The sequence below is a fragment of the Cebidichthys violaceus genome, unplaced genomic scaffold (genome assembly GCF_023349555.1).
Source record: "Cebidichthys violaceus isolate CVI_PGR_0920_01 unplaced genomic scaffold, fCebVio1.0.p SCAF_3, whole genome shotgun sequence".
Taxonomy (NCBI): Eukaryota; Metazoa; Chordata; class Actinopteri; order Perciformes; family Stichaeidae; genus Cebidichthys; species Cebidichthys violaceus.
Window position 1 is genome coordinate 6,810,083 of NW_027176483.1, and position 71,031 is coordinate 6,881,113.

A 71,031-nucleotide genomic window follows, 5' to 3' on the forward strand; every position below is an offset into this window, starting at 1 on the left:
CTGCCTGTCTATCATTACAACACTGTCAGATGTGATTTTGCTAGGGGGGCTGTTAAAGGGAGCACAGGGACTTATCTGCTCAGCTGTAAAATGATTTTCTGTCTCCTCTAGAGATACCGGCAGTGTGTGTGGGGGGGGGGGTATCAGTGATCTGAGAGTAATTAAGATATGGGCTCACATCACACAAGGGCTTTGCACGTGGGAGACGAGCAGATAAAATTGAACGTGAAATAGTTGAGTTTAAAGGGGGACTTTGATTAATTACAAAACTCTCAAAGGATGGTCCACCCCCTCTTAAATTGAACTACCATCCAATAGCAGCGTCTCAGGAGCTGATGCCCTCAACCCCTCCCCTTTATCTAATAGGCAGGTTATCTCGTTATTCATTGCAGCTCACCCGCTCATTCGCTATATTGCTCGTTCTGCAAGACTGAAATACATCATTATCTTTGTATCAAGCTGTTCCATGTAAAGATTTTCTTTAAAGGGTAAGACAATTGTTTGCTCAATGGAATATCAATTGAGTTTATGACACATAGCATGTCGGCACAGGTCTGTTCCCCTTCAATGCGCACATTATGCTGATTACAAGGTTTTGTCATTTATATATTACTCTGAAAATAGCTGCTAATTTAATTCTTAATGATCAATATATTTAAAGGAATAGTTTGACACTTGGGGATATATGTGAGAGAGTTAGACGACAAGATTCATACATCTCTCATATCGGCTCATTAAATATGAAACTACAGCCAGCAGCTGGTTGGCTTAGCTTAGCACAAAGTCTGGAAACAAGGGGAAACTGCTAGCATGGATCTGTGCGACGCTAACAAAATCACTCACCTCTTGACTGCACAAAATAACATATAATCCTTACAAAAACTGAATATTTAAAACATGTTTTTTGTTTCACGGGGGAACAAGTTACATGGCAAACTATTTCTTGGCTCTGAGCAGTTCCCAGGCAACCAGCCGACTACAGGAAGTTATTGCTCCCAGCCAAGAAAGGGTTCGCTACATGGTCTTTGTTTAACACTGTCTTTGTTTATGATTAAACAGATGTAGTGTGTTAATTAAAACATTTTAGAGATGCAGATTTTGGACAGAACCAGGTTACCTGTTTCCCTCTGTGTCCAGTCTTTATGCTAAGCTATAGCTTATTTTAATTGGACAGAAACGACAGTGGTATTGATTTTCTCATGTAATTCAATGCCAGAAAGCATATTCGGCAAAAAAATGTCAAACTATTCCTTTAACTGTCAGCCCACTATGTCATGCTGCATTCATTTGGTCAAATTCGGGATTGCTTGGGCTCAGTTCCACAAAGAAAAAAATTGTTAATTTATAGTCTGATGAGTTACACAAAAAAAGCAGTGGGAAGTGAATGTGAAAATAATGAAATATGCTAAGAGAAGCAGCTTGCACTGAGCTTCCTTATGGATTGATTACCATGTGCATTTCCTGTCATCGCCTCGCTGTCCATATAATTTCCTCTGACTCTGTGGTTTGTGTGCTTTCTAGTAAAGTAGAAACGAAGTTTAAAAAAAAGCAGCTCAAAGAAGCTTTAGATTAAAGTGCCGATGCTTATCGCAGTTTACTGATATGATGCATTTAGAGAAAGCCCTCCTTCATTTAGTCTTCCTCCAAGCTGCGATGCTCATGATTGATAAAACTTTCAAAGGGAGTAAATTGATTTGCCTCCTCCTAGCAAGATTAATAGGCCACACTTATATTCACCTACACAGTGTTCAGTTTGCTTTCCAGCCCTTGTCTCCCTGGGCCTCTGGACTACATCACAAGATATCTGGTTCAATGACGAATCTCAGTTCACTGGTTGTTCCTCTGAAAACTGCTCACAGAAGACAAATGATTCCCTCATTTGGGACTAAGGAACACAAGAAAAAATAAAGAACGAGACACGAGACAGAGAGAAGAAGAGAAACTAATTTTGCAGTCCAGATAAAGGGGGAGGAGGAAGTGCTGTGTGCTGTGCCTTCATGATGATATTTCACCCTGAACAAACAAGCTGAGCCTCACAGAGAGAGGAAAGCATCGATCTACCCAGCTACAATCATAATACATCCACTTTTCCCCAAGTTTACTTTCTGGCATTCTATCAGAACTTTATAAATTATTTTGGGTGACAAATCGATCTGTTTCTTTGCCCCCCTCTCTGCTGAGTGAAGGGAAACTTGATTGTGAGCAGTGTGTGTGTGTGTGTGTGTGTGTGTGTGTGTGTGTGTGCTTATGTAAATGTGTCTGTGTGTGTGAATACGTTCACATAAGTGTTTGTGTGTCGTCTGCTTTGGAGGCATCATCTGCCATCTGGCCTCAAAGTACAGGGGCCACATGGTGGGAAAGCAAATGTCACTGGCCAGGCCAGCCAATGCCAAGTCCCGAAAAATGACGTCAGGAGAAGCGCACACTGGCACTGCCCAAACAAACAACCCTGCCATCAACTCCAGAATCCTCCTGACCCTTTGCCTCACTGTCGCTTGCTTCTGATGATGGTGATCTACTGTAGGAATTAAAGCTCATCCTAGCTAGAAAGACAGCCAAAAGCAAATCCTAAACAATTGATTGAAATACTGAGCCAACAGTAAAAAAAAACACAAAAAAAACTAATGACATTTAAGTATCAATCAGCTGAAATGGCAATGGAATTCTGAGCTCGATCCAATAAAATATTATCTCACACCTGCCGAAGTGATTTCAATGCTGTAACAGATCATATCCTATTTTTCTATCTCGGATGCAATCCCGTGTTCCAACACGCAAATCTGTTCGCACCAATGATGGGCAATGAACTCTGAATGTGCCGGAGCTGAACGTTACAGCTAATTTGAGTCCTTTGCCAGCACTTCAGTGCACAGAAGCAGCGGGAACATAAAGGTTTCAACACTTCGTAAAGAAGCTCCCTTTCACTTTGGGGCCGCGGCTGCACAGACAGTGTGAACCTGTTGAAAGGTTTAGAAGATCACATAGCATCTGCTCAACACCCCTGCAGTGGGGATTGTGTGCAACAGATGAGGCGGGTAAACAACACAATGTCCTTGGAAAAATACTTACTATTTCGATGAAGGTTTGCCAGTCGGGCGCCATGCTGTCTTTGATTTTTAATTACACACCATGAGATAAACGCACATCTGTATTTTTCTGCACAGCTGCAAGGCCAAAAGAAGTACTTCAAGGTTGAACTGACAGGGCAAGGTGAGAAAAAGTATGGTACAGTTTAGTTTCATGGCCACACTTTACATTTTCCATGCCGATGCGGCCCTGTGCAGTGGCAGTTAAGGGACTAGCGGCTGATCGTGCGGTGATGTACTGTACTCGAGGAGTTCTCAAAGCCCCAGACACATACTGCGGTGTGTGTGCTTTAGCTATAGGCACAAGTACTCACAGTGACAGACACCCCCCTTCTCTGTTCTAATCCCTTCTACACCTCTTCACCAGATGACAAGAGCTACTTTCCCTATAGACACAGTAATAAAGAGCTAGGTGAAAAACAATTAAAAAGGCGCTAGTGGGTGGAACACTTGTCCCCATCTCCTTGTTCCTCATCCAGGATGTATTGTATGTAAATGATAGAACGATTTAATGAGTAAGACCATATTTAATAAGGGCTTTTGAGTTTTTGCCAGCCTGTAATGGTGCGAGTAACATTTGTAGAATTTTACGTGTTTGGTTAAAATAATGAATATACTTTTACTGCTAAAAACAACAACAAAAAACACAGGTAGCATTACAAGTGCTGCGAACTACACATACCCATATGGCCCATTTGCAGATTTTTGACAAGCAACAGTTGTTAAATTACAGATTATCCCAGCAATCCTGACAGGGATAAAAACTAGTCATACAGTCCTCAAGCACACACATCATCCTCCCACTCCCGGCAACTCCCTTCCCTGCAGTACATAGCACACACACACACACACACACACACACACACACACACACACACACATGCACACACACACACATATAAATAGCTTCACACATGAATGTACGGATGGACACAGAGATGCAGACACACAAACACACCATCTGCCATACGCAATAAAGAACACAGAGGACCTACTCTATTTTACACATCCGCAGGGGGGTCAATAACTCATTAGAGTCGAGGAAAGGCAGAGGCAGCTGAGGAAGATGACGTGGTGGAAGATGGGCTGCGTGGCTGTGGACTGTTCACCTGAGGATATCAGCGTGTCATTGTGCCCAGAGGTCACAAGGACAATTCACGAATTCATTAGCAGCATCCCATAAAACATGCCAGGGTGTTCCCAGGCCTGAAATAGGGTACTATGTGTAATTTGCCTGTTTTATTCGTCTCTAACCTTTTTCTGCCTTTCTGGAATTTTTACTGCTCATCCTCTTGGCTTTTTATTTATTACCCTTTTATGGCCTGTCATGAACTTTGCATCTCGTTGAAATGCTCCATAAAAAGAAAGTTTATTATGGGGTTAAAGTAGACCTCTGTCCCACTGCTAACACGGTGCAGAGCATTGGCCTATATGATTGTCTTTAAAGGCATTGTAGGCATTCAAGCAAATATTTATACTATAGAAGAGTCATTCTGCTCACTTTGATTTTGAGCTTACACTTACAAGATTGTAAGTAGTTTCAAATATTTTGAGTTTCTTAATTGATGATCCTTATCAAATGGTGGCTGCTCCTTCGCTTCTTCCTTAACAAGCCCTGGCACATCCCCAGCGAAGGGGACTCATCTGTTTAATCATCTCAATCACTGAGCTGGACCTGACTAAATATAGAATACATGCAGCAGTGTGGGCTGCACCAGTGTACTACAGTGGAAAGACTGTTACTGTCAATTGATCAAATGCAAATAAAAGATGACTGTGTGTGCCTACATGAAAGTCTGAGGGTTTATCAGACAGTCTGTGTGTTTGTTTTGGACGCATGCCTTTGAGTTACACTGAGCAAACTTAAGGAGCTGTTCACAAAAAGTATCCCGTTACACAACCTAATCCCAAAGGCTTCAGGACACGTTCAGAAGCTGACTGGACACTGCAAGAGTCTGATTATATATTATTATTACTGGAAGCCACTGAAAATCAGGTCTGCACTCTGGTTGAGATATATGCTTTTATCATATATATCAAGATCATCAGTTTCCGTCTTTGAACTGATATCCGCAAAATAGCACAAAAATGCGGGATGAGTTGTTCAACCTTGTTGAGGACACACGCTAATTACTTGATCCAAAGAGTAAATCCATAAACACACAGACGATGTAATTAAATCATCTGCACAGCTCTGCGTCAACACCAATCATCTGAAATGACCTTGGAACTTCTTGCAAAGAAGCGTAATCATGAAGTATGTCAGCACCTTGGATGGTGTCACTCTGACCATCACACCAGACCACAGACCACCACCATACAACATGACTAGTCCAATATAATGTGTCTGTCAATATGCTGTGAAAAGAAAACAGGATAGAACTGTGTTTTCACTTGTAGAAAGATTTAATAATGATTTAGACAATTTACAAACCAAATGCAAATTGAACTCAACCATACTGATTTTCTGAGGAAAATATTACTATGTTTTGTAGAAATATCAGAAATTTGACAAATTGCTTTGATTTGCTTAAATTACAGGATATGTAAATGCTAAATAACCACTTTGAGTACCTTTTAAATTAAACACTGTGGCTATCTGTGCTCTGACAAGCTTGCAGTATCCAGCTCAGCTGGGATGCCTGTGTTTGGTGCCATTTGGCAACCGCTGGAATATTTAAATGCCCTGATGAATACATAGCCCCTGGGCCTGACTGCTCAAACTGAACACTGAGTGTGCTCTGACATGCTCAGCATACACTAATGGGGCTTCTGACAGTCCTGTGCATTCATCCTACAAAAAAACTGGTTCCCTCTGGCATAATGCCAGAGGGGACCATGACTGGGTGTGAATGTGTTGCACTGGCTGGAGATTCGGAGAACAAAAGGCCACAGATCTGACTAGTGTGTCCATCAGCGGCCACTTATACTGTTAAACTGTCCTTGAGCAAGACACTGGGCCACTTGCTTCTCTCTTGTTGCAAATTACAGTACTTTGAATAAGAGCAACAGCTGTGGCAACTTTTTAAGAGAAAGAATCTACACTCCATTTCGAGTTCAGGAGTCTGGGTCAAAGAGGCCATTCGTTTTACAGAAGCTCTGCAGCTGTGTGTACTTACCCATGACTCTGAACCCCTGTGTGCTTATAGCTGAAGCAGATCTAAAGCTAAGTGACAACAGTATAAAACATACCACAAAACTGAAACCTGCATGCACACAGGGGCACAAGAAAGTGGCGTCTGCCACTGTGTTGAAAGCTCTGGAGCTGTCCATGGTGCTGAAAAACGAAAAGGGTTTAAAACGGGTCAGAAATACAGTATGTTCAAGGATCAGTGGAAACGTGCTTTTTATGTTCTAATACGTAGATCTGAAGCCGCAACACATGCTCCACAGTGGACGCAGCTGTCTGGGTTCCCCTCGGAGATGGCTGTGTTGTGTTATGGAACACAAGAGACATTTCATTGATTATGGTTATTTTGGAAAATGTCAGTAGAGCAGTGTAGCCCAATGATGTTGACCTTTAGAGCTGTGCTACCCCATCGAGTAGCATCACAAAACGATCCAATTCAAGAAACAATATTGATCACGATTTGTTGCAGATCTGAGATTTATTTCTTTAAAAAAAACTAAAACTAAAACTAATAAGCCCAGATATTGAAATCAATATGTCATGGCATCCTGTGAGAGTTTTGATAGTAAACAACGATGTTGCTCTTAACTCCCCAAACTATTGTCTTATTTTTCTCTGTAGTGGAAATTTTTCGAAAGAAAAAAAAAAAGGAAGACTTCAAAGGACTTTGCGCATCAATATGGCCAGAAATTCATCGCGACCTCCACAGAATACCAGCCACCTTAGGCAACATATTTCATGATTTGTATCATACACAATAGTATAGGCTACATTTGTACTAAGTCGAATTGTGAGGGTTCGCAGTGTGCAGCGGGGGGAAAACACACAAACACAAGCATTAACTTGAGGTTTTGGAGATGCCGCCTACTTGGACTACCATTACGCATTGATTATTCCCCCCACAGAGAAGCAGCAGAGGAATTTCTGGGTGCAGATAGGACCACTCCTCTCTGCATACGATTGTCTCTCCTCTCTCCACAGTAGGGGCTCGGTGGTGAGGAGGGGGAGGGTGGTCTTGCAGTCGACGAGAGGAACAGGAGTTTATTGAGGAGTAGCTGCAACGCGAGGAAAAACGCATGCAACTGAGCACCGTTGCCTTGCGGTTGAAAAGAGGAGGAAAAAAAAAAAAGAAAAAGATCGCGCTTGGACGACTGACCACTCTGTGCGGAGAAACTGCTGCTCGAATTGTTTAACTTGTTGATGCGACGTTATTCTACTGTTTTTCCTCTATCGTCTGCCTGCAGTGAAGATAGATGGGTGGCGGAATCGCAAGTATTCTCTTCCGAGGATAGCTGTTTTTTTTTATTTTTTTATTAAACTCACCGTGGATGCAATTTAAAGAGCAGCCTTCCCTAAGGTGGGTGGATTTATTTTACTTTCATTCCTGCTTATTGATTGGTGACGTTTTCGAAATCCAATTCATATTCTGCCGCAAAGTAGGCTTCCATAACTGAACAGTTAGAATGGGGGAAAAGGCTTGAGAGTGATACTCAACAGTGCTATGCGCAGTGCCAGTATAAGTAAATGGGTTTGTTTGTTTTCTTATCACATTCTGTTGAGCATAGGTGCCTCAGAAGCCTAACCACCAGTGTCTCTATCTGCTGTTCTTCCTGCAGATGCAATTCGTCTCTGAACCATAGCACTGTGATAACCGGAGCAGGGTTGTATTAAATACTATAGGCCAGCATGGCAGCAGGTGTAGCGGCATGGCTCCCGTTCGCCCGAGCGGCGGCCATAGGATGGATGCCCGTGGCGAGCACCCCGATGCCCATCCCTCCGCAAGACAAGAAGAAAGGCAAGGACGGACTCATCATCCTCAACGTGAGTGGGACCAAGTTTCAGACGTGGCGGACCACTTTAGAGAGGTACCCGGACACTTTGCTGGGGAGCACGGAGAGGGACTTCTTTTTCCACGAGGAGACAAACGAGTACTTTTTCGACCGTGACCCTGACATCTTTAGGCACATCCTCAATTTTTACCGCACGGGGAAACTACACTATCCGCGCCAAGAGTGCATATCGGCATACGACGAGGAGCTCGCTTTCTTTGGTATAATCTCCGAGATCATTGGGGACTGCTGTTATGAGGAGTACAAGGACCGGAGGCGCGAAAATGCAGAGAGGCTTCAAGACGATGAGGAGATGGACCAGAGCAATGACGTCACGCCGGTTAACCTGACATCCCGGGAGTTCCTGTGGCGGGCTTTTGAAAACCCTCACACCAGCACCTTGGCTCTGGTCTTCTACTATGTCACGGGCTTCTTCATTGCCATATCAGTGATGGCCAACGTGGTGGAGACGGTTCCGTGTGGGATTTTGCCCAACAGGGCAAAGGAGATGTCCTGTGGAGACCGTTACGCTCTGGCCTTCTTTTGTTTAGACACTGCGTGCGTCATGATATTCACGGTTGAGTATCTCCTCCGTTTGATAGCAGCCCCCAGCCGGTACAAGTTCATGAAAAGTGTGATGAGCGTCATCGACGTGGTCGCCATCATGCCTTACTACATTGGCCTGGTCATGACCGACAATGACCAGGTGAGCGGTGCTTTCGTCACGCTGAGAGTCTTCCGGGTCTTTCGGATTTTCAAGTTCTCCCGACACTCCGCGGGGCTGCGCATCCTTGGCTACACCTTGAAGAGCTGCGCCTCCGAGCTGGGCTTCCTACTCTTCTCCCTCACCATGGCCATCATTATCTTTGCAACGGTCATGTTTTATGCAGAAAAAGGCTCCACGGCCAGCAAGTTCACCAGTATCCCCGCAGCGTTTTGGTACACCATTGTCACCATGACAACACTGGGGTAGGTGGTTGCATTTAAGTCCATTAAATTTATACATTTAGTCATATGAAATATTGATCATCGTTTCAAAAAGCTCACATCCTCGATGAAACGTCCATGTTTATGGCGACACATGGACAATAAGAAGTCTTCAACTGCTTATTTATGATTCATACTACTGATTCATTAACATTTTTTTTTATTTTTTAAATCTTGAGGAGTAGTTAAATTAGCGTACAGAACCTAACTACCACACATTTCGGCCAAGGTTTGAAGTAATTGTCGTGCAGCCACAGGTGTGCATTTAGTGGGCATATTAACAGCCTCGAGCGCTGCTCAGCCAATATGAGTGCAGGGACGGTCTGCTTTATAAAGGCTTCTGTGCGCCATTCACTGCCTATCAATGAGCTTGCACCTCACAAACAGCCCTTATCCGAAGGTTAGGCTTCGTCCCTGCCTCTATTCAATGGCTTTTATTGGAAGCGCTCTTTGTGAAAGGTTACCGCAGTGAACACAATCATTGTGGCCAATAAACAGACAGCGGAGGTGTCTTTTTGTTTAATTCAACCGCCACAGGAGAGTTCTTAAAGGATGAAATACAATATCCTGCATACCGCATTTATAGCGCAAACTGAGGCACAAGTGCAGTGATTGAATTAAAGGCAAAGTAGTTTAGAAAATGTATAGATTACACACACACACACACACACACACACACACACACACACACACACTTTCCCCTCTCTGCACCGCCTCATCACTGCCTCTCATTTTCTCTCTCTCTTAGCTTCTCTCTCTTCCTTTAGGTACAGTACATGTTTGAATGCTAATTTCATGCTCTTGAAAAACGTCAGCTGTACTATGTGCTGATGTAGCATAAAATAATTAAAAGCGGTTAAAACGATTACTACAAATGTGTTGTGATGTGTGCACTCAACCGCTCAGATGCTCTCGTGGGTTATTATGATTATAAATATCATTATTATTATTATTATTTCCATTATTCATTTGAGCTCAGCTGCTGCAGCGGTGCGCTCTCTAACGTACTGAAAAGTTGCTGTCAATGAGTGGACAGGCCGCCATTTGTTTTTTATCTGTTGAAATGAAACAAAGTGAATGTGGCGTTTGAGTGCCCGAAGCGATTATTAAGTTTTGCAGTGGGAAATAATAATCGGACCGTTTCTAATTTGTGTGTAAAAATACCCCCGTCGCTTCTTTACTCGCTGCTGCACGTACGAGGTTGAACAGACACTCAGCCAATGTTAGTCCTCACGCGCTGCTCTCCACTGATGACACAGAAATGAGCTCCTGTTGAAATAATGTTGTCTTTTAATTTCAAAGTCATAACATCACAGATCAAACATTGCAAAACAAATTGCCACTGGCTATGTGTACTTGTGTGTGTGTGTGTGTGTGTGTGTGTGTGTGTGTGTGTGTGTAAGAGTGTGCTTGAGATGTGTCAGGCATAATTCTGTGAATACAAAGTTTAGATGGGCAGTTTTCTGTTTTATTTTGGTTTATCGGATACAAAAATGTTCATGCTCCATGCCAGCAAACTGCATTGTATGCTTGACTTTTTATGTGTTTGATACGGATCCTTCTTGATCCTCATATCTGCATTGATGCAGGCACTCGGCACCTGGTTACCCTTCAGCTCTGCAGGCAACGTATCATATTCTTGTTATTGTTGTAATTATTAGTATTCATTGTCACTACGCCAACCTCTCTCTATCTTCCCTCATGCAGCGGTTGACACTTAGTTAGTGGATTTCCTGTCTTCTTAATGGCATACAAAGCTTCCCCCTGCACTCACTCAATACCAGTCGAACTACCACTCACCCTTTAAATGACCAATGAGTGCATAATTAGCAATATGCACGATCCGGTGATTGAAGCTGCCAGCTCAAACGTAATGCTGCATTGGCCATGCGCTCCATTCAGATTGAAAGCGCAGATGAGAGATGAGTTGTGTAAGAGGGTGCATTATTTATCTTTGGGGAGCAACAAATATATTGCTGCATTCAGCTCGGAATCCCCTTTGTGTTGCTTAAGATGGATTTGAAAAAGATGTTCTGCCGTGCGAGGAACAAAACTGAAATGTCCTTGGTAATGGGGACGTTTCTGTCACTCCATTGTGAACCATGACAGCCTGGCTGACAGATTTGCAACCTCAACTGAAGCCTTGCAGTGGTGCAATATGCTGCATAGTGGACCACCGGTGGAGAGGCTGAATACCCATCACTGAAAGACAAAGTCGGCTTCTTCTCATGATCCATCATTGTCTTGAGGTGTGCTTTAAAAAAAAAAAAAAAGAAAACTTACAGCCGTACAGTAGAGCTGAATTGTGCTTGTCATTGTCTGCTGAATGCACTGAAGTGAGGAAACTATCTGTTGTTGTCCTCTTCGCCAGTAACCTTCAAATTCTTATCTGATCAGGGGAAATGAGGTATTCTGATGGTTTGTTTCAGATCTCAGCATGCAGAAAAAATTTAGCCACGCCTAACAACTAGTTATTTAAGTCAGATACGAATGGGGTAGTCTTTTCATTCGGTCACAAATAAGCTCTTTAAAGACTAGCGGGGCCGCTACTGACTGTAACCTCCATTTGAGGCATTTGATTTCATACTGATAGTCAAAAATGCTCTATGCCTGCATGGTATCATGATGTCTTTCCACTACATATATTTTCAATTTCCCTGACTCTCACCCTGTGGAAGTAAAGACAGTGTCGTGCGTTCTCTCCCCCGCTGATGGCCCATTGATTGTGCTTAAGCAGACGTGCAGACATTGGGAGAGCAGGGGCTCCTGTTCAGAGGCACTTGGCAGGCAGCCTGAATGAAAGGGAAGGGTGCCTGGAGACTAGCAGAGAATCAATAGCACTGTGCAGCTGCGTGTCACGCCACTGTGTGTCTACTGCTCTGTGCCACCAAACACAGGACAAGACCCACTTATCCCTCCTTATTTATCTAGCCTAATCTCTGCGGTTGCTTTCGGATACCTAACAAAGAGGAATCTGCCTCTGTCAGAATGCTCCTGCCAAGATCTTCAAGAATTGGGTGACTGCGTGTTGGAGATATGAGATTCTCATCTGAGGTATTGTGTTTTACAATATCTTTGAAAACTGCACTACGGTCCGGGAGTATAATTTAGTGACTTGATTTAATATTGTCCATTTCAGGCAGCGATAGATTCCTCCCTTTATATTCCAATATGAAGATAGCATTCCACTTTATCCGGCTTGAATCAGATGTTGCAGTGTTTTTTTGCTCTTGCTTTCTCGAGATGATCCACACAGTCAGGGTGAATTAGCTGCAGAGGGACTTTTTGGTGCTTCAGATCTTTTAAGTGATTTAAGGTGTAATGGAGTGCACTGCTGAGAGCAGCTGTGAAAACGGTGGAAGTCAAGCGCAACCCACAAGGGAAGAGGAGTGGGGAGGACAGGGTTTAGTGTGCCACAGAGGCACACTCGTTCCTCTGGACACAAACAGACATTACCTTTGATAGACATAATGGCCCTGAGCATCCGACACAAGCATATTTATTTGAAACACACACACATACACTTTTCTTTTAACCCTCATATCAATATCTTTCTTTCAGCCACTGCCTCTGAATAAGGCTGAGAGTAATGATCGTTCTAATTGCTGATTTGTTGTCACATTTACTATGGACATTGTCCTACGGTACAACAAGCACGGCTGTACATTGTAGTCACTCAACAGATGCAGAATTTATCACCATGTCGTCCGTCTGTGCTACAGCTCCACCCACTGAATACGACTAGAAAGGCTTGACAAGTGAGCCCTATAAACCTCTCGGGATAGGATTTATAAGACAGAGGAGGCAAGGTTAACAGACATGAGGGTCACTGTTGGGCCCATAAACCACCAGAAGTATAGCCATTATCATGCTTGCCAGTTTTGACACCTCAACCCCATTGCAATCAAAGCCTACAATGCAAAGCATTAAATTTAGCTTTGATATAGTCCAAAGCGAAGCTTTTTGAAGTCCAAACCCCTTTACTACATGTCAAATGTAATTGAAATATGCAGGAACAATCTGTAGGGCCTTTCACTGTATCTGTACCCATGAGATAACGAATGCATTCTTGATGATATAGCACTCATGTGGTTGGATAACTTACCATGCCCCTTGCAGCCAATGCAGAGGATTTTCACTCTTTTTTTTCCCTCCTCCGCCTGTACACGACAGTCAGCGAGAACATTTGGTGTGTTTGATTATGTGCTGCAATGGGTGTCATTTTTGTGTTCAGTAGAATACATTACACCACTTGGCATTGTGTATGTTATGCACATTATGAAAATCAGCAATCCATTATGAGCGATGTGGTGAATTACTGTGTAAAGCAGAAGTGGCTGATGTGAGATGTGTAGGCTGCCATTAGTCTGTAGGCTCATAGTGCCTCTCCAGGTGCTTTATTGGGGAGGAGAGGTGATGCTAATATGAGGCTGGTATAATGGTCCTGAAGTGACAGGTGACTTAATGAGGGGGACCTGGCACTGAAATGTGTTCTGTGCAAGCTCCTTTCTGCCCATGCAAATGACGGTGAAATGGAGGAGCGAGAGCGAGGGGCGGGAACAGGAAGCCAGGAAGAGGAGATTAAGATCATTGTGAAAGACGGAATCTGTGACAAAACAACAGAGCTGCTCTTTTTCTGCTAAATTGAAAATACGCAAGCCCCTGCATTTCATTCTCTTTGTTTTCATCACACTGAAACAGTTTCACACAGGGAGCTAGAGATTTAAAACGGTGTTCTAGAGGTGTGAGTTGGATGATTGATTAGCATTTTATAGGGATTCATATATTACGGATTTATTACATTATATTTATGAAGGTAGAAACTTCAAAGACTTTCATTCGCACCTTAAATTACATTTTATTGACAGTGTACACGGTATATGTTTAATGAATAATATAATGTCAAAGAGAAAATGTGTTTTTGGTCAGTCAACCCTGAACTGAAAACAGATTCTGGCCGTTGGTAGGTTGATGTTAGGCTACTGTGTATGTGAACTGACTCTAAAAGCAGGCATGCGTCACTGCGGATGGTCAGATTGATAAATAATCTATATGGCAAGGACAAAATGGCTATCCCTCCATTTGATTTGATTTCTTTGACAACCCGGTATTCGAGGCAGCACCAATAACACTCATTCCATGCGGGGGGTTTTCATTAATTCACTTTGAATGTGCTGCATTAAGCAGGGAAATAGACTAGCATGTTCTGCACTTGGGCCTGGGTAACGTAGTGTGAGGACATAAAATATAGCATCAGTGTTTTTTTCCACCGCTCAGCATTTTCATCTACTTCTTTGTATTGCAAGCAACGTCAAAGATTAATGGAATTTTCCGGAACGAGATTAAAGTTGCTCCGAATGAATGCAGCATCACTGCATTAGGAAATAAGGAGGTATGTGAGAAAACACATCACCTCGATTTCATTGTTGTTAGAAAGTATTTGCTCCGTCTGGCTCCACTTCCATCCAATCTAACAGCCAAGAAACCCTAACGCAACTTGAGAGAATGAATGAAATGGGGATGTATTGCCTATTATGTGACTGTGTCCTATCTTGAAAGTTGATATGTCCTAGAAGATATCGGATGCAAAGTGTACGCCATGAGATCAGTTGATCAAATGGTGTGAAAATGATAAACCCAACCACAGCTATCTTCTCCTCTGGTGCTGCATGGCTTATTTACATACTCAGCATTTACATAGAGATGAAAATGGCTGGTCTGCTCATGGAGATTGGTATGCAGACACACATCATGCTTCCTCATCACTTTGTTGAGATGTACAACTTTATTCTAAACGGTTTACACTGTGCTTAGCATTAGATCCATACAATTATCATGTCAGGATCACAATGAATGTATTGTAGAGCTCATAATTCTAAACATGTCTTCCCATTTATTACTAGGCTATCGTATGGTGGCCGAGAGAAAAAGGTGTGAGCAATACCCTGAAATTTGGTTTCAATCCAAGTAATACCAGGACCAGAATCACATCGATCTTCCATTATAAAAGGCAGTAATGTAAGGTAATGTAGAGGAGGAGAGTAGTGCATTATTTTAGGTGAATAGAATCATCTTATCATCATTATTAGGCTACTTCTGAATGTATTTTTCATCAGTTTTTAATGCTAAATTACAAAAGATGTGTGAAGTCTATGAGCTAACCAAGTGTTCGCCATGCGCATGTACGTAACAACAGCGGAGAAGCAAAGAGTCCATGGATTACTGTAATAAGAGTGTTCATTCCATTTTCTTTTGTTATCAATCTTATTGATGCAAGTATCAATACCCAAAACAAGACTTAGTGCCGGTTGTCTCAATCCATTAGGTATCGATTCCCCAACCCCTACAGCACAATGCAACCCAGGAAAACAGGAGCAAATGAAGAAATATATCTTCTTCATTTTACATCAAACACGCAACGACATACAGAAATAGCCAAATGTAAGAAGCACAACAACATGGAGTGGCAAAAACTAAAAAGTGACAAACACATTTAATAGGCTAACAATGTTTTTTTTTATTGATGTCATGATTCCAATATTAATGCTGAAATTTGCTATACACTTCACCTTTCACTAATAGTTCATCAGTTTTGAGCGTCCCCATGGTCACATGGTTCATTGTTTGTTTTTCTTTTCTTGTCACTTATGTGTCAAGTTGGTAAATGACATTCTTCCCTTGATTGTGTTCATTTGTTTGCGGTGTCTTTCTTTCTTCTTAATGCCACAAACATGTTGTCAATATGGGGGAAATCTTTTATTTCATTTGCTTGTGTTTTGCTCAAAATATAAAAAATTAAAAAAACATTTCAACCGTGACCACGATCATTTCCTAACATTAAAGAAGTAATTGTTTTAACAAAAACCTTAACCAGAATGGTGTCAAATCATAAAAACTAATTAATTTTTCCACAGTGATTGGAAACGGCTTTGGAAGGCACAGACAAATAATGTTGTCCTGCCGATGAAGGCATCAGTTCAGATCTAGCAAGCAGCTAATTTTGTTGTTTAATTTGGAGGACTTCTTGTCTCATCCAACTTTTGACAAGAAAGCAAATAAATATATTTCCCCAAATGTTGAACTATGCATTTAAGTGCATTGAGTTCTCTTCCTCTTATTCTGAATGGATTTAATTGTGAAGGTTATTCTGTATTCTATTTTGTCAATTCACTTCCTATCCTTTTAGTAGGCCCTGACATCCAATACAACATTTTCATGTACTGCAGAAACTCTTTTTATAAGTTTGAGTCCAGCCACTCAAAGTTTCCTTGGGGAGACATACTGTAGCCACTACCACTCACTTGTTTAAATTTTCATGATCAGAGTCTTGCTGTAAGGCCAGAAAACTAATTATCAACTCAACGTGGTGTTGAAACAATGGAGAAATGAATTGGTATGAATAATTCCCACATGGTCACATTAGCATTGTGAAAAAAGAAAATCACTGTAATAAATTGTCGAGTTAAACATATGCAAGTCACTGGCCTTGCATTTGTTACTTCTGTGTAACACTGGAGCTAATCGCTATTAAAAGAACAGATTGCCGTTTGTTTTTCACAGAGAGCTGTAACATTTTTTATGTGCGCTATGCCTGTCTGAACAGTACGCTACTCCCTGCATTGGCATGTAATGAGTGCTGGTTGAGGGAGAAACAGTTGTTCCTTTTATTTATAGATGCCACTGTCACTATGGCATATGTCACTATGGTAAACATTGAACTAACGTTCATTATACCACATTTCCCAGACCAAATCCAGCCTTTGACCCTTTTCTGACCTCAAAATCACTCTTTGCAGGACAGATGAACAGAAACTTATGAGGGCGGTGATGATAGTCCCACCCGTCACAATGAGGAGTTTGGGAGGGGTGAATTGCACTTTGCACCGATTTTTTTTTTCCAGGCGCATGGGGCAGCATAGCAAACACAATATCTTGAATCGGTGCCAGCTTTTATAATGCCAGACTGTGAGTATCCCTCCCCCTGACATTTGTCTCTTTATCAAAAACGCCCCTCAGCCAACAAGCCAACATCTGTGATCAGCAGAGATTCAGAGATTATAGCTAAAAGCAATCACCAGTCTGCTGTTTGAACGAAACAGAATTTAAAGAGTGATGTAACTTCTGCTGGTCCAACATCTCATCTGAAGAGTGATAGGATATCACTCGATAAGGTTTTAAAACGAAAGTTATGCTCTTTTCAAAGCCTCTCGGCAAAACAGGAACCGCGGTGAAATTGTGGAGAAATCCATTACTTCGACAGTTACCTTAGTTTTAAAGTATCTACACTTAGATGCGGTGTAGCATACATTTGACGGTGTCACACTTTCATTGTATAATAGTGTGTAATGTTAACACCAGTCACAGTCTAGTATCCTGTGAGAGCGTTGGAATCGATGGAGTCTTTCATGTGCCGAAGACAAACAGAAGGCTTGTCATCAGTTTCAGAGGGAGCGGTGAAACTTTGATGCTAACACATTAATTGAAACTTGGTTTGCAGCCCATTCATAATACGTGAACGTGAGCCGCTTCACAGCAAAGTCATGAATATTGATTCAGCCCGTTTGTCGGCTTAAAGCACTGTTTCACTGCTGATGAATCGTCTCATTTTTGTCAGAGCTGAGGCATCTTGTGCCAGTTCACAGCGCCAGGATACCACAATAAAAGCTCCTCATGATCAATACGGATCCTACTTGAATGAAATCCACAGTTTGCTGTAAAGGCAGAATACACATCTCTGTGAAGCGCAGAAGTGCGGCCTCGAATCGAGCTGCCCATATAGCACTCGCCACTGTTAACCCACTTTCGTTGTTGAGTCTTTGCCACAGGCTCCATAGATTATTAGTTTCTGTATGCAGTACGAATGATAAGAGGTTGTGTCCCATTTCAGATAAGGTATAAAGAGCTTCCTCCTGTCTGCCTGGCAGGGAGGTCCTGCTGAGATGAGGGATGTCAGCCTGTCACCCTGACGCACGGCAGCTGTTTCCTGCCTGCCCCAGCTCCTATAAATAGCTAAATATATCACCTAATGTAGGTCATTTGGTCAAACTGAAACTAAACAGGGCATGTGCTCCAGGGCGTTATTTTTCTCCTTCACCTCAAACTAATTTCTCATGTACAGGTGAACCAGTGACTATATTCCTTTTCTTTAACTGTCTTCCTGCGGTCGCAAATGGATTGATGACATATTAAGTGGCGGTTATATAGTGCTATTATTTTATGTCAAGTTCAGACTTTCAGACACCTCCAGCTGATTGCGAGGGGACTAGATCTTAAAAAGAGAAATATTATAAGTATATGTTTATTTCTGCCATACCATTATTGCAACTACCACTTGCTATTGTAGTATTATAGTTGCTTTTTTGACTACTGTCTAGATTGACACAATAAAGCCTCTACAATATAAAGTATTTCAATACAATAGCTATGCAATGACTAGAAGCTTGTGAAAAGTGCATTGCTTTTTTTGCTTTGTTTTAGCTGTTGGTTCTTGTTACAGAGATAGTCAAAATTGCAATCACACACAACAATATGATGCAATTGAATTACTACAAACTATGGTCTTAAAGAATTACCACAGTGTTAAATCAACACTTTACTGCCACAGTCTCAACGGGGATTGAGCATTAAATCTTCACAAAGGGAAATGATGATGATGCTTTTATTGTGCCCGGCACCTGTAAATTCAGAGCAGTCACATGGCAGGTTGAAGGCTTCACATATCAGTGTCTGTCTTTTGTCTGTATTTCAGCATAATTTACTATCCCACGGTGATAAACCACAGTATTTTTCAGGGTTTCTGCATAAACAGACAGTCGTTTTTTTCTTGCCACTCTAGCAGCGTGATTCTGTCTGCATGGTTGAGCCACCACTTTTGTGCAGACTGATATATATCTCAACAACTATTGAATAAATTTCCATTAAATTTGGAGAAGAAATTAATGATAGCCAGAGAATGGATAACATGAATGAGTATCATGAAAATGGCCTACTGACTTTGGTGATCCACTGACTTTTCCTCTAGTGCCAAGATGAGGTTGGCATTTGCAGTTTTAAGAAAAATGTCTCCGCAACTGTTGGATGGCTTACCTTAAAAGTTAGTGCAGAAATTAGTGTTCCCTTCACAATGAATTGTAATTATTTTGGTCAGGAAGAACACTTCCAAATCAGGTAAGGTCATGGGCTGGGGAGGCGATCACGTCGTGACCACGCCCACTTAGGAGACAGGAAGTGTATACCAATTCAAACACAAATTAGCAGTGCTTGTAATGCAGAATATTTTTGATAACAGTGTACGATGCTTGGCTAACAGCTGATGGAATGGACAGCTCAGGGAAACTACCAGTACACACACAACCACTTTTATTTATGGAAATCATTATTTTTTTTTTTCAATCACATAATACTGCTGTGGACATGGATGACATATACGTGGCAGAGATCTGAGCCCTGTTACAGAAAACAGGTTTAGTAGAAACTCTGAGTTAGTTAACCTTGAGATGATGGAAAAACTCCAGAAAGGGAGGTAACTTAAACAGTTACCATGGTAACTGACTCTGTCAACCTAACCTGCCCGCTGGCAGGTTTTCCTTAACAAGCCCTGCGTTGCTCTCTGTCTCCTCCCTCTTACCGAGCCAGACACGCTGCTTTATTTCCTCATCGATTCAGTCTGTATCGAAGTGCATTCATTAGCAGAGGTTCACTGTATAACCAGCGTTTCTTTGCCCTCATATTCAGATATTACACAGCGTCAAGTCACCCTCAGCTCAGAATAAAATCTCTCTTATATAAATATATAACGCTGTGACTCTGTGCATGCAGTTTATGTGAGCTGTCACTGATGGAACATAATTCCTATAATATTGGAGATTATATGTTAATATTTTGGAGTGAGCATGGACGTGGTGCAGCTGCAAAATAGTTTGAAAGTGAGTTGTTAAACAGGCTGAGTATGGTCTGAATGAGTATTAACAGCGTTTCAGTGCCTGTGTTTAACATTTGTTGAAGTAGCTGAAAAAAAGCCAAATAGATGCCTACGGTTTTAACCTTCAAATCACCAAACACATTATTACTGGATTAGATTGTGATCTTACAATCAGTTCCCTTATGTCTATTGATCTATGTATTTTTTTGATCTTCAACTATATGTTTCATCTTCAGTTGCTGTCTCCTGTGGCTTGTCCCCATCAGATTAAAGCTGAACAAATATATTTAAAATGTAATTCAGGCTACAGCCTAATATACCCAGTCGGCACAGAATAAAACGTTATTGTATTCATTTATTGACATTTTCCCCCGCTCTGACTCTTTTTTTAAAGATAAATGTGCACAGGCCATCTTACATGCATTTATATCTCTACATCCACTGAGGCTATGACTTTTGTATACCTGCTACTATGGTGACTCGTGGTATCAGAGCGACATTGATGATGGCTCTTTTCATTCATCACGCACAAGCTTAACTCACTGAGTGACAAACTCAGAGTTGATTGAACAAACTCTGATCAGCTGTTCTGTAACCACAAACTCAACGTTTTAGTCAACTCAGAGCTCAGGGTTTGGCTCAGACCTTGTTAAATCTGCTTTCTGAAGCAGACCCTGTACTCTACTGTGCACCCTTCCAGCTACTGATGATCCATTCATTTTTCATCAGGTCAAAATTCCAATTTGTCCAATTTTTGGTATATGACCAGATACCTGCTGTAGCCTGTTAATGACATCCCCATCAGCCTCAGCTATACTTTGTATTTGTCGCTAATTAGCAGATATTTACAGGATAACACACTAAACTTAGAAGGTTGAATATGGTGAACATTATACCTGCTAAAAGCAGCATGTTAGCATTGTGACCGTGTTGGAATGCTGACAATTACATTTAGCTCAAAGCACCCCTGTGCCTACAATAAGTACAGCCTAGCAGGGCTGCAGTTTTAACTACTGTCAGGAGTAACTACAGTCTGCCAAGGTAACTGCGATGAAGTCTGAAAATGACAAGACCTGCTACTTCTTGCTCTTCAATCACACCGGCTGTCTTTCATTTTGGATTTGTGCTATCACAGCTCATTTTTAAATCACTGCTAAAAGATTTCACGTCAGTGCTCAGTTCAGGACAGTTTGCTGTCATTGTGTTGTAGCTTCACATTAGGTGTTTTACCATTTTGTCACAGAGCAGAATGTTGGAGTGGAAACTAACTAGATATATTTACTCAACTATTGTCCTTAAGTACAATCTGAGGTTCTTGGACTTTATTTGAGTATTTCTACTTTGTGCTGCTTTGTACTTTAACCTCACTACATTTCAGAAGGACATTTGTTTTACTCCACTGCAATTATTTGACAGCTGTAGTTATTTTGAAGATATACATTTTTCATACAAAATAATTGACCAACAAATAACATATGATGCACTAGTCTATATTAAACTACCCTGCAGTGTATGAAACAGTTACAATTAGGCTCACATTAACCAGCATTGTTAAAATGCTGCTTAGAATACAATGATGATGATGCATCATTGAATTCTAAGCAGCATTTTAAATTATTCATAGAATTATTCATAGTTATTTTGCTATTTTAAAGTACGTGTGGCTGAAGGAAAGTTTTGAATGAACTATTTGATATAGTATTTATATTAAGTAGTACTTCTTCCACCACTGGCCAGATCCTCCCAAGCTGTTTATGAAAATGTAAAAATTCCTCATTGTGTATTCAGTTCAGGTACTTTTTTAAAGCCTACATGCAAGTAGTGAATACACACTTCAAGGGGTAAGTTAGGCAACCAACTAACAAGGTCAGACCAGGTAAACATAATGAAGCATTAAAATGACAAATCCTAATCTTTTCCTGTCAATGCCTTCTGATACTGTAATGGTTGGATTTTATTGACTTAAAAATGGCAACAATTTAGAAGCTTTATTCAGAATGGAATGGGCAATAGTTGCTGTAGATTGATATGTTCGCCTCGGTGTTATTGAAGTGTGGGTTCTGCTCCCACCTAAAGGATTTTCTGCCTGTGTGTCTCTCTGCAGGCATCCTACTCAGGAGTATCTCAAATGCTTAAGGATTGCATTTCCATGCGGGGATTTTCGCTTCTTTTTCAAGGTATTAGCGCAAAACCGTAAACAGTTGATTATTATTTGTATTTTTCCCCTTAGCCAATTGTCCGTAATCCCTGTGGAGGAGCTTTATAGTTAGATTTCTGGCATGCATGGCCTTATCTTTACATAACGGCCACAGACAAATGGAGTGTGTCTCATTTTGACTAAGCCCCACATTTGGGCCGAAAGGCAACGGCAAGCAAGTGAGTTGGACAGAGAAGAAAGTAGCTCAGACAGTTAGCATTAATAAAGCCGGACACTGCAATCATTTTCAGGTCCAGCTTAGTCTCATTTACCTGCATATGCAGACATGCTCTCATGTGCAGTGAAACAGACACTATGTGCATTCCCAATGGAAATGCTGTTAGCATATGTGGTGATGTTTGGTGCTCGGGTCCTTACTGTCCTCTAGAAGTCACAGGAGAATCATGCCTGATGATCCCGGGAGACAGATCCAGCGTCAGCCTCTCTAATGTGACATTCAATTACCTCCAAAGGTGAAGTGGTCTCATTCGGATCAATTTTTGCATGGACTTTGCTCTACGGTTTACACCTCGGGACTCTTCTCCACACTTTTGTGTACACATGTTGGTGACAGAAAAACAAGCTGTGTCTCCGCCGTTCCAAATCCTATCGTCTTCTCTATGAAATGGCATCCATCAAAGTTAATGGGCTGTAATCATCACCACAAATACACTGTCACACATCCCACTGCTCGCTCCTGAGTATTCAACTCCCAGTCAATGGGATGTAAAGAGTGGCAAGCGCATGGAATACATTTTCCCATATCATTAACGACTCCAAGTAGGAATTGGAAGAGAATCAAAAAACGTTGCCATTTTTCAAGATTTCAAAATCTCGTCTTTGGGGACTGCAGAGAAAAAACATTTATCAGATGTGCGTTTGACATCCAGTCGATACTACTGACACTGTATTTCGGGAACTTATCAACATTGTCATCTTGTCAAATAATTCTTATTAAACTGTGTCACTCACTACCGACAGATCTGCTGTGTGGTAAATTTATTTTCCAAGCAGCCAATCTTGCCAGCTTCAAATCAGGGTTCAGCAGGGTTCTACTTATCTCCACCATGTATATACCGCTGGACATCTGATTATACGGTACATCACGGCACACAGGAACACGCACACGTACACAAACTACTCTTTCTGGTATGGCAGCACTCCAAGTAGACTGTCCCTGAAGTATTTGTGTGTTTGATAGGATGTTTTAGCTGTAGCATCCCCAGAAGACAATTTGTAGACCTCAACAGATGGAGTAGTCCAATTAGAAAGCGGGCAAATGAATGGGAGAGGTGGGAGACAAACGTTCCAACTCTTTCTCTCTCCCCCAGGACAGACTGCTAATCTTAGAGTGCAGGTACAAAACCAACATCGCTTCTGTTTTGGAGGGGAAACATTTAAAAAAAGAGAAATAAAAGAGAAATAAAAGCTGAAGCAGGCAGGCAGGCAAAAAAGCGCCTGTGATTTGATTTCTCAACACTACACAGTCAATTTGATACAGCTTGCTCTCACTCCACATCTACAGTATGTAAAAATATCTCCTTCTGTTGTCTGATTCTTCAAGGGCAGACATCCCACAAAGCAATTGCCTTGCCATCAGCCAAGACCAAAAAAAGGAGAAGAAATGAAAAAGTGCTTAAATATAGCAACCCCATGGGATAGTGGGAGGGAGGGCGTGCTGTAGTGTGATTAAAATGAATAACCTTAATTCAGTCACGATTTGTTAACGGTACATTCAAATGTGCTGTCTCGGTTGGAGCCAAAGCTGCGCCGTTACACCGCCTGTCTTCAGAGTGTTAACATCATTATTCATCAGGAGGCCTGTCCTCTGCAGTGACGGAGACGCTGAAGTTAAAAATAATGGGGAGTTGTGTCATTAAGTACACATGCTTTCTCCCGCTGGCCCAGGGTCAGTTTAATTCAGGCTTCAGCCACCCCCTGCTGTGAAAGCAGACACAGCTATAAACTCCTTGATGACTGATAGATTGTGTGCCTGCAAGACCAATTTTCATCGGTAAAATGACCTTTCGGTTGCGTCGTTGTTGTTCCACCCATGGCCCCGAGTTATTATTTTTCATGTCATTTTTTGATTTGACAGGAGAAGTCTCGTGGAGTGAAATGGAAAAAGTAATGATGTCCCCATGCGCACAAAGAAGCGTGGTGCAGTTGGGGAGATGGTGGATATGGCTGCAGCTAGCAGCTCCGCTCTGCCCCAGGGGCCAGTCAGCAGCTGTTAGAAGAGATGTAGCTCTTCCCAATACTTCCCCACAGGTTCTCGCTGGTTCCTGGTACTTGCTGTTATCTGGGCTCGCTGCTGTCGCCAGTCTGGCTGCTGTCCACACTCTCTGAGAGACCGCTCAGTACATTTTTACGCTTCACCAGTCTTTCTGTCTCATCCCAACCTCCGCTATTCCCCTCAGCTTTACTGTGAGAGTTTGAACCTTGCAGATGTTTTTTTTTTTTAAACGGCTGGAATTTGTACCTTGATGTTTGTTTCAAAGACACTCTAAGGAATTTTAAATGCTTTTATTCACTGGTATGACAAGTAATCTGAGGCCATTTATGCATTGAGCTCGTATCTACTTGCAGTATTCCATATGAGGCATAACTATCCAGCATTAGTTGTTTTGGATGTACAGGAAGCAAGTGTGAAGATAAGGGGCTGCAGCTGTTTGGTGTAAAAAGCTGAGATAGACAATTTAAAGTTGCAACTCAAACAGAATCTAAAAAGTTTTCTGGTGTTGAGCATAAAGAAAATCGATCATTTACCCCCAACATGTATTATCCTTAAACTTTCTCTTTTCCTCCAAATTCTAGAAATATATTTGGTCTGTTGAGCGTTACCTTTTTAATCTTTTATAGTAATATTGATCTGCCCAGAGGCTGCAGAATGATAGTCAATCAATCAATTCATTCTTGACTTAGATAGAATAGTGGTTTGACTGGCAATCCCAATATAAAGTCAACTGACTAGCTCGTTTTTCTTCATCAGTGGGTGGTGTTTGCTCATCTGTCTGAGACATGGATCTGTTGACCAGTGAGCTCAGTTTTGATATCAAAGTATTCACAGGTTCTGTCATCTCAAATGAGAGGAAGCGCTGCCTTTCTTTGTCTTCTATAATTGGCAATTAAATAACCTTTCTGTTTTGAACTGTTGGTCAGGACATCAGACTTCAGGTCTGATGGGCATTTTCAATTATATTTTTTTTACATTTACATGTAAAAGTGTAGACAGTTAACAGATTCGATGGATACTTTCGCAATTTATTATTGCATTTCCATAACGTTCGGGCATGTGAGAGACAATTTAAAAATGGAGTTGTCAAAAAGAAATATAGAGGCTTTTTTTTTCCCATAGTGTGATGAATTCCAAAATTTCAACTCAAAAGCGTCTTTCACTAAACCCTCCCTGACTGTTAAATGCCTTCTTTCAAACTTTGAATTTGCAGCTGAGGCCTTATGCTTTGAATTTGAAGACTCTGAGCACAGATGACTCTGACACCACTATGATAGCTTCATGGGTTATTTTCTTAGACTTGACAAAGCCTCTCCAGAACACATTATACATCTGTTTTTACAAGCTGAATACTCGTCACTATGAGGAAACTAATCTTCATATGTAAATTGGTGGAGAGCCCAATAGATACATTTATAGCAAAAATTATCAGTAAATACAGCTCACACCTGTTTCTTTACGGTAGGTGTAATATTACCAGGAGCACAATTTCACTGAGCCCAAAATCTGGTGACTCTGTTCTGCCGTTTAAAGTGCAGATTTTTAGATACTGTAACTCATGAATGCACACGCTGCAAACTCAGAGTTAAGGGGCCATTTGGTGGAGGGAGCTGATATCCAGCGGCTGCTCTGTGTGGAATCGCACATCAAAGTTAATCTTGCACCGTCTGCTCTGGTGCCGCGGAGCACTAATCTGCTGTCAGTGTAATGAGGCTCCTGGACCGGTTCTCCTTTCCAACACAGAGGCGCTAATCCGCAAGACCTTTCACGTTTTTCCTTTTCTCCATCACATTAACGCAACAACAAAGGTCACAGGGGTCACTTTGATATCTCATCTGGTCAATACTAGTTGACCATATGCACACGTCCTTATGTACCAGTAAGACGCTAGTTTGGCCCACTGTGTCTTTGTGAGGAGGAATTTGCCATTGCTGAACATAATAAAACATATACTTATTTATATATATTTTTTGGCGTTTTCACTTTTAACCCCACCTTAGGCCTTCACCAGAGGTTGGGTATCTTGCCACCTGCTTGATCAAAGCTTTCTGTGTTCAAGAAAATGCCACCACTCTCGCCCGCATGCAGATTAACCTATGATGAATACTGAATGAGGTCATTAGCATAATCACTTGAGTGTCTGATGATTTCATTTTATTATCACGTTCTCTCATAATCCATAGCACTGGCGCCCCATCGTGCTTCCAACTCCTCTTTCATGTTCCTTTGCCCTCCCCGTTCAGCCACGAAGCAGTGTAATTGCATTATCAAAGTATTATACGGACGTTGTGGGAATATCATTTTAGCCCCTGGCTTTCTAACGTATTGTGAGGAAGACGGTCAGAAATCTCAACATGGAACGACAAATTAGACTTTGAGCAATGTTTGAGTCAGTTTACCGAGTTTCATCATGTCCTGACTGATGGAAGACTTGCTTCATGCAGACCTCCCCTGATGCATATTATTATTCTCACATTTGCTGTTTGCAGGATAGCAAGCTATTTTTATGGGTCCATGTGGACACTTAACCCTCGTAAAACTTCTATTAATACAGTACAGCCATTCATCTTGTAATTAAAAGAAATCTCCGTAAGGAATTGGTTGTAGTCATGACCACGAGGAGATGAAATAGAGGTGACTTAGCACATAATAGCATTGGAATAGGGCTGCTTTTTTGCGTCGGACAGGAGTTGTTTCTCAAGTGTCAGCAGGTGTAGACTGGAGAAGAGCATAAGAAAAGAAAATGTCAAGCAGAGCTGTGCTATAGCACTGCACGATAATAGAAAAGGAAGAGAAAAAGGAAGAGAATGAAGCGTTTCATCTCCATCTCATAGTTAGAGGCAGCCAGGTCCAGGCAGAGGAAGGGTGAGTCAAAGTCAGGAATGGGAGAGCGGTAGAGAGGAAAGCTTTTTATCATCCCTGACTCTTAAGAAGATCTCCCAAATGAGAGAGGGCGTGCATGCTAATGTCAAAGCCGCGATGATAACTAGCCGCCTGGTTTCGTGGGGTGAGGGTTAAGCTGGGATTTGGAGGGCTGAGGGAATACATGTTTGATATGTGAGCGAGAGAGAGCGATGAGGTGCCTTTGCCAGAGCTATACGTGGGGGATTATTCTATATGGTTTATCTGTGTCTGCGCAGTTAGGAAAAAAAGAGGAATTTCACCAGTCTTTATTGGTTCTGTGTAGTTCCTGAGTTTCCACGCTGAACCTTCAACTGGAAGATCAAAGCCACATTGACACTGCTGCATCACAAAGTCTTGATTTACAATGCATTAACACCCACTGGCATGCAGCCATGCGCGCTATGGCTGTTTCCTTGAACTTCACATGCTAACCTTCAGCTCTACCCATCGCCTTTCACAAATCTGCAGAGACTGGTTCTCAGCTGGATTGTGGAAAGCATGAAAAACAATCTCTCACATCTGCTCCGCACTTCGATTATACTGCATTTCAACATCCAGTCAGAGCAATGTAGTGTGTGCATTTTTGCCCACAGAGTTGACGATGTTCACCTATCTCAAAGTTGTCCTTCCCTGTAGCTATTGTTCGCAGTTACTCATACTCCAGTGCTCTGTTTTTCCTCATGTATTACACCAGGCAGTGCGGTCTTCTGGCTCCCTCCTATCTCTGCTTTCCCATCTCGCCGTTATGTTGTGTAGTTCTGCCAGCCTCTCCTTCTTTCCCTTATCACCTGCAGTGAAAATCCAGCAGGCTAATCCCAGCGCCTCTGGGATTCCCCCCTTTTATAATGATGTATATCTGAGGGATAGCATCAGAGCAGAGTCCTATCGGCCCACACACTCTTAATCCCATCAGTCTTTGGTGTCCAAACCCAAGAGAGGCAGCGTTTGGGATGCTGTGCTCCCGGGCTGCAGCCAGAGATGCCGTGCTGAACATCAGGAATGATACGTGGTGTTTAGGGATCATGTTGGAGATCATGTTCATTTATTGTGCTTCTGATTCTTGAAACCTTGAAACCGTGTATGTACCCCAAGGATTGCATTGCAGTGTAGCTGTTCCACTGCATTGAAAGATTCCTGCAGGGTGAAAGCCACCAGTGATGCTTCCAGTCTCTCTGGTATTACAAATAATTTTAGTCTGTTTATCGTGTAGATGGATAAAAACAGAATGTGCTTAATATTTTAACATGCTGACCAAACTACAAAACGGATTTACATTTGCTTCATCAATAATATAGATTTATGGTACACGAGAGAGAGTTTTCTTCACTTACCCTTGTTTACCTGTAAATGCAGCAGTCTGTTTGCTGCATTTCTCTTTTCTTACTCTGCGGTCAGATTCACGATGCCTATCGGCACAGAAAAGAACGATCATATAGCCTTTCCTGTCTTGTTTTTACACACTCAATTTTTTATGAGAGCTCTTAATATGACATAACTACCCTCAAGACCTCTCCTGCAGTACTCCATAAATCTTGCGGTCTTCACAAATACACCCCAGAAAATTTATATATCCCTGTCACTCATGTTAGTATGCCTTTGTGACATGCAGGCAGCATAATCCATTTCTTGAGATTCTGGATTCATAGTTGTGTGAGCATGATGGAGTTTGGGGGGAAAATTACTTTTTTTTTGTTACATCTATTATTTAACTGTCAGCAAGGATGAATATTGTGCTCTTTCAGCCTTGTGGAGAAGGAACAGAGAACAGTATTGTCATGGAGCATTGCTCCATTTGCTCCTTGTCACGACTTGTAAAAAAAGCGCATATCTCGGTTGGTCAGTGTACGACTTCATCACTTCTGTGTCAGGTCCTCGGATAACATTTAATGTTGTGCCCACTCTGACAGTCTTTGGCCTTCTGCTGTAGCTTTACATTTCACATCACGGCCGCAGGACATGTCACCACTTTAAGGATATCCGATACTTCCCGACCTTGCCACTCTCCCGATGTCCCCTCGCTTTTTTAATGCCTCTCTCTGTCATTATCAACTTTTGATTGGTACAGCCAGTGACAGTATCGGAGTTTCAGGATAATTGACAGGTTTTGGTCTCACAGGTTTGGAGGGCTTGTCTGTGCTGTAGAAACCATTGAACTGTGAAACTGAGCGAGTGAATTACCTCAGGAAGCACCGATAGGGAGGAATGAGATGGTCGGTGAAGGTCAGATAGAAAATCGTGCATTCGACGAATTATCAAAGACATTCTGATGACACTCGATGCAGAGAGCATGTTTGGAATTTATCAATCTCGTCTTTTTGACATGATAACAAAAAGGCTAATCCCGTGTTGGACTAAAAGCGGTTAACCTTGACATTTTTTTTCACACTAAAGTGTGTTTTTCAAATGCCTGTGATGTTTGAGCATCTCAAAGAGTAAGTTCACCTTCACTCAACACCCACAACAGATGCCTCGGGGCAGTTGCTTGCGGATAATAAGAGGCAAACGCAGAGTGAGATGTGAATTCAAAACAAATCTCATGGAAGAAGGTGAGATTGAAATTTATTTAAGATTCAGATTGTCAGATTGCAGGCCCCTCAGCAATTATTGGCATGAAACAACGGATATAGATCATGCATGAGATAGGACAGTGTGCTTAATTCAGCTTGATTCTTATCAGCGGACGAATCAAAATGCTTAATGTATTAATCGAATTAGTTTAATTCCCTTGCTTCTCATTGAAATATCAAAGTGGAGTAGATCAAAGTGCGGTTTGATGAGATTCAATGTCTTTACCATGACGGATTTAATAGAACAGAGGCACACAGTTCAGCAGCTCCAGTTTCTCTATCACAGGGTTTCTTCATTTGAACACGTTGACCTTCATTGTTCACATCAGTGGAATCTAGTGCTGTGAGGCCATTCATTCCCTTTGCTTTTATTATTGCCTTTTACTACAGTCACATCCGCAGGAGGCGAGTTAGTTTCATCGTAAAACCCAGGAAGTGGAAGCTAGAAGTACCATGACAAAGGTGCCGGTGGATGATTGGATTTTAACTCTGGTGACAAAGCCCTCTCTGCCGAAAGATCTGCCACAATCCTTCTTGGATCCTAATTGTCAGCACTGCTAAGCTGTTGGCGTTGAACTCAGCTGGCGTGTGAGTTGGTCGGACCTCTATGATTACATCAGAAACTTAAGCCTGTGCTCAAACAAAAGGGGTTTTCATGCAAGAGTTGCCTTTCTCCTGCCAACCCCAAACTCTTTGATAGGTCAGTTTATTTCTGTGCAGCAGATGCAATGCTGCAAGCGATCAGAACGGGTCAGAGTTTTACAATTTAGACTCATTTTACTTGAAAAAGATTTCATTTCTTTTTGTTTGATTTTAGAAAAAAAGACCTGCCCTATCTCTGAGAAGAGAAATAAACAAATGACGTGTCTGTAAAGTCATCCAGATATCTTGTGTTTTTTTTTTTTCTCTCTCGCTTCCCACGAACCAGATGGCAGTCAGATTTCAAACACAGGGTTCTGGAAGACAATCAAGGAACAAGATTGCTTTTTTAGGAAGGGGGATTGGTTTAACTAGATGTCAAATTAAAGGCCTTTTCACACACACATACACACACACACACACACACACACGCGCACACACACACACACACACACACACGCTCACAGAAACAGAAACAAACAAGTGCATAATCTCATGGCTGGCTGTGTTTCTTTATCCAGGCGTGTCCATGTTTTTTGGGTGACAACGCTTGCTGTGCGGCGGTGAGGTCATGTACAGAAATCTGTCTCAGAGCACCCCCTGATGGAATACCACACCACTCTTAAGGTCAACTGCACAAACTCTGCCACGCAGGTTGATACAGGGACTCATGAATGTTTGATTGGTCTATTATCCGAGCCGGGCGGGGACATTCATCCCCCGTTTACCGGAATTCAAATAGTCCTTTTAGTCTGACATTTCTCCCACACCGTCTGAGTTTCCCTCTCTCTCTCTCAGCGCCCTGGGCTTCATCTGCAATGCTGTCATCTCACTGTAGGACAATTCTACACAATGCGCTGTTTTTAAGACCGGTGCTGGTGCGAGCACAGTATGGTTTCAGGTGGATGAAACTGGGGAATTGATACTCAGTCATTCCGACACTCCTCTTCCTCCTCTGCAGGGTGGATAAGGATCTGGCCATCCATCTTCGTGTCTCACCCATGTCTGCTTGGGGTAGCAAACGTGGGTACCTGGTAGTCGGAGACAACAAGAACAAAGCAGGAACATTACTTTAATCTCTCGTTGCTGCTAATTCCTGCCTCTGCCGTCATCCAGGAGGCAGAGCTTTGTGTATCTCAGCTTCCCCCATATGAACAATCCATCACTGTTAGTGTTTCTCTCCAGAGTGTGCTTGCTCCTTTCTTTTTTTCACCTGCCCCACTACTATGCGTTGCTTTCAAGAGAAAGGATCTCAATATATTGTATCCTCACAGATTGGACTTATTTTCACATCCAGCAGCATGTTGCGGCTCCTCCCATTGGAATAAAACACACTTGAGCAATCACGTTTACGTGAGAGAAAGCTTTCCTGCATTTTTTATGTGGATCTCTTAATAGGCTTTTAACAGTACATCCGGAATCTATAATTGACACCTGCTGTCAGGCTTCATCAGTGATTACATAGGAAAATTACTTGACCTGTAATGAACTGTAAAACTAATGACATCTGTGTGAGATTACTCAACTTGAAAGCAAACTGTTGTACATGAAGTCCCATCAAGCGTGATATTAAAATGTCCACTTTTACATCTTTCCGCCCAAGCTCTGTAAAAGCCCAGGCTGTTGGGCCCAACGTGATGGAAACCTGAGGCTAATGACTCAAGCAGACGGCCGTGGGCATTAGACAAGTTCATTTATGAAATAGTCAACCTCCCGTGTAGCGATACATTCACATTACCCTGCCTCACTTGAGAGACGCGCGGCTGTCACAGCCACTGAGCAATGCTGATGTCCTTTCCTACCTGCATTCATCTTCCTCTCAGGAGGTAATGGTCTTCTCAGGTCATTTGCGCATTAGGGTCTCGCTCATTCATCTCACCCACCTGTAATCCTCTGGATTGCTGGTCCTCCGCAGCACATACAGGGTTGTTTAGAAGACAAGGAAAACATACATGCTCAGAATCATTAATTTGCTCTCTTTTACTAAAGTCCCAGTGCTGCCTAAAGTGTCTGCAGAGGGCTATTCATGAACATGCAGGTAATGTTCAAATGATTTGTGGGTGTAATTTGCAGGTTTGTGCCTTGGAGAAATCAGGGTTTGTTTCCTATTATTTCACAATGTTGAATGATAATTACCTCTTTATGTGGCAACAGGATGTCAAAATGTGGCTTAACATTTTAATCTTGGTAGCAAGCAAGTGATTTATGTGTTTAGTACATTGAAACTGAACCGACTTTTCACTATTGTCACGAACAAATCAGTAGGTTTTAGCAGTGGAGCGCCCCTCAATGGTTGCTGAGTGAATGTATGTCATTTCCTAATCAAAAGATTATTCAAAGACCACAATGCCACAGAAAAGTTGATACGATAACTTTGTCTCACACAGTTGGCTGCTGTGCCATTAACCTTACCCAAACAGTGTCTGTATAGTCTATATTTGTACTGAACTGAAGTTTGAACCAGCAGCACTCTGAATATGAGGCTTTACTACTGAACAGAATCAGTGCTGAACGATTCGTTGACTACTGTTGTACCCACTGAAATGCATTTAACGGCAATGTAAATGGTTATCTTAGAAAAAAAGTGAGCGAACTATATGAAAATGTAAAGAAGAAATGTGTTGAAATAAATCAAACAAAACAATTGAAATCGGCGGAGTGATAAGTAAGGGGCACCGGACGTGTCGGCAAATGTAAAGAAAGTGAGATCATGAAGACAGTTTGATTTTAGCTTTACCTTGAGCCCAGACAGGTCTGACTGCCTGATAGAAGACAGCCACATTAATCTCTTTAATGGGGATGATTCAGTCCCATCTGACGTATGTACGACCATTACTCTGTTCGTGCTGAATGCAGCCTGTTCAACATTTGTATGATGTTGTAAAATCGCAGGCTTGTGCTTAGATCAGTGTCGCGCACGATTTCCAAAGAGATGCTTTTCTCTTTATCTCGAACACAAATAGTTTTAATGTGGTTTTAGTGTGTATCTGCATTCAGTATTCACGGTAATTGATGTGGGAAGAAGGACAAAACACACGTGTGGTTGTCGAGGCCCACACACTTCCATTTCTCCAGGGTTCGGCAACACACTGTTCCCTTCGCTTTTTGCTTTTACTTGATGTGATACTGCTCCCTGTATCTTTCACAAGCTGTTTGCGGCTAGCAGAGGTCACAGGGGATATGTAGCGCATTTGGTCATGATGTGAAAGCATTAGCCGGTGCCAGCAGGTGTGTAATTATATATGAAACAGGGTTTTAAAAGAGGAACATCACGATGGCATGTAGAAAGTAGGCCAAGAAGAACAGGCTTCACAAAAGTCCTATTTATTCCTCACCCACTTCAAATGTGTGACTTCGTTTTTGAAGTTGTGAAATAATCCAAGGTCACTCTGACTATTTCAGGACTATTAAAAATAACATTAGACACACAACAATTTAACATGATGAAACGAGCCTCCAGGGCAGATTCTTTCAAAGGAAAAATGTTCTTCTTCTTGTTTTTCTACCCAGTGCTCAGTGTTTGTCTGTTTTCTGTGTTTCAGGTATGGTGACATGGTGCCAAAAACAATCGTGGGGAAGGTGTTTGGGTCCATATGCTCTCTGAGTGGGGTGCTGGTCATCGCCTTGCCTGTCCCTGTCATAGTGTCAAACTTCAGCCGTATCTACCACCAAAGCCAGCGGGCAGAGAAACGCCGAGCCCAGAGGGTACAGACTCTCCCCCTCCCTCTGCCTCTCTCTTTCTTTTCCCTCTCGATCTCTCTTTATTTTGCTTCTATCTGCCTCTTTCCTCTGTCCCTGTCTTATCCGCACGTAACAGAATGACAGGGCAAACACTATCTTCCAGAATATTAATCTTTTATTGTGTTTCTGCGTGTGTGTGTGTGTGTGTGTGTATTGGATGGGCTCAACTTCCTTGAGTATATTTCAGTGGGAGAAAGAAATAAGCGAGGGAATGACAATGACTGAACAAATGATCTTCAGAGTATTGTGTCAGCAGCTTTTCAATAGCAATATGTGCATTTCTTCCCTAAAACTGTTTGCTAAGGCAGAATTTCCTAATCGTAGGGTTAAGCATGGCCTCTCCCTACTAGATACTGTGGCTGCCAGAGGGAGACAGAGTCAATTAGTGTGACAGACAAACCGTCAGAGGCTAAAACAGAGGTCTGTTTGTTCAAACAGAAATCTCGGCTTGCTAGAATCCGTGCTGCGAAGATTCGAGGCACTAATGTCTATATGCGCTACAAACAAAATGGGCTCCTGATCGACCCACTGGAGGAGGTAACGAGACCAAGCAGCGGCTTGGGGGCTGACTGACTGGGGCCTCGCTGATGCTTGCATGCCGCTCTGCTCGGGGGCCATGCAACCACACAACGGGAGGGGGAGGGGGGGCTTCTCATGCTGTAACACAGGGGCTGCTGTCATTCCAGTGCTTCAGTGTGATCGTCCTCTCTCTTACATCACACCTCTCAGCTGCAGCATTGACATGCTTCCTCAACACTCTCTCTCTCTCTCTCTCTCTCTCTCTCTCTTTCTCTCTCTCTCTTTCTCTATCCATACAGCAGGAGGGCCAGGCAGGCACACTTGCCTTCTGGTGGAGCACAGCCATTACCGTCACACTGACTCATGACCAAGCTCTGCATGTCTGTCCAACAGGGTTTGGAGGGGAAGGAGGAAACCAAAGGCTTATTGCTATGGAGGCTGTCTGCTCGGCCTGCATCTCCTCTAAACTCTGTTTTTTAATCTGCTGTGCGTTCCGTGTGTTATTTCTAGAGCATCCAGGTTGTAGTGCTAACTAACACAACATACCTTCCATCCCAGAGCCGTGCAGAGCTCCATCAAAGTGTGCAGTGTTGTCGTGGTCCGGAATCTGTGGTGTGTTTGGTGCAATCTGTTCGATCTGTGTCTAGGTGTGCCACTGCTGTTGCACTGAAATGACCTCTAATTTGACGTTTCTGGTCACCAAATCAGCTAAAGAATGGCAAAAATACAATTTTATCAGTGAAACATGTTGTGGTCAGCCACTGTGTCTACGCATCTCTAAAACATCCACACCTCACTAGGATCTCAGTAGATTGGCTGCCGTGCTACAGATCAGCATTTCAACCCTCAGTGCTTTGCGTACTCTCCGCTACATCACCGATCAAGCTGTTGCCTGAGACTCTGTGTCCATGCGGAATCTTAACCTGCTCATCTACACTGTTGTTTTGTTTTTTTACTGTGTCTTCGAAGGCCTGCAAGGAGGCAGGACAAGCCTTGGTGGCGAAGGCCCCCAGCCCTCCTTTTGAGAGCCAACATAATCACCTGCTGCACTGCCTGGAGAAGACCACGGTAAGATCAACTTAAAAGCTAAGTCCACTGGGGGAAAAAACACAATCACTTTGGCATCTTTCATTCTTACTATCTTGGTAACAGAGTTTAGATAGCTCACTGTAAAAACAGTTCTTGTATGAAAAATTGCATCACTTCTGTCTGTGTTGTATTATCAGTAGTACCAGCATTTTGCAGTGTCTTGCAAATAGAAACAAAGTGAGTTTTGTCATCCATGCTCGAACATGTACAAGTTAAAAATAGCTGTAAATGGGACTGGGAAAGGTTGCGTCCCCTCGCTAACAACATGCTAAAGATAACATGACTCAAGCAGCCAATAACATTATTCTCTCCAAACAAACCAGCATACTTCATTTTACACTATCTATAATTTAGAGCTGTACGAGTTTTACACATGCAGCTCTAAATCCTGAACAGAGACATGGACAGGCAGTAAATCAGTGTCCCTCCACAAAGATGATCCTCCCCCTTGTGAAAGGGTTGCTGGTTGTCTGGGAAAAGCTCCATAAAGGCTTCATGCCATTCAGATGGCAGTGCACATATTTACATCAGGCCTCTCACAGTGTGCATTATAGATGACAGGACGCGTGAGTGACAGAGGGAACGTATAAAATAGGAGGCATGATTCAAGGCATGGCATCAGATCCTGTGCGGTGTCATTCTGCCACCTGCTGGCTGAGCCTGAAACCCTCGTGAAATCTGACCTTCAAGTCATGCTCATTTGTCACAGGGATAACAGTTGTGAATGTTTTCGCAGATGGCACTTAATATGGACATCTGGGCCAATGTATTTCTGTTCCCTTAATGATTCATTTTCCAATTATTAAACAATTTTGCTGTGGATCCTGTTCAGTCTGTTTAGTCTTTACTGTGGAACATCTTCACTCATTATTTTGCAGAGCTAATCATCGATGTAATAGAGTGATTCACGAGCAACGTTGAATCCAAATTTTCCCCCAACTTCCTCTGCAGAATCACGAGTTTGTGGACGAGCAGACGTTTCAGGCCAACTGCATGGAGATCTCTGTGATGAATAAGTCGGGGTCCTGTGGGTCCTCGCTGTCCTCGTCTCCGCACGGCCTCAGCTCGTGCTGCTCTCGACGCCACCGGAAGAAGAGCAGCTTCAGTCTGCCCAGCACAAACAACCAGGAACTCAGCACCATACAGATAAGAGAGAGGCCAGTGGCCAACAGGTAGTCGCTCTCGACTCACTCACACCAAATACACACATATACATGCAAACAGCTGTCTTGTATGACAAGAAAAAACTGTATTGATTCAAAGCTTAGAAAGTAAGTGATGGATTCAGTTTCACTAATATACTGACAATTATCAATTATAAGGAAGTAAAAAAACATATTGTTGCTGTCCAGTAAAAATGTCTTGATCAGCATGTTCAATGTTTAGTTAGCTCCTGTTTCTACCAGCTTAGAAACACTTCTAAACTCAGGCCCATTGTGTCCAGAGCTGAGTTGGAAATGATTATCCATGCGTTTATTTCCTCCCCTGACTACTGCATCTCTCTTTTCACTTACCGTAGCAAGACTTCCCTAAATTGCCTACGAGTGGTCCAAAATGCTGCCAAGCTTTTGACCAATTCTCCAAAAGGTCTTATGTGACTCCCATTTTGTTTTCAATGGCTTTCCATTAAATTTGGAATACAGTTCAAGTTACTTGTGATCATTGTTAGAGCCTTTAATGGTCGGGCGTTAAAGAGCTACTGCAGCAGCAGGACTTTGATGTCCTCTGATCAGTGTTTGTTAGTTGTTCCTCGCTCCAGGACTGAAGGAGACTGTGATTTTGAGGTGGTAGCTCCTAATCTGTCTATCTCCCAATGGAATTAACATCTGTGGACACTGTGGACACACTTGTTTAGAAATGCTCTTGTTTAGTTTCTTCTATTTCTTTAGCTTGCAATCTGCATTTTATGCCCTGCATTTTGTCTTTTACTTGGCATTTTGTCTTTTACTTGGCATTTTGTCTTTTTCTATGAAGCACTTTGGGCCGTCTGCTCTTGAAAGGTGTTATATAAATAAACAGATTATTATCTCCATATTTAGTTTTTAGAGTTTCAGATAAACTGAGGGCTGTTTTGTTGATTCAGACAAGTCTCTTATGTATGAGGTTTAATGATCTTAAAGTGCATTGTCATGAAGCTTCAGACAAGTTTGTTTTTTTCTTATTTAATGAAAAATTTGCATTTTGGAGATACATGGTTTTCGTTGGACAGCAACAACAGTTCAAAGCATGTGTGATTTTTGAACACGTTAGGTTTTCACATTGCATGTGAGAGGGCAAGTTCTCCCAAATTAGGATTTTTTTTTTTATTTACCAATATCTTAAAACACCGGCAAGTGCTGTAAAACTTAAACTGTACTTCTTGATACCACAATGTTTAAGAGAGACAACATGCTATTTCGTAAATTTGGTGAACTGACACCAATTAATCTTTGTGTGAAAGATTTTTTTCTTTGCCTGCTATTATATGTTATAATATGAATTTATTGTGTGGGAGCTTGAATTGAACATGCAAACAGGACAGAAGGCTACATACAGCAAATGAGAAATTGAATGTATTCACATGCATTCAAAAAAAACACACTAACAACTGAGATATGTATACTTAATACCGTTATATATTCACTCGGCACAAAGAACGTGGATATTTCTGGATCATGGCTTTTATGCTGTACAGTATAATAATAAAGAACTCTGTGTCGGCTTTGTGTAATAAATTCACAAGGTCAAGCCTCTCACCCTCTTTCATCCCGTGTTTCTTTTACAGCCGCTCCTGCCTGAATGCCAAACTCGATGAGACTGTGCCCTTGAAATGTGACAAACCTTACATCACTCCTTCCATGGTCAGCCTATCTGCACCGGTGGTGACCTCATCGGACGGACACGGCTCCACCACCACCACCGCATACTCTCAGAGCAACATTGTCCGAGTATCTGCCTTGTAGATGTCATGCTTATCTGATCAGCTAACTGGTCTCAAGAAGCACCAGATGCTGAGGAGAGGGACCACCGAGCATCAACCTGCCATAATCTAGAGGGATTATAAGATTAGCAGAAATCGGGGTTTTTGAAGTAGTGATCTCATCTGATGTCAAACTCTGCATGGTATTAAAATGATGTGGACGGCTGCCTTGGAAGTAAAAAGCAAACCAGCAGATCTTGCACCATTAAGCACAGCAGAGCAAGGAAGCGTTGGGATTGCGTGGTTATCGTTGTTGCCTAAAAATACTGAGAAAAAAAACTTTATTTTTGAATATGTATTGTAGTTGTATTTGTTGTCTTCTGATTCAAAGGAGGAAAGGCAGATGTTAAAAAGTCATTCTTGATGGCCTCTGATGACAAAGCACACATATTCATTAACTGAGGGCCATCTTTGTGAATATTAAATCATCTACTTACACATTACAAACATCCACTTCACTCACCAACCGGATGAATAGATTGTTTTAAAACCCCTCAATTAACTGCTTTCTAATAGTCCCCTCACTGTTGTAAATTTAGAAAACATACATCCACTGGAACGGATAACTGTTGTGAATATTCATTAACTGACTCATTATCTGGTTGATGTCATCGCTTGATGAGTAAAGTATACTACGCATCCTGACATGTTTGTGAAATGTGCAAGTGAAAGTCAAAAATGACTAAATCTGTGTTAGCTTACATATTTGACATTCTGATATGGATCTTTGTGAAAGCCACTGTCATTGATTAACAATCTATATTGAGAACTATACAGGGTACATATTAGTTAGGTCAAAGTAGAAATATAAGTGAATGTTCTCCGCAACACTTAACTAATACTAACCCTAATGTTGAAACATAGTATTGACCTGGAAAACCATATGAAAGAGTGTTGAACATCAATTCCATTGAGTTGCTCTTAAATTATAATATTAATTATAATAAGCGAGACTTGGTAGATTTCACTGTGTTTAAGGGCCATTTTGTACATTTTTCATATTGTAAATATCTCAGTTAGAACTTTATCGACTGCATTTGAAGTTGGCTCCTCTTATTTCTAGATTTAGTTTACAGTTGTTGGCATACTATTTCTGTCTGTTTACTGGTTGAATTAAGGATTTGCATGCTGTCATTGCAGAATTCTGTTTTATTAAAAGTATGTCTTCTTGTTGGAGGTTTGTCAGTAAAATTGAGATTGATGGAAGGAAACACAATGAGGCTGGTATGTTATGATGTAAATTCCGCAACACTTTGCTTTTAATGAAATGCAAATCTTGTCATATATTGAGTACATATTTAAGGAGTAAGGAAAAGGGACAAATGATCACACATTGTGCATTTGGTGCAGTGGATAGAATAAATACTGTAGCTCTACTGAAACATCCATTAAATGACCCATGTCTTTTGTTTTTTTTACCAGAGCACAATTAGATGGATTTCATAATGTCTTGCCTGATTACTCAAAGAGCATCACTAATAAGCAGATGGGGATAATAATTAGGTGATGCTGGAGGACATGTGAGGACCTGACTTGTCCCAGTGGTTGGTCCTGCCTGCAGAGTCTCTGGAGACGGACAAGCAGGCCTCAGTGATTGTTTGACAGAGAACTCCCGGGACAGCATCCCTCTGCTGTGCTGATTGCTTCAGTCCAAGCTGTTTCTAGCAGCATGCAGCGCCTCTGCTCTGCAGTGTTCAGTAACTGCTGCAAAGTCATCCTGCACATAATCTAAGATAACGCAGCAGCATATAAAATATTATACCCAAATAAAAATTCACACTTTGTCTTCTGGGGTTTAATTTAGTTCATATTTTAGTAATGACTAGACAAACGTTAACCATTTTAATATTCAGGTACATGGTGAATATTGAATTTGGTCTAGTGCCACTCAAAAGTAGATAGAAATGTAAATACGATCATTTATTATTTAACATGGACACAAACTTGTTTTTAATCCTATAAAACTCTGTCTGAAATTGAGGGTTCACTGCAGCATATATTATAGGGTCACTCAAAGATGTGATGCAGGCGACAGAGACGGACAGAATGTTCATGTCCAGATTGATCTGAAAAAAAATCACAGGAAATAAAAAAGGAAACTTAGATAACTATCAATTTTAATCAATCTATAAAAGAGAGCTTTTAAACCTTTGGCTCAGTTTGATTTTACAAAAAAATAGCACACATGTATACAAAATGACAGAAAAAATGCATCCTTACCTGACAAATATTCACCTTTGTATTGTTGTTACTGTGAACAACAAAATTCATCAGTGTAGTTGTGATCAGTGGTAACCAGAATAAGAGGAAGGATAAAATGATGTAGCCAGCTCGCTTCGCCATTTGACTTTCCTTCTTTTTGTGCACTCTTTCTTTACTTGCTTTGGAAGGCATCATGCAAACAGCACCTTCCACCTGCACACTTTGTTTTGTAGCTTCTGTTTCAGGGGCATTATTTGAGACAGGAGGTAATGAAGACATTTGATCTACTGTGGCAACAGTCAGCGTTTCTCTTCCATCGCCGCTCTTAGCTTGTTTTAGTTCAATCAGTAAAACAGAAGTGGATCGGTGTTTTTCTAACTGTGCGGATGAGGGAGCATGGGGGGTGGTTTCTCTCATTTCAGAGGACGCTTTGACAATTTTCACTCTCTCTTTGGGCTGCTTTTCTGTGTCAAAATTGCTTGACACCTGCGGCATTGTGGTCGAGCTTTTAACACTGGCAGCAGCGCCTCCATTTGATGGTTTTGCTTCAACTTTCGTGTCACAGGAGTTGGACTGCTCTGTTTTAAAATCAGTCTGCACGGCAACCTGCATTGCAGGAGGCTGAGGTTGTTCTGTTTTCAAGTCAGTTATCTCTGATGCAACACTTTTGCTCAGGGTCTGGTTTTGCTCTGATTTTCCGGGTCCATTTTTCCCAGCTAAGGTTTCTTCTTTCTTCTGCTCATCTTCAGTCTTTGACAGATGAAAAGTACCTTTGTCAAATATTTTGTGATTGTGTGATCTCACAATGGCAAATATGCGAGCATAGAATAAAATGATTATAGTAAAGCAAGCTGCCCACAGTGGGAACAACATGTAAAGTCCAAAAGTGTCATAGGAGGGTGATGTTTCTCCACATAATCCTTTGCATTTGGTATGCACGGGTGAGTCCTTCATAAATATCACACAAAAACACGCCACCAGAATAGCCAAGATCCATGTGAGAGGAATTTGCACCATAATCCGTCTTTGCCTTTGACTAGTTTTAAAGGGTTGGGCAATGGCCTGGTACCTCTCCGCACTTATACAGGTCAGCGTTAACAGTTGGATGCAGCAGCTGAAAGAGAAAGAGGCCACTTGGGTATCACAGATCAATGCGTCCACATGTCCTCTTTGATAAACAGTCACGACGATGGTAAAGAGAATGGGGCAGTCAATTACACACCTCAGAATGTCTATGACTGCAAGATTCACCACCAGTGCATTAATCGCAGTTTGAAGGGATTTTTGGTGGTAAACTGCCAGTATGACAAAAAGATTTGCTGCAATCCCCACAGCAGAAGTGATCAACAGAATCAAGCTGTTTGCCACTACAAAGGCGATGTCAGTGTAGTCCTCCCAAATGGTGTTGTTGCCAGAGTCCCTTGAAGGTGTAGACTCGCCTCTCATCTCCGGGTTCAAAAAGCCAACACGTTTAGTTCAGTGTCTTCATTCTCTCTACGCCGCCCGAACATACAGCATGCCTGATTTGCTTGTTGGCAAGGGATTCTGCACTGAGTGAATAATATTAATGGGTGAACCTTTAGCTTGGACAAGTATCCACCCTTTTCATTATCAGTCCACTGCAGCAGCAGGTCACCTGGGAGTCCTCACTGTTCACAATCATTAAATACTGTGCTGTGTATTCACAGCATAGACAACTGGGGGGAAAAAGGATGGCTGTTAATTGAAAAAGTATTTACGTCACTATTGTCTCAATCCTGATTAAAACCAACCAGGGGCTCAAAGCAGAAATGCAACAATGATGACGGTATGGCCCTGTGATGCATACAATATTCATACAGTATATGTGTGAGGTAAACAGCTGTCCATTTCATTTAGTTTCACAAAGGTTACAAGCTTTGCATGAAGCATGCCAGATGGATGACTTGGGAGTTCTTGAATTGGCTCAGGAAATAAAGGGAACCATGCTGCTGGATTATAGCATGACATTGTGTAATCCTGTTTGGAGATAAAGTGTGAAATGCTCTTTGCTTCAAATGTGCAAGCTTATGGACTATGCCAAATCTGGGATTAGATCAACACAATACATTTTCCTCCTGACCATCCTACATATTATCCTACTTATTATAACAAAAAGTGGAAGTTCTGCAAAATAAACTGTGGTGAATTACAAAACCATGTATCAAATGCCTTGGCAATAAACAAATAATGTAAATATTTCAGACAACCTGCTAAAATAGAAATGAAAAGACAAACTAAGCACACTTTAGGAACAGATTCACATTTACAATATTTACATTAAGTCGCCCAAACAAGTGGGAGGCAACTGTACAAAATAAGCAGCAAAACAAAAAAATCACAATAGCTTATTTTGACAATTGTTTTTACATATTTACAAAAGACTATTCAGAAAAATAACATTGGTGCTGCCGCCACTAAACGGGTTTATGATAGAAATCATTTATAGTGTATTTAGACCCCTTCACCTTTTTTCATTTTATTATGTTGCAATTAAAATTTGTGAATTCACTCTTCAATCTACACTCCATACTACATAATGACAAAGAAAAAACACAATTTTAGAATAATTGTTTTTGCATATTTATTAAAAAGAAGAAAAAAAAAATTTAGTATTCTTCTATGAAACTTGAAATTTAGCTCAGGTGCCTCCCATTTCTCTTGATCCTCTTTGGGATGTTTCTACACCTTGATTGGAGTCCACCTTTGGTTAATTCAACTGATTGGACATGATGTCTTTAAGGCACTCACAGCTGAGAACGCTTATCAGAACAAAAAAACAAGAAATGCCTGCAGAACTCAGAGACCAGACTATGTCGAGGCACAGCTCTGAGGAAGGCAAGAAAACATTTCTGCTGCATTGAACCTTCTCATGAGCACATTTCATTTTTAATCGGGACTCTTTCTAGAGCTGGCTGCCCGGCCAAACTGAGCAATCTGGGAAGAAGGGCCTTGACAGGTAACCAAGAAGCCAACGGTCCTACTGGCTGAGCTCCAGATGGAAGAAAGTTCCAGATGGACAGCCATCACTGCAACACTCCACTGATCTGGACTTCGTGGCAGAGTGTCCAGATAGAAGCCTCCCCTCAGTGAAAGACACATGAAAGCCTGCTTGAAGTTTGCAAAACAAAAGCACCTAAAGTGCTCTCAGACTGAGAAACAAGATGCTTGTTGTTTGGCATCATTTCTACGGGTCATATCTGGAGAAAAGCAGGTACATGACACATATTTTTGTCCGTTTTTTTGGGTAAAATAAGGATTGTCCTTATTGCAAAGGTCTATTGTGAAACGCAACTAAAATTAATCACAGCGTAAAGAATATAATCAAATCATCGCTCCCAAAAACAAACACGTGAACTGATAAAATATAAATTCATATCAATTAAATACAATAAATCAATATTTACTCCCCTTAGATTGAAAATGAATCGCCCTAGTTCACTCAAAAGTTAAAACTCTCTTTAATTGTTTCCTTTTCTTCATTCAATGATTTATGTCAATCTCCATTTCTGGGGACTCAGTTTTGGCTCAGGTGTGTGCCACGTAAGACACAACGTCCTGAGTTTGAATCAGGCTCAGAAGTTTCATCATCATGTCATCCCTTTCTGAACCGTCTTATCCCTCTGAACTGTCTTTAAAAAATAAATAAACACAAATAAGAAACAGACCACAGATTATGTCCAGCTAAGAAAAATGAAGTATCTCACTGCCTGTTTGACTTCCTATTGTTAAAACATAGTTGAGCTGTGAAGCAGGCTTGCTCAACAAGTGCACCCAAATCTCATGTATTTTGAGGGTATTGCAGAACTGATTTATATTCATTGTTGTCCTTATATATTAGGACAGCCATACAATCTGAGAGGGAGCACATTGTGTTGCTTTTGCAGTCCCTGCAACTGATAAAAAATTATACAAAGTAAATCCCATATTCACACAGGTGCTCATGAGTGAAATTCTGCCTGTATACACTGCAGCAATCTAATAGTTTATGTTTTGTGCTGCAGACTTCAAAGAGGTGTGAGAGGTCAACGCTACTACCACACACAATGCATTACCCAACCCGAAGTGGTAAACACAAAAATAGACTTTCAGAACGGAAGAAGTATCTTTTCACACATGTAAACAGGTCAAGTGCATTTTATTCATTAACAACAATTCAGGGGTCAAAAGTTTCACTTCCTCTGTCTGTCTGCAGTCCGGCTGTAATTGACTTCCCTAGTCTTGTTAAAAATGCAAGATCTTCTTTTCTTGGCTAGTTTCCCACATGCATACAGTACACACCTGCAAACATCAGTATGAAAGAGGTAACAGTTTACTGATCTAAAGAAATCACAGAAAAAAAACATATTACTGAATATTTTTATTGTACTAGAAAAAATGGGATGAACAATAAACACAGGAACACCTTGTAATGTAATGCAATTTAATAAAATACCAAAAACAAATTAGTTTTAGATGAATAATCTCATCTCTTTTATCACCTAACAATGGAATAAAATAAGCACTATTTGGGTGTATTGGATTGGATTGTATTAACGTGTTTCATAAGGTTTTCCATTTGTTTTGTCCACCTCCTCAAAATCGAAATCAGTTACTGAGCTGATTTTGTTCCCGCTGGGCTGCAGTGAAGACCTCTCTGAGAGACATGGGCCTGTAGATGTGCAGGTCTGCGTCCTTGGTGAGGCACCGATAAACACTGACAATGTGTTTTTGCTGGAGAAGGTCACAGAGGCAACACCTTGCTGTGCGAGTTGATATTCCTGCTTATGGAAGTCAGCCGGCTCTTCCTGTTCAAGGAGCGCATGTTGATGCTGACGGTGTTGGGCATATGGGAAATGTACCGGCCGCACGACAGCATCTCCAGAGTGGCATCACGGAACTGTTGCACAAAAAAAAACATTCAGGAAATATATGAGCATCAAGTTCACGTGCAATTTAAATAGTTTTTTCCTTGTGTAAAAATATTGGCGCACACTCAGTCTTTGCATCTCAATTTTAGAGGCAGATAAACACTTTAGCTGCTTACCTGCTTGTTGGAAAGGAAGTAGATAATGGGGTTATAGACGGGGCTGGTCTTGGCAAAGTACATGGGCATGGTGGCGACCAGTGGAGGGATGTAGAGTGTTGGATCCACGACAACCACCACTGACAATGCCGTGTAGGGCAGCCAGCAAACAAAAAAAGCTATGATCATGGAGAGGACCATGTTGATGGCATGATCATTCTCCTTCTGGCTGGAACGCCCACCCTGGAGCTCCACACTCCTGTTCAGCTAAAAGTAGTAAGGAAATTTCACACCCATTAACAGCTATGTAAAGCTTGTTTTAGTCTGTAGGTGGTAAATTGCAAACTGATGACACATTTTAAATCTAGCTCTAATGGTGTAAAAGTGTAATAAATACACAGAAGCCATCACGAGCCCACCTTATTCATGGAAGTGAGCACTTTGGAGTAGCAGTAGATGATGACTGCAACAGGCAAAATGAAGCAGAGGAGCGTGTAGAGGATGAGGTAGCTGTAGTTGCTCCACGACCTCTCCTCCCAAGCCAGAGAGCAGGAGGTCTGGACTCCCTCAGGTCCGTAGGAGCTCCAGCCAAATAACGGAGCCACCGCCCAAAACAAGCAGAAGATCCAGACAATTAGCAGCCCGTTGATGCTTCTCCGCATGCTCAACTTGAGACCATTTCTCGGTTTACACACCACGTTGTAACGCTCCCAGGCAAGCAGGGTCAAAGTGCAGAGTGACACCAGACCTGGAAAAGAGAAATAAGTAAACATAAAAAGAAATCTCAAGTTCCACTTACTTTTTCTAGAGGTTTTAACACTTATTGTCCTTCTCAGGGTTTGAACATCAATATCTTCATTACAAGTGAGAAAACTCCATCCACTGAGGATACCAAGTTTATGTTGTATTACAGTTTATGTCCAAAGTCAAGAATGAACTTCAGTCAGACAAACAAATATAGAAATAAATATGAAATTTGCAAGATCTAATTACAGTAGAGGGACATTTTCAAAATGCATCAAACAGACGCCTACAACATGAATATATTTGTAGAGCCACAACACATTCTGAGATTAGGCGAAGTGAAACAAATAGATCAATATTCTAGCCCTGAGATTGTGTTTTACAATGACACAGAGAAAACAAAAATTGCTCTCAAAAAGCCTACATAACACAAACTGCTCTCCCACAACTCCACTTACCGAAATAATTGACTGCAAATCCTTGAAACACGCAGGCTGTGTGGCCGATAAAGAAGGAGCCTTGGTAGTTGGTGATGGTGACGACCAGGGAGCCGCACAGGCCTATCATCAGGTCAGACACCGCAAGGCTGAGGATGAAAACGTTCATGGGCTGGAGGAGCGACGGATTCTTCAGCAACACGGTTATGACGAGAACATTGTTAAAAACTGTCAACACAGTGTTGATGAACATGAGGAAGGAGAGTATACTGTAGCCCAACCGAGGGAAGATGGTGGGCGTAATAGTCGCCATCTCGGCGTGGATGGATGGAGGAGAGCCGGAGCTCAACAGCGTGCTGTTGCTGTCCATGGTGCCTATAAGAAGTCCAGCTTTGGTGGAACAACTGTGAGGCCAGAGCCTGAACCCGTGGACACTCAGCTCAGCTCGGGACACAGCATCACCGATCTTATCATTTCTGATCCCTCTAAAACCACTCGGCTTTGCTTATTTTCTAAGAACTCAGATTGGGCACCTGTCTGATGGAGAAATCCCCAAATGCAATATGGGAAATTGGTCCGTAACACGATTTGAATGGATTAGTCCCAATAAACCCACTGCAATAATGGTAATTAGAAAGTAGAGGGATATTAAGGAGTGATGAATTAGCCCTGAAATTTAATTTTCAAATCATGAAATATTTCTTCCTTTAGTTGTTTATACAGCTAATTGAAGGGGAAAAAGAGCATAGTACAAATGAATTAAACATTAAATAAACACATACCTGCTAATCTAATTACATAAATATCCAACCATATCAATTTGCTTTAAATTCATGACTCATGGACCATTAAGCCTAATTAATTTTAATAAACAGTGAAATAAAAATACACTTCATATTTTAAACTTCAGAAACACAAATAAACCATGAGGTTTTGGTTGTGGCCACAGATATTAAAGAGTTCCCCATTTCCAGATTATATGTCAAATACATTCTTTTCAAGCCTTCATTCCAGCACATGTGAAAACAAGTCACGCATTTCTGAAGAGTGAAACCCAATGAAACTCAATGCCACCTTAACAGATCAAATAGCAACACTCTTGCTAAATAGAGCAACAACATTCTATTTTTTTTCCTGACAAATATGAACATTTCTCACGTGCTAAAATTAGAACCTGTAAAACTGAACCTGTTCAGACAATTAAATACAAAGATCTCAGACCATAAATGTGCAGCGTGTATCACATCACGATGTGCAGTTCCAAATGAAATGAACCAAGGTGCAACATTTGAAAAGCTTCATTACCACAGATTACACTAGACTATTGCAAAAATATACACATTGCAGTAATGTGACAAAGTAGATTAAGGCAACAGAGTTTGTAATGTAAATGTCTCATCTGAGTATTCCCTTTTCACTGACAGTCTCGTATCGTTTTATAGATGCAAAGGATAGAAAAAAAGCAAAGGTAATCTTCAATTCATACTGCAGAGACACATGATAGGCATGATGCGTGACTGCCCCCTGTTGTTTAGACTGTGTAAATACAGCATCTTTGCATAAATCCTCCCTTTACCTCTCACACACACACACACACACACACACACACACACACACACACACACACACACACACACACACACACACATATAAACGCAACTTTAAAACAATCAGTGCATTTAACATTTCCAATTCGGTGTGACAAAAATGTAAATTACAAAGTGTCCATGTCTCAAATAAAAACATCACAATGCTGTTTCGGTCATGTGTCATTTTGCTTAAATAGCACTAATCCACTGGTCCTCTTAAAGACTGAATTCTTTGAGGGGAAGTGTGTAACTAACTAGTTTAAAGCTCAATTAACATCAACAGTCTTACGTGATTGTTACCAGTTAAACATATCTTAAAATGTGGCATGCATCTTCTAAAATTCCATATCTCTAACATTGAAAAGTGAATTAATCATCGGAGTCTGCCTTCATCCTGCTGAGCTGTGAGGAGACGCTAATACCAGCTGGACTGTGTTCAGGCCAGAAGGGGGCCTCGTGCTGCAGGGGAGTACGGCGAGGGAAAAAGGTGTGCTGGAAGTCGTAGTTGAGCAGGCAGCTGATGGAGGCCATGTAGATGTCAGCAAAGCGTGAGAGTCGGCGTGAGAAGTAGGTGGGGTTGTGGTACGTCCGGAAGAGACTCCCGAACTGAGCGTTGAAGATGTCCTTCGTCTGTGACCTGCCATGGAAATACATTCATACCATCGAGATGAGGTTAGATCAGTTCTACAAGATCTCAATAAATGAACTACTCTTGACTGCCGGAGTAATTATCTCCACTACCTCATGGCTTCTCTCTCTTTGATCCACTCCTCCACGACAGCTTGAGATGCTTCATCCCTGTGTACCTGTTAGGGAGCAGTGCAAAGAAGTTAAGCGCACACATTTGAGGATCGGGGCAAAGAGGGAAGGACACGTCTCCTGACCTGCATCTGCTCGATAAGCCCAGTCAGCGCCTGTAACCAGGCCATCATGTGCATGTACTGCTCCGTGTTCATGATCTTGATCTCCTTCCTCAGCTCAGGGATGATGGCGCCCGTCCTCCAGCCATGTTTCAGCGTTAGATCCTGCAAAACAAAAAGGACCGGAGTCGTCAATAATTCAGGAATTCACCTAATTGTGGTGAGTTGTAGGCTTTAAGTACATATCATACAGTACAGCCATAAAATGAGTGTATTTCTGAAGAAATAAACACCACGTCAGCAGCACAACTGCAATACCACACTGGATCTGTGCCACTGTACAGTCACAGTGGGCCAAGTGTTGGGTACTCAGATTAATATGACATGGTTCACAGCCCAAAACACAAGATGGACATTTTTTTTTTTTAAATTGGCTGTAGATATGCCCCAAACAGCACCAATTAAAACGGAAGTGTAAGTCAGAAGTAAGTAAGATGGACGAGTGAAAAGCTGAGCTGAAATGAAGTGAGACATTTTTGGGGGGATTCTTCTGTGTACTTGGACAATCTAATAAAGCTACATAAAACTGGAATAAAGTATAGCTTCATCCCTCCCTCCCCTGTAACTCCTTACTAACTCAGAGATGCTTCTGCTCTGTGTCTGCGCTGACTGTAAGCTGTGGTTGGTGTAAACCACAAACGCCAAGTTCCATCTTTCTAAACAAGCGATCTGTTTGACAGCTGGCTGGCTGCCACCAGCAAGGACTTATGCCAGAGACGTAAACTCTGCATTTCATGAACATCATTTACAGCTGATCATTAATCTATCCAAGTCCTTATAACTCATTGTGATTAAATGAAATGTTTGTTTGCTCAGCGCAGATGAAGGACAGGTTGGTAGATTACAGGTATAAAAAGGTAGCTAGTCTGCAGAGATACTCACTGCTGTAGATTCGGTAGATGTGATGAAAATGACAGTAAAATACCTGTCAACCAAACCCACTGCAGTGCCACGTGTTATAATGCATGAAAAATTACTTTCTCAACCCATTTATTTTACTGTCTTTGTCAAGCATTCGCTAAGTATCTTATTATGTGCTTCTTCAATGAACGTTAAGATTTAGGCTGTTGCATATAAAAATTAACTCAGAGTTTAATTTCAGGAGAAACATACTTATCCTAAATGGAGCATGGTCAAAGCAGGGTTCCGCTCTTTGTTTAAAATATCGTAACTTTTCATAATACAGTGTTTCATGTGGTTGTAATGAGCCCTTTGTAGTAAATATGGATGCTGCTTACTGCCAAGTCACTGTAGATGTGATCACCGAAGTACAGCACTTTGGATCCTCTCCAGCCGGTGAGTCTCAGGAACTCATAAAGGTTTCCCTACAGTGATCAAACAAAAATCCAAAAAAAATTCAACAATGTGTTTTATTAAGTGTATCCAGGAGACATTTTTCAGGAATTATGAGAACACCTGTTTGTAGATCTTCCCCTTTTCCAACTTGTGAATCCTGTCCCACAGCAACGCACCTTTGTCTGTCACTCGCCTGAAAGGTCTAGTGAAAAATACACAAAGACAAATTTTACCCAATATTGGCTGGCTCCCAAACAAACACACCCCAATGCACATCATGTGTAAAAGTAATAAACAATGTAACTGCTGGCAACATGGCCCAGTGGGGTAAAAGAGGCACAGCATGGTCATAGTGTGAGCTGCAGAAAAAACGTACTTTCTCCTGTCATTGAAGAAACCAGGTTTGTCAGCCTGAACAATCACAACATCAAACAGATCTTGCCAGTCCTTCCCTACGATGTAGTTCATTCCTCGGTCCCTGAGGACAGAGATTCAAGACGTTACTTTGTCTGCAGCATCATGAGGGAACTGTAACAAACACCTGAGCTGAGGGCAAAGCGATACACCAGCGACAAAATGTCCATCTTGAACGGCTGTATGCTGGTGCCAGTTTAAATAAAACTCAATGAAACTGCCATGTTACTTTCAACACATAGTAAATTTCACATCTCAATAGCGATATAAATCACGATATAGTTTCCTTGTCGTCCAATAAATAAATAATCTATATGACATAAGAACATTATTTTGTATACTCCTGTGTGAATTAAACACTTACTTTATTTTCTCACTTAAATAAGAACTTTAGCGCAAAATGATCTAATTTTCTAATTTTAATATGTGCTTGTTATTTTTTTTTTTTTACAAAGTAATGGTGCATTACAATATCTCAATATGATTAAATTGAACGATGATAAATGATCATATTGAATTATCGTCTAGCCCTATTTTAAAAAGGGGAATAATGCACATCCAACCCCAGTTACAGGTGCAGGACAAACATTGCAACAAAAGAAACGGACAGGCTGGAGATGACAAAATCATTAATAGATTGTAAACAAGTTTTAAATATGAATCCGAGAGGACGTCAAGGTCAAAATATTGCATTGGTAAAAACTTGGGAACTTCAGTGTGTGTACAGACTCTCCTTCTCCTTGTTAGTGCTGTGAAGACTGAATGTAATAAACCATTAAATCAAGGACACAGGTTTGATGTTTTTGGGCTCCGGGAAGCCTTCTGAGGTTGAATATGCATAGCTAGCCATTTTGTGCAATCAAGCCTGACTTCAAAATAACTGACAATGAATTACAAATACTTGCGGACGGAAAGCCCTTTGATGTGTGGTTGCCTAACTTCAAAAGTTGAGGCATTAAACAATGGCTTCAATTAAATATTAGTACAACGATACAAGGCAGGTTTAATTAATCACAGCAACAACCGCTCGCGCTCTGCTTGCTCACACTTACACAAAGTCAAATGGGCTATTGGTAATGAGGAACATCTTTTTTCCATGCTCTGACAGCTTCTTCAGCACAGCATGGCTTTGCTCACCATAGCAAATGTATTTCTCTAGAAAATGAGAAAACAGAGAGGTGGGTGATTTAATCTGCACAGACAGAAGTTTTATACTTGTATATCACAGCCTCGTTATTTCTGAATTAATCGTTTAAGTCTTGGCACCAAACTTAGATGTGGCCATATACTTTCTTTAATTTTGGCTCAAACAAAGTATATAAATCCTATAAATCACAGGGCATTACCAATATCTGCCTCCACGGCTCGGTACATGATGCCCTTGACGTGAACATCTCTAATGGCTTCCTGTGAAGAGGAAAAAGTAGAGCCAGGAAGTCACGACTTCAGAGACACAACGTTAGCATTCAGCTCCAGGAGCAACACTTTGCTCTGTATATAAACGGTTGACTTGGAAGCACAAAGACAGTGCATCTATGAATACAAATGAAATATAAAGAAAGCAGGCCCTGGAGTTCAGTTGCTTTGGTGACACACTGAGAGTTTCCGAAACATTTTCAAAAGTGTAACTTGCGCTTTTGAATCAGTGAATGAGTAAATAGACCCTCCCTGGAGAAGTAGCACATTTAAGGGCAAACTTAAAGGACGTTTATCATAGTCAAAGAATATTTGATGTATGCAAAAGTCAAAAGGAAAAGCCAGAAAAAGAGTAAATGCTGAATAAGAAACCAGACTTGGCAGGAAAAATAAAGATTAAGCAGGGTGTCCTTGAAAAGATAGAAGAGCCACTCGTGGAACTGAGAGCGTGTGTGAGGGCTTTTAATGACAGCGATCCATCAAGAACGCTACACTGTCACACAGAATAGACAGGACCAGCATGACAGCTGCCCTCAAAGGGAGAAGGCAGCGCTGGTTTCTCTCCGCTCTCCCTGTGAAGCAGCAGAGCCACCAGAGAACAGACGCAGATGGCTGGAGGCGGGCTTGCCCGACTAAAATTAGACTCCGGTTTTCACAGCTAAAATTAAGACTGGATTGAATGGCTGGAGTATCACAGCAACATTGCAAACGTGCGTGCATTATCATTTATGTATATGTGGCTGGATTTAATGTCTTTACACACGTTGACCCCTGGAAGATACTATAACAAGTGAGTGCAAATATTGTATGCTGAGATGAATCAATGTCACAAAATAACAACAAGGTAGTTCACCTTTACGTCTTTGTAGAGATGCACTGGCTCATAGTCGATGTTGTGCTTCATGAAGAAGTCATTAACACAAGACAGGAGATTCATCTCAGGCAGGGAGAATATGTCCATGAACTGTTTCATGGTGTGGCCATGGGAGCTCTGCAGAACAGTGATAAACGTTATTAAATTCAGTCGTTTTTTTATCTCTGTAGCGTCTACCTCGTCATAGATAAGATAGAGAATGATTTACCTTGCCGTAGAAGTCGCTCATGTTCTCTAGAGGTACGTGACAACCTTCATACATGGCAATTACTTCCTCATCAGGGACTGGATGAAGACCCCTGTAGAAGAAACACAAAATATGAAATCCTGAGACAACAATGTTTTCATTTATATCATGCCACAGAAAAGCTGTAAGAAAAGCTGTGTGTTTTTCAGTGTATTATTTATTACCCACTACACTGATGTGAGAAGTAACACAGTGCACAGATACCTGTATACAGTTCCCAACTGGATGTAGTGAAAAGCATCTATCTTCATCAGCAGCGCCTGTTTAAAATCATTAAATATTTCCACAAAAATGATCATTTAATGAACACTGAGCGTGCGGTACAATTGATGCAAAACATAAAACAACAGTCAATTTTTGAGTTAGATAAGCAAAGACCTTCTCACCTTCTGAACGTCATAGTGAAGTCCTCTTACAGTGAAATTAGGAATATACTCATAATTTCTCAGACCCTCTGGATACTGATAAAAGAAAATCAAATATTTTAGCGACAATAAAAACAGGGCATTACATCCGCTTAATCTAAAAACCTATGAGCAACAGAGTATACCACAAGCCTGATCCATAATCCACCTATGTAGGTAATAACAATGCTTGATGGTGCAACAAAGTTATAGCCTAGTTTTAACCTTAGATGTGAGGTGAATATTCTGCTAATGATCTCTCCAAATTGGGGAAGCTCAGTCCGTGGGGACTCGGGAACCAGAGGATCGCTGGTCAAGTCCAGTGCGGACCAAGTACAGAGTGTGGACTGGTAGCTGGAGAGTTGCTGGTTCACCTCCTGGGCTCTAGTGAGGTAGAGCAAGTCTGCTCGGGGTGCCGTCCTATGAGGCAGCCCCTCTCACTCTGTCATCTCTCATACATTTATGCATACGTAAAGGTCCTGTGTCTGCATGTGTGTGAAAAAATTTAATTTCCCCTTGAGGGATTAATAAGGTGTACCTTCCTCCCTGTTCTTGCTTCTATATGACATGTACTTAAGGACAAAAATGAAAACACACGATTATTTAATTATGGTGTTCCTGTTCAATTAGTTTACGGATCAATTTCAGCGGAGAAATACGATCCTGTCTGTATCTGAAAAAGAAAAAGGTGCCAAGTGAGACGCACACTGTACACACACCCTGTGGTTAGTGACGAGAATGTCCCGAGCTATGTTGAAGATGAGGGTGTGCAGGTGCCTGGAGTAGAAAGCCAGGGTGTAGTCGTAGTCGAAGCCGTAGACCTCGGTGTCTCGTAGGCTCATCTCGTTGTTTGCAAAAATGGTGTCAGGGTTGATTGAGTTGGTGCAAATGGCAGGGATCAAATCTAAGAGGAGAGAAACACATGGGGTTGTTTTGCAGTTTACTTCTATTTAGGAATATTATGTGCTGCTATGACAGAAAGGCATATCTTAGGACAGACGTACATATGTCTTGAAGGTGGTGGATGAATCCACAGGGCCAGTACACACCCACATGGAGTACCTGGACGCCTGATATCTGTCTGTTTCTTATATCACCGTCCTAATAAATAAAAGTGTTCATGGTGTATACTTGTGATGCGTCTGGAGTTAAGTCACTACTATCCACTAAACAGCTGCGATAGGTTACCAGATACATGCATTAATTATGCAGAATCCAGGAAAGGACACATCATTAGGCTAGATACAAGAGCTAATGTTAAGTAGGGTTTCTCTCTTCTCGTCCGGGTTTTCTCTTTCTCTAGCAATAAAAGACTGAAATATTCTCTCAGACATTTTGCCACTTATGGACTCCAAAAACAGATCAAATGTTAGGAATGACAACAATAAAAAAATAAGTCATGGTAAGTTGAACATTTTGACTTTTTTAGGACACTTGCAAGAAGACTATTTTAATGGACCTAATAGAGTACTGGCACTCTAGATTTCTGTTCAACTACAGTTACTTATTCCTCAGTATCTCCAATAATGTAATGGTATTTTCATGGTGTATTTGCAAGTACTGTAATTGGTCTGTTTCCTGCTCAAACAAGCCTGGAGAGGAGGCTGATACGTGGAGCTGTGTGAGGTAAAAACATGTGGACTATTTGCTTAAATGTATTGCTACCACCTCCAAAATCCTGTGCCCATAAAACGTCTGTGCAGAGCCAAGCAGATACTGTAGTAAATCTTGAATTTCATTATATTTTAAAGGCGTTTGTGTGTCACAAATTGACAATGTAGCATAGCTTATAGCTACAATATATCATTCCAACCACAAGTGGAGGTTTGGAAGGCTGCTATCGTGAGGCTGCAGAACTGGTTGGTGCGTAAGTCTGCTGTAAACATTAGTCATAACAGCGTTATAAGGCAACAACAGTCCTGTATCTCACTGAGTGAATGCTGCGGTCCGTACCTTCAGTCTGCCTTTTGGTCTCATTGTAAACAGACCACAGCCTCTCTGTCATGTCCTGACCGCCTGAAGAGCTGCGACACACAGATGCTGCGTAGTTTGGGGATCTGGGTTGGTGTGACAGTAACTGACCGACTCCATGGTCTACCGCACCGAAACTCCGTTTCCATAAGCGAGATGTGGGCCGGTGGTGTAAACTCTGTAATACATTGCAAAACACATTCGCCTTCTGCAGACAGTCCTTGTGCTTCAGAAGAGACGACAGGGGCAGAGACAAGGGCGCCATGACTCTTTGGGTTGCAGCCCGTTTGTAGGTCGCGGTGGGCTCCCAGACGAGAACGCATGCACTTCTCCAGCTCTTCTGTAAATACCGAGACTGCCTTTGGTTTGGATGTTTACGTCACTTCCGCGTTTAGCAACGTCCCGGCAAACCAGCGAATCAGAAGCTGGTGCGCCTGGTGATCAGTTGCTTCCTGCTGTCCCCCAAACAGCTGCGATGTAACCGGATACATTTATTAAATATACGGGAGTGTCTGTTTGTCGAGCATTGAAAGACTGGAGATTTTAAATATTTCAGGCACAATGGCACCTAAGGAAACCAACAAAATAGATACACTTTTTTATAATTGTTTTGATGTATTATTTTAATTTATAATCTACTTATTCTGACATAGTATCTCACTGTTGTCTTGATGAGACTATCTCATAAATTTGACTTAGAAAATATAAATTATGACTTAGTTAGTTATCTTATAACTAAGTCATAATTAGAAGATACTAAATAATAATAATAAGATTAATAATAATGTTATAAAAACGTAATAATTAATGAAAAGGTAGCCTTTTTAAGGCAAATTTATCAAATTTTAAGACGAGGTTATGTCTCATTATTGTGAATAAGTAAATTAAACAGTTTACTTCTCATATTGTTTTACTCAAAGTATTTACGTTGTCATTCATCATGGTAAGTCAACATTATGCGATGCTAGGTCTGAAGTTAGGCTTTTTAGGACACTCTTATGAGATTTTGGTATTTCATTTTATTTCTCTCAGATATATATTTCATTTCTGACAGAAATGAAAATAATCCTGGTTAGTCAAAATAATTATTGTCAAATTGTAAGATGCTACTAAGTCATAATTTAGGCTTTTTAGGACACACTTGGCGAGAGGACTAGTTATAATAATAATAATAATAATAATAATAATAATAATAATAATAATGCATTTTATTTGTAACACACTTTTCATTCAGAGAATCTCAGAGTGCCACAGAGCCAGTACATAGTAAAAACATAGTTAAAACAAACTATAATAAAAAAAACTAGTAAACATAAGCATAATAGAAAACAGTAAATGAACAGAAACACAAAATAAATAGCTGACAGTGATTTAGCACAAGGTCAGAAATGCCTTCCTGAATAAAAAGGTTTTCAGGCCAGTCTTGATAGAGTCCAGTGTCTGTGTTGCCCTTAGGTGGTCAGGGAGACTGTTCCATAGGCGCGGCGCCCAGGGTGTGGAGCTTGGTGTTGGGGACCCAAAGGCGTGAGCTGTTTGAAGATCTGAGGGTGCGGGTGAAGGTTTGGGGAGTAATGAGTTCTTGTAGGTAGGGAGGTGCATGTCCATTTATGCATTTATGTGTGAGTATAGTACTTTGTAGTCAATCCGGAATGAGACAGGGAGCCAGTGTAGTTCTAATTGTCTTAATAGCATATACATTTGACTTTAACATTTCTAAGTTTGACTGAGTATCTCACTTTTCTGTTGACTCTCTTGTGATTACTTACATACTATATTTGTGTACCCTTATATATATTTGTGTATATGTACCCTTCTCTTTCTCCCTCTCTCACTCACTCACTCACTCACTCACTCACTCACTCACTCACTCACTCACACACACACACACACACACACACACACACACACACACACACACACACACACACACACACACATACACACACACAGACACACACACAACACACCCATAACTGTAACTGTAACTGCTATTTGACATCTGTAGCCTTATCGTATGCTCCCACAACCAAATACACACCGGTCAGGCAGGTTGAGAATAATAATGAGCGTATTTGTATGATAATGTAACACACTATTTATTTAACCATTAGTTATTCCAGTTTGACACAATCTCAGTCTTTCAGCACTTAGTTCCACATAGTGTGTATGTGGAAAACACGTTTCCTTCACTGCATTTTCAACTCACTGACTTAACAGCGACACTCTGTGGACAAAGATCAGTAGTGCAGATAATGTGAAGTCATCCCTTGTGTGTTTTTCAACAGCAGGATATCTAAGTAGTGTGTCTCCACACGATCTAGTCTAAATACTATACCATATAAACATGCGTAGATACAAGTGATGCAATTCAGACTATCATAAACTGTAACAGACACAGATAGAATGCTGCAGTCAGTGACAATATATAGGAAATCTCCAGTGTCATTCAGCCTCAGTCACTTGTCTGTGACGTTGCATAAGAAAATCAAAGTTTAACTAACGTGTTGACAGAGATTTTTTTTTTTCCCCATAGTGAAAGGTGAATTTTAGGAAGTGATGTGGGGATTGTTAATTCCTGGCCAATGGTGTCTAGCCACGATTTTCGAGTATTGACTTATGTTGAAGAATCTGATTGGACAACATGTACCAGGTACTCTGCTCTGATTGGTCGAATGTTGTGCGTGGTGCGCAGCCATTGGTCGGCTGTCACGGGTTAAATAAAGTGGGCTCGTTTGGTGCGAGAGCTCGCCCGTCTCTCTTGTTAAGGCTGTGCTACGTGCACTTATCTCCCGGCTTTTGTTTCAGGACCTGAAGACACACATCGTCATTCACGCTGAACCGCAACATGAGACGAGTTTGGGTGATAGGTCTGCTTTGCGCACTCGTTGCCTTTGGTGAGTACCAGTAATATCTTTGCTACATTGTCTCACTTTTTTATGACCCAACATTGTAGCCAACGTTAGCCAGTGAGCTAACGTTGGTGTGAACTTGTGTTGGTGCTTCTCTGCTCATTCGTGACCGGAGCCATTTGGGCTGAATTTTGCCCAAATGTTAATGATACACAGCGTGATAGATTGGGCTTCAACACATGTGGTGTTGTAGAAACGCTAGTGTGCAATATTTTGAATTCCAGAAGTATCTATTAGAAACACAATGTAACGTTATGTTAAAGCAGGTTGATGCTAGCTAACATCCCCATTAAATCATTTATATTGTGTCATGTACAGCCATATTCTGGCTCATTAATTCATCCTACTCAACATTACATCTGACTTATTTCATGATTTCGATCACGACTTCGCCAAGCCTCATTCTAAATGATCTGAAGTGCTGTATATTTCTTCCGATACTAATATAATATCTATTTGTTTTAATCCCCCTGGCAGCTGCTGTTAAGGCAGAGGATGAAGTTGATGTCGATGGGACGGTTGAGGAGGACTTTGGTAAAAGCAGAGATGGCTCCAGAACAGATGATGAGGTGGTGCAGAGGTAGGTGTCACTTTGAATACCTTTTTTTCAGAATGTGCCTGTTGAGTGAACACTGTGGTTGTCCCTATCAAAGAAAAAGGTCGACTAAACCTAGAGTTAACAGCACAAGGTCAACATGACCATGCTTGTGCACACAAACGCTCACAGCGTGATCTTGAGATCCGCAACCGTTGATGCACATCTGTCATTTAAGACGGGGGAATCCTGTGTGTCTCTGCTTTTAACTTGGATACTGATCCCTAGAGGCGAGAACGGATTTGTTTTTCTGTTGGCAACTATGATTTGTTGTTGTGCTTTTCCCTGATTTTCACGTGTGTGCGTCTGTCTATCCCCAGAGAGGAGGAGGCTATCCAGCTGGATGGCTTGAATGCAGCTCAGATCAAGGAAATCAGAGACAAGTCGGAAAAACACGCTTTTCAGGCTGAAGTCAACCGTATGATGAAGCTGATTATCAACTCCCTCTACAAGAACAAGGAGGTGAGCGAGAATAAAGAACCTCCTGATGTACAAGCGCTGGTGTTGCAACACGATTCTGTTGATTTACTTTTATCAGAGAGGTGTTAATTCAACAATGGGTTCATTGTTGAGGTCATAGTTGGTGGTATATTAAATTGTGTATCCATCTGTAATATTCTTTCCCCCTCATGTTTAAAAATAGAGTGGGCATATTATTAAACACCTCAATAAATTTAAGTCCAGTACAATACTACTAAAAGCTACCACCTCAATAATATACATACTTAATTAATACATCTCTGACAGTATCAATCAAAACTGATCTTTAATATCTTTTATATAAATAGAATTTATTGTTATTGGATTGCATTAGATTTTACAGATGTTCCTCATAAAGTGGCCACTGTGTATGAAACAATATTTTGAATGAAGTACAAGAAACTCCTCCTAGCCTGTAATTTGACTGAATTGCCATTTTTAGTTCACTTCAATGAAATACTTAAGGCAGCGTGGAGCAACAAATTCAATATGAAAATCAACATTATTAAAAACAGCACCCACACAATTTTACGGTATTCAGTTGTGAACAAATATTCCAGCCTCTCTGTATCGGAAATATTGAACCGTTACCATCAGCTGCCACTGAATGAACAAACTGGGTAACATTGTGTAACAAGTATTAAGTCTCAGCTGCTGAGTGTCTGTCAGCCAACATCACTCACTGTTTGAGGTCTCGGGGAGTCCGTGTGTCTCGTGGTTGAACTACTGGGCAGGAATATTGTGTTATTATAATGATATGTCTTACAGACCTCTTCAGGGAAGGTTGAAATAATAATAATGTTTGCTTCTGTTTCAGATCTTCCTTAGGGAGCTGATTTCCAACGCCTCGGACGCTCTGGATAAGATCCGCTTGTTGTCTCTTACCAATGACGAGGCAATGGCCTCCAACGAGGAGCTGACCATCAAAATAAAAGTATGCACAAGAACGACTTGCTGTACGATGCAGTCTTCCTTGGTCATGTCTATAGTTCTTGCTCTGTTGTTAACTTGATTGTATTGTTCCTGTCTCCAGTCCGATAAGGAGAAGAACATGCTCCACATCACTGACACTGGTATTGGAATGACAAAAGAGGACCTGGTGAAGAACTTGGGCACCATCGCCAAGTCTGGCACCAGCGAGTTCCTCAACAAGATGAACGAAATGCAGACCGAGGACCAGTCGACCTCGGAGCTTATTGGCCAGTTTGGTGTGGGATTCTACTCTGCTTTCCTCATTGCTGACAAAGTCATTGTGACGTCCAAACACAACAATGACACCCAGCACATCTGGGAGTCCGACTCTAATCAGTTCTCTGTCATTGAGGACCCCCGCGGGGACACGCTGGGCAGAGGAACCACCATCACGTGGGTTTTACATTTTGTTTTTAGTTATCTTAAAGTCACCTGCAGCAAATGTAGCTACTTCTTTTAGAATAATAAACTGCTGTTAGTTGTATTGGTCTTCACACAAATACTATAACACCTACTCAACTAGACCTTGAATGCTGTTTTCCTGTTACGACTCTACTCTCAAATGTTGGAATAGTATTATAATTAAATCATCCCCATCTTTTTCTAACATCAGACTGGTCCTGAAAGAGGAGGCCTCAGACTACCTGGAGCTGGAGACCATCAAGAACCTCGTCAAGAAATACTCCCAGTTCATCAACTTCCCCATCTACGTTTGGGCCAGTAAGGTGACTACTTGAGACGCTTCCTCCCCCGCTGTGACTCAGACTTCATCCCAGCACACTGTTATGAAACTGACGTATGAAATTGCATAATTTCTTTCCCTCAACATGCTCAGACTGAGACAGTTGAGGAGCCCATCGAGGAAGATGCTGAAGCAGCAGAGGAACCAGAGAAAGAGGCTGCTGAAGAGGAGGCAGAGGTAGAGGAGGAAGAGGAGGAGGACAAAGACAAGCCCAAGACAAAGAAGGTAGGAAGTTCATATAGGGATGACTGTTATTAGTTAAATGAAATCAGAGATGTCCCTGACAGAGAATTTAAATAGTTAAATCTGATTGGTCAAGTCTTCTCAAAGCCGTGTCATGTCTTTTTGATTTCTTGCTCATTGATTCACTTCTGTTTAAGCTGCATGTATCTATAGACGAATAGTAAACACATTGTTGGCTGAGATGCATTTTACGATCACTGAGCTGTTTCAGAATAACAGGTGTGTGTGTGTGGGTGGGGTACTGACATGGAGATCAATAGACAGTTTGTTATCCTGCTTGTGTTTCGTGGTTATAAATAGAACTTATGGTCCAAATTCCCTTTTACCCATTGTAGCCGTCCAGACAGTCAATGGGGAGAGAAATACAAGCCGCAAATGGCTGTTTCTGTGCGCCTCCTTGTAGAGACTGTTCATAAATTAAAAATATATCTAGTGCTTTGATAGTACGTTCTTATGTGAGTGTTCTGATTAATAAATGTAGGCCTATTCTTTGATGTTGAGATAGCCGTGTTATTTATGAATGACGACTAATCCTTTTTGTTTCATTACCACATTTACCCGTCACTGAGGCTATTCGACCATGAGATTAACAATCGAATCAGGCTCCTTAGATTCAGGAATAGTCAACTATTCGGGGTCACCCCCCAAAAAAAAAAACAATTCTGAAAGATTTTAGTAAAAATCAATTTCGTACTATATACTTTGATCAAATGGTGGCAGTAAAACATGCATGATTATGCCCTAGACTAAGTTGATGCCATTTAGTTTGGACATATTGCCTAAATAATTTGATCTGACACTTTTCTTCTTGTTTGTTGTAGGTTGAGAAGACTGTGTGGGACTGGGAATTGATGAACGATATCAAGCCCATCTGGCAGAGACCAGCTAAGGAGGTCGAGGAGGATGAGTACAACGCTTTCTACAAGACGTTCTCTAAGGTAGGCGCCTGAACAGTAGCGCGTCGTCAAACATCCACGCAGTTTGTGTGCTCAACCTGTTTCATGTTGTTTAATTAAAACTATGTTTCTCGCTTTTAACAGGACAGCGACAACCCTCTGGCCCACATCCACTTCACGGCTGAGGGGGAGGTCACCTTCCGATCCATCCTGTTTGTGCCCACTTCAGCTCCCCGCGGCCTGTTTGACGAGTATGGCTCCAAGAAGAACGACTACATCAAGGTATTTCCCTCGACCAAGTATGCATTTTTAAGGCATTGTGTTGTCCTTTTATAGAAGGATAATCAGGAGTTCCCTCAACTCTGTTGCTAAATGACTTTCTTTCTGTCACAGCTGTTTGTCAGGAGAGTTTTCATCACAGACGACTTCAACGACATGATGCCCAAGTACCTGAACTTCGTCAAGGGAGTGGTGAGTGATTGCTAACTCTCCCTGAGACACAGACATGTGCTCATATAAACTGTTTGGTCTTTTCCTAAGTATCACTGTGATTGATGAAAATGTATTTGGCTAGGTTGACTCTGATGACCTTCCCCTGAATGTGTCAAGAGAGACTCTGCAGCAACACAAACTGCTCAAGGTGAGCTTCACATCTGACATTTATACAAAACCATCTAAATCCCAATTGTTTGTTCTTAAACTGTTGAAACACTTCTTACTCTTTACTGACAAAAAGATGATTGATAAGCAGGCAGGAAAGGAACCTTATTTGTACAGCACATTTCAAAACGGAAGTCAGAAAGTGTTTTACAGGAAGGAGAAAGGGGAAGAGAGAACAAAGTAATCATGAAATAAAGTTGTAAAGAATAAGAAATATTAAACTAAATTATAAAGGGAAAGTGACAGAAGATGTGATCCTTTCTGTCTCCATTCAGGTGATCCGCAAGAAGCTGGTGCGTAAGACTTTGGACATGATCAAGAAGATCGCAGAGGAGCATTACAACGATAAGTTCTGGAAGGAGTTTGGAACCAACATCAAGCTGGGTGTCATTGAGGATCACTCCAACAGGACCCGTCTGGCCAAGCTGCTGCGCTTCGTGACCTCCAACAGCGACTCAGCGGTGACCAGCCTGGAGCAATACGTGGAGCGCATGAAGGAGAAGCAGGACAAGATCTACTTCATGGCTGGCACCAGCAGGAAGGAGGTGAGTAGCTGTGTTCCTATTGGTTTGAAATGCTTAATTATGTCAAGGCATGCTGGAATTACACTTAGACGATGTAAAATCAACTTTATCACGCTGGAATTGCTCATCTGTCCTGTTTTCCCTCTGCAGGCGGAGTCTTCTCCCTTCGTGGAGAGGCTGCTGAAGAAAGGCTACGAGGTGATCTACCTGACGGAGCCGGTGGATGAGTACTGCATCCAGGCGCTGCCCGAGTTTGACGGAAAACGCTTCCAGAACGTCGCAAAGGAGGGTGTCAAATTTGACGAGAGTGACAAGACCAAGGAGAAGAGGGAGGCCCTGGAGAAGGAGTATGAACCTCTCACCACTTGGCTGAAGGACAAGCCCCTGAAGGACATGGTAGAGAATTATTTTGTAATATTCATGACATGGGGGCGATACATTTTAAAGTTATGTCTGCTCCATCAGTCGTATTATTTAATACGATGCTGTCTTTCCCACAGATTGAGAAGGCGATCGTCTCTCAGAGGCTAACAAACTCACCCTGCGCTTTGGTTGCCAGTCAATACGGCTGGTCAGGAAACATGGAGAGGATCATGAAGGCACAGGCTTACCAGACAGGAAAGGACATTTCCACAAAGTGAGTTATGATCCTGTGCTTTTCAGCAATGTTGATGCTCATTATCACGGTTGTAAATTGCAAAGGTGGAACATGTTGACTGTTTACTGAGGTTATGTACCAATTCCCCTCCTCTCTTCTTCAGCTATTATGCTAGCCAGAAGAAAACATTAGAAATCAACCCCAAACATCCTCTCATCAAGCAGATGCTTAACAAAGTCAATGTAAGTCTGTCCACTGTCACATGTTTTACTCATTTTAATGATGCCAATAAATGTAATTTGAATTGTATTATAATGCTTTTGTAAAATGAGGTTAGATCTGCTGTTTTGTAAAGGTTTGTTACCCCCTAAAATGTCAGCAATAGGTTTTAGTGCAGCATTTCTGAACTTGAAATGGACCAATCAGAACAGAGAACTGATCCTTCTCTTTCCCTTCATGTCTGTCAGGATGACAGCGAGGACCAGACTGCGTCAGATCTGGCCGTGGTTCTGTTCGAGACGGCTACGCTGCGCTCCGGCTACCAACTGGCCGACACAAAGGCTTATGGAGAGAGGATAGAGCGCATGCTCCGACTCAGCATGAATGTAGCTCTCGATGAACAGGCAAGTTGATGCCAGCAGCCACATTTCTACTTTGGAAACATTCATATAGCAAAGTTTTCACTTTAGGTGTACATGTGTCAAGTCAGTCTTATATCTGGCTTGTTCAAACAGGGTTATTTCATTGTAGCTGCACTTTCCTTTTTTGTAGTATTTTCTGACTTAACATTTTAGGCCTCCGAACCTCCCTTAGGTTTCCCAGTTGGGTCATTTTAAGTGCGCTCAGTGATGGTTGAAGATTGTTGTGGTGCTATGTTGAAAATTATTTGACTATTCCACAGATCGAAGAAGAGCCTGAGGAGGAGCCTGAGGAGGAGCCTGAGGAGGAGCCAGCCGAGGACGACTCTGAAGATAAAGAAGAAATTGTAGATGATGATGAAGAAGATAAGGAAACGGTGAGAACACTTAAAATTCTGTGGCGTCTTGGCGGTGTAAAGAAATCAGATGATAGAGTATTTGTTCTGGGGGCAGTTTCTTCATAACTTTAATTTTATTTTTTATATTTTTTTTTCTCTTGCAGGCGAGATCGGCCAAAATTGAACTGTGAAGCACTGAATGAAGAGGGTGAAACGATAGAGCTGGAATTGGATTTGAGTCTTGTTCCAGCGACACTGGTCAACATCGTCATGGGTGGGGTCCCTGGGTTGGGTTTTTTTAAAGGCGAACATTGTTTGTTTTTGTTGGTTTATTTTTTATTACATTCCTCATGACTGTAAATTTGTTAATATTTAACTGACCTGTTTATGGAAAGAAGCGATCCTGTCTCTTGATCGAAATAAATGTTTCCTGGAAAGAGGACACATGGTGTTTGTTTGGTGATGTTGGCATTACACAAGTAACTGAAAGGAAGTTGCTTTGACTTTAAAGCAGGTGAAAAACATTATTTTGTAGATGAAGGCTAAGTGGAGAGCAGGGCAGCCTTTCAATCAGAGGGTCGGCGGTTCGATCCCCGGCTTCTGCGCTGCTCATGTCAATGTGTCCTTGAGCAAGACACTTAACCCCAAAATTGCTCCCGTAGCTGTGTCTACGGTGTGTAGATAGATGCTGAATTGTAAGTCGCTTTGGATAAAAGCGTCTAAGTGACTGTAATGTAATGTCTATCCCTTGTCATTCACACACATCCCCACACTCAATATAAGGTGCATCGAGCTAAGTTAAAAATAATTGTTTGTCCATGAGCACTTTGAGTTTGTCAACGTGACGAAAGTCAACCAAATCATGAAGTTCAGATTGCAAAATCAATCGATATGCCGAGGTAAACTGCCAAAACACTGAACCATACAAAGGCCTAAACCGAGAAAAGAAGCGGTTTACTGTATGTCAACTCGGCCAACAAAAGAAATTCAATTTCCTGCAAAACTCAAAGCAGGTTTCACACAGATCACCTGAGGTGAAAACCTTGAATCAACCCGGTGCCACAGAGTTTGGTTGAAACATCAAATAGTCTTGGAAGATTTCTCAAAACTGCAGTAAGCGATTCATCTGGTACCGCCTCCACTCCGGTCCCTTATTCCATCCACTGTACACGTCCTGAACAGGGAACACATTCAGCCTTGATGTCTTCTACTGTATACATTACCCATGATACCGTGCTACTGCTGGCTCTCCTGCCTACCTGCTGGACCGTTGATGTGCGTGTCGCTCTTCACCTGATGCCAACCTAGAGAACAGAATTAGAAATCTAAATTGACATATTTTACAATTTTATAAAAAAAACATTTGTAATGCTTCTCATCTCTGCTGGCATAATACTAAAAAGAGAAAAAAATATTGTCCACCCAAAAAAGTCAAATTTCTGATTAGATCCCATCCTCGTCGCCATTTGTGGTGGAAAAAAAATATTTTTAACCTTCCGTGTGAGCAATAACTGAGATGAGAAAACTCTTAAATATAAAAATATTGAACAGAAACTAATAATTCAGCTGAATGCATAGAGCTCTTTCCTCACGGATGGTTCGGAGATCTAACAAGGAATTGTATAACAAAGTATAATATGCACATTATCTCGCAACACCCCCCCCCCCTCGCAGATGTTCTCTGCCTGCAGATGCATCCACCAAGGCCGAGTTCCCAGCCTTGGTATTGTTATTGCAGGAAGAGGGTTAGACATGAAAATACATTCGATATAACATTTATTATTTGGGTTTAAATGAATATATGCAGGTTTAAGCCATACAAGTTATAACTAAGAACGGTATGATAAATCTCTCCAACAGTATTCATGTTGCATCTTTTATGTGATACTTTGAGATAAAAATGTTAACCCTCCATGGAATCTCCTGAATAGTAACAATGTTGCCCACTTCATCCTGCAATGATCTTATGAATTGCTTGTTTCACCGGATTTCAGCTCACTCGTGAGATTCTGTGATTTGACTGCAGGAATCGGGTGTTTCCTTTGTTAAACCGACCACCTGGCAAACACCAGAATGATGCATTAGAGTTGATGTATGTAAAGAGAAAATATCACAGTTTAATGTATTTTAGCAATGTATTACAATGCCATGCCCAGTAGGTGGCACAGTTACCCAAATCTTGAAAATCTGAATGGCACTATGTGTTTATAAGAAAGAAGACAAACGTGTTAATGTAGGACAGTATGACACTCATTGTCAGTTTATTAGGTACAACTAATGCAGTCAATTACAACGGTCCTGCTATCCTCCCCTCATGAAGGTTAGAAATGTTACACTGTGACAGACATGTCTAATATTTTCTACAAATGTCAGTTTGTTTTATTAGATCAATGCTATAACTTAAAGTCGTTTTTCAATTTCTGACTGCTATGTTTTCAGACAAAAATTCTGTCTTCACACAGTCTCCAAATCAGCAACATTATTATTATATAATTGAGGAAAAACACCTCTTTGTTTTTAAGTGTTTTATTATTTATTTTTTTACAGCCTCACAATCTTAGTCATGTTATCACAATTTAAGATACATGAGCAGGTTTTTTTCCGCAATTTATTTGGGGATAAAAACTGAATGATCAGGAATTGAATGTATCACACACAAGTAGTTATAAGTAGTTCAGTCTGATGACGTACATTTGTGTTATAAACAAGCTAAGACCTCTAACACCGCTAAGTAAACCACATACTTTACTATTCATCCTTTCCTTATTGCATTTTCAAAATGACAACCTAATTGCAACCTAAGGACGATTCAGAAATTATTTCCACTTTGAAGTGTAATCATTTCGTAGCTTCCAGCTGCATTGGTCTGTTAAGAAGCATTCAACAATAACAATCTTCAGGATATACGATTCAGAGAGCAGTGCTGATGCACGGTGCTTCTTCTCTATTTGCAACTGTCTCTGATGTCTTCTCACTGCAGCTACCATGATGGGACACATGAGAGAGCTAGCAGCACTCGCACCACGGACTTGCTCCCATATGTTCGCTTGAGTGAGAAAATGTTGTGCTTTCTTAATATAGAGTGACAGATATGGGCCAAAGCAGGGGGAAGGGTCTCATAGCCGAGCCATGGAGGGCTGACGACCAAGGCAGATAATAGCTGTGCTCTTTGGGTAGATTTCTTCTGTCAAGTGATTCCCTGCTGCTAACCTGTAGAACTATTTCTTCATCTCCTTTTGCTCTTTTACAAATTCCGATACAGAATGATAAGAAATAAAAATAAAGTGAGAAAGTGTAAAGGAATGTCTAGTTTCTTAAAAAAGTTCTCTCTCTAACTCATAATTACTTAGTATTTGTGAAACCCAAATGACCGCATTGTCACAGCGTTTCCATGTAAAAGACTCACCATAGATGTTCATATGAACTGTGTTGACTATCATGTTTTAATTCATAATCAGGTTTATTATAATAGGGTTTCACATACAAGGACATTGCCTTGGTGTAATTGGAGCTTTCTTGCAACATACAGTATATGCCTGGGAGTCACAATGTTCTCAAAGGTCCCATGACATTAGAATATGCATCATATGTATTAATTTTTCTCCCTCTGGAACAAGAAGTAGGGCCTAAACTAATGGTGCTATTAAAGGGACAGTCCCTCTACAATGAGCCTTTGTCTTATGGCCATTAATTACTGTATAAATGTAATGAATAGTAGGAATTAAGCTGGATACCTGTACAAATGCAAGACTGATTTTCACATTACAGGTTATAATGTTTACATGTCATTGTAAATTAATGATCATATTTATTCATCTATGATGGCACCTTTTTATTTTATTTTACTATTTTTCTGTATTTTTTTAAACACATTTATCTATTGTATTTCTTAGATATTTTTTAATTTTTATCATACTTATTGATCTATGATAGCACCCTTTTTTGCTGTATTTATTAATTTTTTCTTTATTCTATATGCCTATTTCATTCATTCAGTGAGACATTATCTGTGAAAATAAACATAGATGTGTTGGCCACACAAACAATACATTCCTACTTGACCTCAGACATAATACGCACGGACTTTTGATATCTCATCTCTCAGTGAAAATCGATCTCTGACTGATACACCCGAGGGTTTCTCTTCCCCATCATTTGTATTTTGCGACTGACTGCAGTTTCTGCGCTGCTGCTGCTCATACGCAATCCCTGGATAGGTGGTTGCCATGGATTCCTGGGTCACATGCGTGGGTTTCCTGTAGCCAGAAGCAGCAGAAGAAGAAGATGCTTGGACGAAAAATCCAGAGCCATTTTCATTCAAGAAAAATTGAGGTTTCGCCGTGGATACTGACTGGGTGGACTGACTACACCCGTCTGCGGATTTAGCCTTTTTTTTGTCCTCCCCCATCTCCGCTGTGTGCTTTAGATTATTTCAAATTCGCAGCAAACCGGTTTTGTTCACATTCATAGACTGATAATAGGAATGAGTATAGAAATTCCTGAAGGACTGACGGAGCTGTTACAGAGCTTTACCGTGGAAGTGTTGAGGAATCAGCCCAGGGATTTGCTCGAGTTTGCGTTACAATACTTCACCCAGCTGAAGGAAAGTGAGACCAGAGAGGCCTCGTTTGGCAATGACCAAAATTCGGCACCAAGACCCGGAAAAGCGGTCAATTTCATTGACGAAGCCATGCAGATCGATTCGGAAAACGGAGAGGAGGACGACGACGATGACGAGGAATTCATAGGTAGGCAAATAGATTTCGCTGTGTAGACCTGCGCTATGTGAGGACGGAAAGGGACAGCGGATGTCCTGAATTTGTCTCGAACAATGAGCATGTGTGCACGGCTTCTGTCCAGCGGGAGAGAAAAATACCGCTCATTGAGCGCAGTGATGCTCCAGAGCTCGCCACCTTGCATCCACCACGGCTCTGTCATTTACCATATATGGTCACGGAGGCTGAATGCTGTTTAATGAAGGTGTCTTGGTCTTCATCTGTGCAGACACGTTGTTGTTTGTGTGCGTGTGTGTGTGTGTGTGTGTGTGTGTGAGAGAGAGATCAGGACAGTATTAAGGCACAGCAGCTCAATAGGA

At 41.4% G+C, this 71,031-nt stretch overlaps 5 protein-coding genes across 9 annotated transcripts in view; 3 read left to right on the forward strand and 2 right to left on the reverse strand.

Annotated features, from left to right (window-relative positions):
- Window positions 1–7,008: 7,008 nt before the first annotated feature.
- On the forward strand, window positions 7,009–40,219 carry LOC137881565 (A-type voltage-gated potassium channel KCND2-like). Of its 5 annotated transcripts, XM_068723551.1 has the most exons (7): window positions 7,035–7,573; window positions 7,833–9,014; window positions 34,039–34,201; window positions 34,676–34,774; window positions 35,726–35,824; window positions 36,797–37,017; window positions 38,610–40,219. In XM_068723551.1, the coding sequence occupies exons 2-7, from the start codon at window positions 7,903–7,905 to the stop codon at window positions 38,785–38,787; spliced, it is 1,872 nt and encodes a 623-aa protein (XP_068579652.1). In that variant the 5' UTR covers window positions 7,035–7,573; window positions 7,833–7,902; the 3' UTR covers window positions 38,788–40,219. The 5 variants fall into 5 exon arrangements, with proteins under 5 accessions (XP_068579656.1, XP_068579655.1, XP_068579654.1 ...); XM_068723552.1 differs by lacking the exon at window positions 34,676–34,774 and having other exon boundaries at window positions 7,031–7,573; XM_068723553.1 differs by lacking the exons at window positions 35,726–35,824; window positions 36,797–37,017; window positions 38,610–40,219 and adding an exon at window positions 35,056–35,534 and having other exon boundaries at window positions 7,012–7,573.
- Window positions 40,220–45,747: 5,528 nt separating this feature from the next.
- On the reverse strand, window positions 45,748–47,580 carry parietopsin. The gene is made up of 4 exons (XM_068723993.1): window positions 47,232–47,580; window positions 46,449–46,777; window positions 46,051–46,296; window positions 45,748–45,903 (listed from the first exon to the last, which is right to left on the reverse strand). The coding sequence occupies exons 1-4, from the start codon at window positions 47,578–47,580 to the stop codon at window positions 45,748–45,750; spliced, it is 1,080 nt and encodes a 359-aa protein (XP_068580094.1).
- Window positions 47,581–48,058: 478 nt separating this feature from the next.
- On the reverse strand, window positions 48,059–56,686 carry nt5dc3 (5'-nucleotidase domain containing 3). The gene is made up of 14 exons (XM_068723697.1): window positions 56,324–56,686; window positions 55,090–55,274; window positions 54,353–54,427; window positions 54,171–54,226; window positions 53,928–54,018; window positions 53,699–53,836; window positions 52,776–52,836; window positions 52,482–52,584; window positions 51,392–51,493; window positions 51,136–51,217; window positions 50,958–51,044; window positions 49,684–49,824; window positions 49,541–49,605; window positions 48,059–49,436 (listed from the first exon to the last, which is right to left on the reverse strand). The coding sequence occupies exons 1-14, from the start codon at window positions 56,604–56,606 to the stop codon at window positions 49,169–49,171; spliced, it is 1,737 nt and encodes a 578-aa protein (XP_068579798.1). The 5' UTR covers window positions 56,607–56,686; the 3' UTR covers window positions 48,059–49,168.
- Window positions 56,687–59,084: 2,398 nt separating this feature from the next.
- Window positions 59,085–66,378, forward strand: hsp90b1 (heat shock protein 90, beta (grp94), member 1). Its single transcript, XM_068723786.1, has 18 exons — window positions 59,085–59,235; window positions 59,728–59,830; window positions 60,166–60,307; window positions 61,143–61,259; window positions 61,359–61,690; window positions 61,911–62,022; window positions 62,133–62,264; window positions 63,104–63,220; window positions 63,323–63,460; window positions 63,572–63,649; window positions 63,753–63,818; window positions 64,114–64,383; window positions 64,513–64,758; window positions 64,863–64,999; window positions 65,124–65,202; window positions 65,428–65,583; window positions 65,862–65,975; window positions 66,101–66,378. The coding sequence occupies exons 1-18, from the start codon at window positions 59,187–59,189 to the stop codon at window positions 66,125–66,127; spliced, it is 2,415 nt and encodes an 804-aa protein (XP_068579887.1). The 5' UTR covers window positions 59,085–59,186; the 3' UTR covers window positions 66,128–66,378.
- Window positions 66,379–70,167: 3,789 nt separating this feature from the next.
- The window catches only part of LOC137881717 (cAMP-dependent protein kinase type II-beta regulatory subunit), a 7,821-nt gene continuing 6,957 nt past the window's right edge, over window positions 70,168–71,031 (forward strand). The window contains exon 1 of the mRNA XM_068723787.1: window positions 70,168–70,684. Coding sequence (XP_068579888.1) covers window positions 70,420–70,684 — 265 coding nt within the window. The 5' untranslated portion in view covers window positions 70,168–70,419. The remainder of the gene's footprint in view (window positions 70,685–71,031) is intronic.

What these genes read in the sequence shown, in the direction of transcription:
- LOC137881565 (XM_068723551.1), top strand. Translation starts at nt 7,903, where the DNA reads ATGGCAGCAGGTGTAGCGGCATGGCTCCCGTTCGCCCGAGCGGCGGCC. An exon ending in TGATCGACCCACTGGAGGAG is followed by an intron (nt 34,775 to 35,725) that starts GTAACGAGACCA and finishes GTGTCTTCGAAG; the next exon opens with GCCTGCAAGGAGGCAGGACA. An exon ending in GAGAGGCCAGTGGCCAACAG is followed by an intron (nt 37,018 to 38,609) that starts GTAGTCGCTCTC and finishes TTTCTTTTACAG; the next exon opens with CCGCTCCTGCCTGAATGCCA.
- parietopsin (XM_068723993.1), bottom strand. Translation starts at nt 47,580, where the DNA reads ATGGACAGCAACAGCACGCTGTTGAGCTCCGGCTCTCCTCCATCCATC. An exon ending in TGCTCACTTCCATGAATAAG is followed by an intron (nt 46,297 to 46,448) that starts GTGGGCTCGTGA and finishes TACTACTTTTAG; the next exon opens with CTGAACAGGAGTGTGGAGCT. An exon ending in ACTTCCTTTCCAACAAGCAG is followed by an intron (nt 45,904 to 46,050) that starts GTAAGCAGCTAA and finishes TTTGTGCAACAG; the next exon opens with TTCCGTGATGCCACTCTGGA.
- nt5dc3 (XM_068723697.1), bottom strand. Translation starts at nt 56,606, where the DNA reads ATGGCGCCCTTGTCTCTGCCCCTGTCGTCTCTTCTGAAGCACAAGGAC. An exon ending in TTCACTATGACGTTCAGAAG is followed by an intron (nt 54,227 to 54,352) that starts GTGAGAAGGTCT and finishes GATTTTAAACAG; the next exon opens with GCGCTGCTGATGAAGATAGA. An exon ending in TTCTTCAATGACAGGAGAAA is followed by an intron (nt 51,218 to 51,391) that starts GTACGTTTTTTC and finishes ATTTTTCACTAG; the next exon opens with ACCTTTCAGGCGAGTGACAG.
- hsp90b1 (XM_068723786.1), top strand. Translation starts at nt 59,187, where the DNA reads ATGAGACGAGTTTGGGTGATAGGTCTGCTTTGCGCACTCGTTGCCTTT. An exon ending in AGAAGAACGACTACATCAAG is followed by an intron (nt 63,461 to 63,571) that starts GTATTTCCCTCG and finishes TTTCTGTCACAG; the next exon opens with CTGTTTGTCAGGAGAGTTTT. An exon ending in AGCAACACAAACTGCTCAAG is followed by an intron (nt 63,819 to 64,113) that starts GTGAGCTTCACA and finishes GTCTCCATTCAG; the next exon opens with GTGATCCGCAAGAAGCTGGT.